The sequence below is a fragment of the Aegilops tauschii genome, chromosome 4, assembly GCF_002575655.3.
Source record: "Aegilops tauschii subsp. strangulata cultivar AL8/78 chromosome 4, Aet v6.0, whole genome shotgun sequence".
NCBI classification, from domain to species: domain Eukaryota; kingdom Viridiplantae; phylum Streptophyta; class Magnoliopsida; order Poales; family Poaceae; genus Aegilops; species Aegilops tauschii.
In genome coordinates, this window is record NC_053038.3 from 465302262 (window position 1) to 465373446 (window position 71185).

At 46.5% G+C, this 71185-nt stretch overlaps 4 protein-coding genes and 1 pseudogene across 5 annotated transcripts; 3 read left to right on the forward strand and 2 right to left on the reverse strand.

Annotated features, from left to right (window-relative positions):
• Window positions 1-12736: 12736 nt before the first annotated feature.
• Window positions 12737-13286, forward strand: LOC109738124 (putative ripening-related protein 5; annotated as a pseudogene).
• Window positions 13287-16690: 3404 nt separating this feature from the next.
• LOC109738125 (patatin-like protein 1) lies at window positions 16691-18376 on the forward strand. The gene is made up of 4 exons (XM_020297222.4): window positions 16691-17049; window positions 17138-17318; window positions 17439-17600; window positions 17692-18376. Exons 1-4 carry the CDS (start codon window positions 16691-16693, stop codon window positions 18256-18258), a joined length of 1269 nt encoding a protein of 422 aa, XP_020152811.1. The 3' UTR covers window positions 18259-18376.
• A 15-nt stretch (window positions 18377-18391) lies between these two features.
• Window positions 18392-21867, reverse strand: LOC109738120 (rhamnogalacturonan I rhamnosyltransferase 1). The gene is made up of 8 exons (XM_020297215.4): window positions 21360-21867; window positions 20961-21028; window positions 20786-20874; window positions 20540-20702; window positions 20167-20456; window positions 19514-19718; window positions 19138-19295; window positions 18392-18967 (listed from the first exon to the last, which is right to left on the reverse strand). Exons 1-8 carry the CDS (start codon window positions 21541-21543, stop codon window positions 18703-18705), a joined length of 1422 nt encoding a protein of 473 aa, XP_020152804.1. The 5' UTR covers window positions 21544-21867; the 3' UTR covers window positions 18392-18702.
• Window positions 21868-29201: 7334 nt separating this feature from the next.
• Window positions 29202-31420, forward strand: LOC109738121 (pentatricopeptide repeat-containing protein At1g74630). Its single transcript, XM_020297216.4, has one exon. It carries the CDS (start codon window positions 29483-29485, stop codon window positions 31016-31018), a length of 1536 nt encoding a protein of 511 aa, XP_020152805.1. The 5' UTR covers window positions 29202-29482; the 3' UTR covers window positions 31019-31420.
• Window positions 31421-35257: 3837 nt separating this feature from the next.
• Window positions 35258-36991, reverse strand: LOC109738122 (uncharacterized). Of its 2 annotated transcripts, none has more exons than XM_020297219.3 (5): window positions 36714-36991; window positions 36221-36452; window positions 36003-36109; window positions 35725-35877; window positions 35258-35611 (listed from the first exon to the last, which is right to left on the reverse strand). In XM_020297219.3, the coding sequence occupies exons 2-5, from the start codon at window positions 36330-36332 to the stop codon at window positions 35456-35458; spliced, it is 528 nt and encodes a 175-aa protein (XP_020152808.1). In that variant the 5' UTR covers window positions 36333-36452; window positions 36714-36991; the 3' UTR covers window positions 35258-35455. The 2 variants fall into 2 exon arrangements, with proteins under 2 accessions (XP_020152808.1, XP_073353051.1); XM_073496950.1 differs by having other exon boundaries at window positions 36221-36438; window positions 36714-36970.
• Window positions 36992-71185: the final 34194 nt, after the last annotated feature.

The following is a 71185-nucleotide window of genomic DNA, read 5'->3' on the forward strand; positions in this document are numbered from 1 at the left end:
TTATGAAAAGCACCATGAACAAAATGTGAATCACCATCAGTCATTAAATATCTAGGGACTCCAACCCTCGAAAAAATAACTTCCTTAAGCATCTTAATAAAGGTGTTGTGATCAGCACTACTAGTTGGAATAGCTTCTACCCACTTAGTAACATAATCAACAGCAACTAAAATATGTGTATACCCATTAGAGGAAGGAAAAGGTCCCATATATTCAAAGCCCCAAACGTCAAATGGTTCAATAACAAGTGAATAATTCATAGGCATTTCTTGACGTCTACTAATGTTACCAATTCTTTGACATTCGTCACAAGATAAGACAAACTTACGAGCATCCTTGAAGAGAGTAGGCCAATAAAAATCGGATTGCAATACCTTATGTGCAGTTCTATCTCCAGCGTGGTGCCCTCCATAAGCCTCGGAGTGACACTTGCGTAAGATCTGTTCATGTTCATGCTCAGGTACACAACTCCTAATAACACCATCTACTCCTTCTTTATAAAGATGTGGGTCATCCCAGAAGTAATGTCTTAAATCATAGAAAAAAAATTCTTTTGCTGGTATGTGAAACTAGGTGGTATAAATTTAGCAACAATGTAATTAGCATAATCAGCATACCATGGAGCAGTACGAGAAGCATTTATGACATTTAGTTGTTCATTAAGAAAGCTATCATCAATAGGTAGTGGGTCATCAAGAACATTTTCTAACCTAGACAAGTTATCTGCAACGGGGTTCTCAGCTCCCTTTCTATCAATAATATGTAAATCAAATTCTTGTAGCAAGAGAACCCATCTAATAAGTCTAGATTTAGCATCTTTCTTTTCCATAAGATATTTAATAGCAGCATGATCAGTGTGAATAGTTACTTTAGAATCAATAATATAAGGTCTGAACTTATCACAAGCAAATACAACTGCTAAGAATTCCTTTTCAGTAGTGGCATAATTTCTCTAGGCATTGTCTAGAGTTTTACTACCATATTGAATAACATTTAATTTCTTATCAACTCTTTGCCCTAGAACAGCACCTACAGCATAATCGCTAGCATCACACATAATTTCAAAGGGTAAATTCCAACCAGGTGGCTGAACAATAGGTGCAGAGATTAATGCTTTCTTAAGTATTTCAAATGCTTCTACACAATCATCATCAAAGACAAATGGTATATCTTTTTATAATAGATTAGTCAGAGGCCAAGAAATTTTTGAGAAGTCCTTAATGAACCTCCTATAAAAACCGGCATGACCAAGGAAACTTCTTATACCTTTGATGTCCTTGGGACATGGCATCTTTTCAATAACATCAACTTTAGCTTTATCCGCTTCAATACCTCTTTCAAAAATTTTATGCCCCAAGACAATGCCTTCATTAACCGTCTTGGGGCATAAAATTTCTGAAAGAGGTATTGAAGTGGATAAAGCTAAAGTTGATGCTATTGAAAAGATGCCATGTCCCAAGGACATCAAAGGTATAAGAAGTTTCCTTGGTCATGCCGGTTTTTATAGGAGGTTCATTAAGGACTTCTCAAAAATTTCTCGGCCTCTAACTAATCTATTACAAAAAGATATACCATTTGTCTTTGATGATGATTGTGTAGAAGCATTTGAAATACTTAAGAAAGCATTAATCTCTGCACCTATTGTTCAGCCACCTGATTGGAATTTACCCTTTGAAATTATGTGTGATGCTAGCGATTATGCTGTAGGTGTTGTTCTAGGGCAAAGAGTTGATAAGAAATTAAATGTTATTCAATATGCTAGTAAAACTCTAGACAATGCCCAGAGAAATTATGCCACTACTGAAAAGGAATTCTTAGCAGTTGTATTTGCTTGTGATAAGTTCAGACCTTATATTGTTGATTCTAAAGTAACTATTCACACTGATCATGCTGCTATTAAATATCTTATGGAAAGAAAGATGCTAAACCTATACTTATTAGATGGGTTCTCTTGCTACAAGAATTTGATTTACATATTATTGATAGAAAGGGAGCTGAGAACCCCGTTGCAGATAACTTGTCTAGGTTAGAAAATGTTCTTGATGACCCACTACCTATTGATGATAGCTTTCCTGACGAACAATTAAATGTCATAAATGCTTCTCGTACTGCTCCATGGTATGCTGATTATGCTAATTACATTGTTGCTAAATTTATACCACCTAGTTTCACATATCAACAAAAGAAAAAGTTTTTCTATGATTTAAGACATTACTTCTGGGATGACCCACATCTTTATAAGAAGGAGTAGATGGTTTTATTAGGCGTTGTGTACCTGAGCATGAACAGGAACAGATCTTATGCAAGTGTCACTCCGAGGCTTATGGAGGGCACCACGCTGGAGATAGAACTGCACATAAGGTATTGCAATCCGGTTTTTATTGGCCTACTCTCTTCAAGGATGCTCGTAAGTTTGTCTTATCTTGTGATGAATGTCAAAGAATTGGTAACATTAGTAGACGTCAAGAAATGCCTATAGATTATTCACATGTTATTGAACCATTTGACGTTTGGGGCTTTGAATATATGGGACCTTTTCCTTCCTCTAATGGGTATACACATATTTTAGTTGATGTTGATTACGTTACTAAGTGGGTAGAAGCTATTCCAACTGTAGTGCTGATCACAACACCTCTATTAAGATGCTTAAGGAAGTTATTTTTCCGAGGTTTGGAGTCCCTAGATATTTAATGACTGATGGTGGTTCACATTTTATTCATGGTGCTTTTCGTAAAATGCTTGCTAAGTATGATGTTAATCATAGAATTTCATCTCCTTATCACCCACAGTCTAGTGGTCAAGTAGAATTGAGTAATAGAGAGCTCAAATTAATTTTGCAAAAGACTGTTAATAGATCTAGAAAGAATTGGTCCAAGAAACTTGATGATGCATTATGGGCCTATAGAACTGCATATAAAAATCATATGGGTATGTCTCCGTATAAAATGGTTTATGGAAAAGCATGTCACTTACCTCTCGAGCTAGAACATAAGGCATATTGGGATATTAAAGAGCTCAGTTATGATTTCAAACTTGCCGGTGAGAAGAGGCTATTTGACATTAGCTCACTTGATGAATGGAGAACCCAAGCCTATGAGAATGCCAAGTTGTTTAAAGAAAAAGTTAAAAGATGGCATGACAAAAGGATACAAAAGCGTGAGTTTATGTAGTTGATTATGTATTGTTATACAACTCTTGTTTAAGATTTTTTGCAGGAAAACTTCTCTCTAAATGGGAAGGTCCTTACGTTATCGAGGAGGTCTATCGTTCCGGTGCCATAAAAATCAACAATTTTGAAGGCACAAATCCGAAGGTGGTGAACGGTCAAAGAATTAAACATTATATCTCAGGTAACCCTATAAATGTTGAAACTAATGTTATTGAAACTGTAACACCGGAGGAATACATAAGAGACACTTTCCAGAATGTTTCAGACTCCGAAAAGGAATAGGTATGTGGTATGGTAAGTAAACCGACTCCAAAACAGTTCTAATGGCAATTTTTTCTCTGTTTTGGAATATTTAGAAAAATAGGAAAATAAGAAGCAATCCGGGAAGGACACGAGGCTTCCACGAGGGTGGGAGGCGCGCCCTACCCCCCAGGCGCGCCCCCTGCCTCGTGGGCACCTCGTGCGCTCTCCGGACTCCGTTTTCTTGCACGATACATATTTTGGTCGGTAAAAATTCATTATATAATCTCCCGAAGGTTTTGACTCCTGTATCACGCAAATATCATTTGTTCTTGTTTCGAGCTGTTTTCTGTCAGGGTTGTCAAGGCCAGGCATCATGTCGTCCCCCTCCTCCAACAATGGTGACAACGATGCTTGGCTAATGAAGATAGAGCTGAAGAGGGAAGAACCCATGGAAATCAACAAGGATGAAGGGATCAAGAAGGCCACGGAGGACCAAGCTCCGGCAGCAGAAGACATCCTTCAACTTGATGACAATCTTCTTACCCCAACTGAGATCGAAGCTTTCAAGATGATTGAGTTAGCTCATATACAAAACAAGTATCTCACACGTGAAAATATTTTGTTGAAGGAGAATATCATCGCACTCAAGGGCATTATCCGTAAGTTGGAGGACCTCTTACGCTTGATGTGCGACTATCCATCATCACCTCCATCTCCTTCACCAGCAAAAGAGATATAATCACATGGGTATGGGCACTCCCCTTGGCAACTGCCAAGCTTGGGGGAGGTGCCCCGGTATCGTATCACCATCACACTCCTATCTTTACCGTTTTTCTTAGTTCGATCCTTTTAGTAATATCTTGATCTAGTAGAATAAAAATTTAGTATGATTTAGTTTTGAGTTTTGCCTTATGATCCCTTTATGTAATCGAGTCCGTGAGCTATATAATAAAGATTAGTGTTGAATCAAGGGCTTGATTATCTTGCTATGATCTTGAGGTAATAAAAGAAAAAGAAAGAATAAAAAGAAATAAAGAGATCATATTGATCTTATGGAGAGTAATGACTTCACATAAAGAGAGTATGATGATTAAAAGTTGTTGAGAGTTGACAAACATAGTTTTGGTCATCGTTGCAATTAATAGGAAGTAATAAAGAAAGAGAGGTTTCACATATAAGTATACTATCTTGGACATCTTTTATGATTGTGAGCACTCATTAAAATATGACATGCTAAAGAGTTGATGTTGGACAAGGAAGACAACGTAATGGGTCATGTTTTCTTATATCTGAGATAAAGTATATTGTCATGGATCATCCAACATGTTGATTTTTCCTTTCCCCCTCATGCTAGCCAATTCTTTGCACCAAGTAGAGATACTACTTGTGCTTCCGAAATACCCTTAAACCCAGTTTTGCCATGAGAGTCCACCATATCTACCTATGGATTGAGTAAGATCCTTCAAGTAAGTTGTCATCGGTGCAAGCAATAAAAATTGCTCTCTAAATATGTATGATTTATTAGTATGGAGAAAATAAGCTTTATACGATCTTGTGATGTGGAAGAAATAAAAGCGACGGACTGCATAATAAAGGTCCATATCACAAGTGGCAATATAAAGTGACGTTCTTTTGCATTAAGATTTTGTGCATCCAACCATGAAAGTGTGTGACAACCTCTGCTTCCCTCTGCGAAGGGCCTATCTTTTACTTTTATTTTCTACCTTATGCAAGAGTCATGGTGATTTTCACCTTTCCTTTTTACATTTTATCCTTTGGCAAGCACAGTGTGTTGGAAAGATCCTGATACATATATCTAATTGGATGTAAGTTAGCATGAGCTATTATTGTTGACATTACCCTTGAGGTAAAAGGTTGAGAGGCGAAACTATAAGCCCCTATATTTCTCTGTGTCTGATTAAAACTCTGTAACCACAAGTATTGCATGAGTGTTAGCAATTGTGAAAGACTAGATCATAGTTGAGTATGTGGACTTGCTGAAAAGCTTTTATATTGACTCTTTCCGATGTTATGATAAATTTCAATTGCTTCAATGACTGAGATTATAGTTTGTTAGTTCTCAATGAAGTTTCTGATTCATACTTGACAATGTGAATAGATTATTACTTGAGCATAAGAAATCATATGACAATATCCATATATGTTGTTGTTTTAAGAATGATCATGATGCCCTCATGTCCGTATTTTATTTTATCGACACCTCTATCTCTAAACATGTGGACATATTTACATTATCGGCTTCCGCTTGAGGACAAGCGAGGTCTAAGCTTGGGGGAGTTGATACGTCCATTTTGCATCATGCTTTTGTATTGATATTTATTGCATTATGGGCTGTTATTACACATTATGTCACAATACTTATGCCTATTCTCTCTTATTTTATAAGGTTTACATAAAGAGGGAGAATGCCGGCAGCTGGAATTCTGGGCTGGAAAAGGAGCAAATATTAGAGACCTATTCTGCACAACTCCAAAAGTCCTGAAACTCCACGGAAGTTATTTTTGGAAATAATAAAAAATACTGAGCGAAGAAAATACCAGAGGGGGCCCACACCCTAGGCAGGAGGGTGGGGGTGCCCTACCCCACTGGGCGCGCCCCCCTGTCTCGTGGGCCCCCTGGTGGCCCTCCGGTGCCCATCTTCTGCTATATGAAGTATTTCGTCCGAGAAAAAATCATAAGCAAGCTTACAGGACGAAACTCCACCGCCACGAGGCGGAACCAATCTAGGGCTCTGGCGGAGCTGTTCTGCCGGGGACACTTCCCTCCGGGAGGGGGAAATCATCGCCATCGTCATCACCAACGATCCTCTCATCGGGAGGGGGTCAATCTTCATCAACATCTTCACCAGCACCATCTCCTCTCAAACCCTAGTTTATCTCTTGTATAGAATCTTTGTCTCATAGCCTGGGATTGGTACCTGTAGGTTGCTAGTAGTGTTGATTACTCCTTGTAGTTGATGCTAGGTTGTTTACTTGGTGGAAGATCATATGTTCAGATCCATTATGCATATTAATACCCCTCTGATTATGAACATGAATATGCTTTGTGAGTAGTTACGTTTGTTCCTGAGGACATGGGAGAAGTCTTGCTATTAGTAGTCATGTGAATTTGGTATTCGTTCGATATTTTGATGAGATGTATGTTGTCTCTCCTCTAGTGGTGTCATGTGAACGTCGACTACATGACACTTCACCATTGTTTGGGGCTAGAGGAAGGAATTGGGAAGTAATAAGTAGATGATGGGTTGCTAGAGTGACAGAAGCTTAAACCCTAGTTTATGCGTTGCTTCGTAAGGGGCTGATTTGGATCCATATTTTTCATGCTATGGTTAGGTTTACCTTAATACTTCTTTTGTAGTTGCGGATGCTTGCAATAGGAGTTAATCATAAGTGGGATGCTTTTCCAAGTAAGGACAACACCCAAGCACCGGTCCACCCACATATCAAATTATCAAAGTACCGAACGTGAATCATATGAACGTGATGAAAACTAGCTTGACGATAATTCCCATGTGTCCTCGGGGGCGCTTTTCTCTATATAAGAGTTTGTCCAGGCTTGTCCTTTGTTACTAAAAGTATTGGCCATCTTGCTGCACTTTATTTACAATTCTTACTTGTTACCCGTTACAAATTACCTTATCACAAAACTATATGTTACCTATAATTTCAGTGCTTGTAGAGAATACCTTGCTGAAAACCGCTTATCATTTCCTTCTGCTCCTCATTGGGTTCGACACTCTTACTTATCGAAAGGACTACGATAGATCCCCTACACTTGTGGGTCATCAGTCTTGTCCATCACATCATTCTCCTAATGATGTGATCCCGTTATCAACGACATCCAATGTCCATGGTCAGGAAACCATAACCATCTATTGATCAACGAGCTAGTCAACTAGAGGCTGACTAGGGACATGTTTTGGTCTATGTATTCACACATGTATTATGGTTTCCAGATAATACAATTATAGCATGAACAATAGACAATTATCATGAATAAGGAAATATAATAATAACTATTTTATTATTGCCTCTAGGGCATATTTCCAACAGTGACTGCTGCATACTGAATCTCATCCAAGCAACCCCATCGCTTACTCCATGCTTACGCCATTCTTATTGTTGTACTACTTTGTAAACTTGTTACTATTGTTGTTACTATTATTATGTTATCATTGTTGTCATATTACTGTGCTACTAATACATTGTTGCAGGAAAGTTATCTCTCCCGATGTGGTTAAATTGACAACTCAACTGCTAAAACTGTTGGGGAACGTAGTAATTTCAAAAAAAATCCTACACACACGCAAGGTCATGGTGATGCATAGCAACGAGAGGGGAGAGTGTTGTCCACGTACCCTCGTAGACCGAAAGCGGAAGCGTTATGACAACGCGGTTGATGTAGTCGTACGTCTTCACGATCCGACCGATCCAAAGACCGAACGTACGGCACCTCCGAGTTCAGCACACGTTCAGCTCGATGTGTCCCGCGAACTCTGATCTAGCAGAGCTTCATGGGAGAGTTCTGTCAGCACGACGGCGTGATGACGATGATGACGTTGCTACCGACGCAGGGCTTCGCCTAAGCACCGCAACGATATGACCGAGGTGGATTATGGTGGAGGGGGGCACCGCACACAGCTTGGAACAATCAACTTGTGTGTCTATGGGGTGCCCCCTGCCCCCGTATATAAAGGAGCAAGGGGAGGCCGGCCGGCCTCTCTATGCGCGCCAAAGGGGGGAGGAATCCTCCTCCTAGTAGGAGTAGGATTCCTTCTTTCCTAGTCCTACTAGGAGGGGGAAGGAAGGAGAGGGGGAGGAGAAGGAAAGAGGGGGCGCAGCCACTCCCCTAGTCCAATTCGGACTAGGCCCATGGGGGCGCGCGGCCAGCCCTCGTGGCTTCTCCTCTTTTTCCCTTAAAGCCCACTAAGGCCCATATGTACTCCCGTATTCCCGTAACTCTCCCGGTACTCCGAAAAATACCCGAATCACTCGGAACCTTTCCGATGTCCGAATATAGTCGTCCAATATATCGATCTTTACGTCTCGACCATTTCGAGACTCCTCGTCATGTCCCCGATCTCATCCGAGACTCCGAACTACCTTCGGTACATCAAAACACATAAACTCATAATACCGATCGTCACCGAATGTTAAGCGTGCGGACCCTACGGGTTCGAGAACTATGTAGACATGACCGAGACACATTTCCGGTCAATAACCAATAGCGGAACCTGGATGCTCATATTGGCTCCCACATATTCTACGAAGATCTTTATCGGTCGAACCGCATAACAACATACGTTGTTCCCTTTGTCATCGGTATGTTACTTGCCCGAGATTCGATCGTCGGTATCTCAATACCTAGTTCAATCTCGTTACCGGCAAGTCTCTTTACTCGTTCCGTAATACATCATCCCGCAACTAACTCATTAGTTACATTGCTTGCAAGGCATATAGTGATGTGCATTACCGAGAGGGCCCAGAGATACCTCTCCGATACTCGGAGTGACAAATCCTAATCTCGATATATGCCAACCCAACAAACACCTTCGGAGACACTTGTAGAGCATCTTTATAATCACCCAGTTACGTTGTGACGTTTGATAGCACACAAGGTGTTCCTCCGGTATTCGGGAGTTGCATAATCTCATAGTCATAGGAACATGTATAAGTCATGAAGAAAGCAATAGCAATATACTAAACGATCAAGTGCTAAGCTAACGGAATGGGTCAAGTCAATCACATCATTCTCTAATGATGTGATCCCGTTAATCAAATGACAACTCATGTCTATGGCTAGGAAACTTAACCATCTTTGATTCAACGAGCTAGTCAAGTAGAGGCATACTAGTGACACTCTGTTTGTCTATGTATTCACACATGTACTAAGTTTTCGGTTAATACAATTCTAGCATGAATAATAAACATTTATCATGATATAAGGAAATATAAATAACAACTTTATTATTGCCTCTAGGGCATATTTCCTTCAAAAACTTCTAAATATTCTTTGGCTCCCTTGTGTCAAATCAATAAATTTGGGTTGAAATACTTTTCTCGAAGACTGTCACACTCCACTATACTTGTAGGTCATCAGCCAATCGGCGGCAATATGAGGAGTCTGCAGCACAGGAGGAGGCGCGGTGACCTGGCCTCGCCCAGGCGTTGGCCGAAAGCGCTACCGGCGTGGCCAACGTGGAGGCCTTCATGCCGCCGTCATCACCGCCCGCACCCGGCATGCAAAACACCTACCAGTGGACATCACTGCACCCATCTACGTCTCGTGCCCGCCTATTTCGCTGGGCGTGATGGAGGAGGAGTAACGCCAGCACGTCCTGGAGTGGGAGGCGCGGGCGCTGGCCAGGGAGCGGGCATTCGCGGAGCAGCTAATGGAGGTGGAGCGCGACGAGGAGGAGGAGCGGCGCGAGCACACAAAGGAGGCAGAGCATGCGCAGTAGCCGGCGCAGCAGTAGGCCCTCGATGTGGCCGCAAGCGGCGGCTCTGGCTGCCTACTAGCAAGCATTTCCCTGGGCGCAGGCACCGGAGTACGTTGACCTCACCAACGAGGACGAGGAGGACAACCACGACGCCTAGATGCGGATCCGATGGCCGTCGCAGTTTTCTTCTTTTAATGTTTTATTTTAAGTTATTATTAATGTAACTGGACTTTGGGCAACGATTGAACTATTAAGTTTATCTATTTTTCGTTTTTATTTGGATTTAGTTTTGTTTTTCATCCACAAATTAGGGATGTGTCGGCCGTGTTGGCGTACGGACCACTCCGGTCAAAACCACACACACTCGTCCGCTCAACCGACCTAAACGGACAAAAAGGACAAGACCCGCTTTCATTTGGGATAGCGCGTTGGAGTTGGCCTTAGGGGGCAGGCCCTGGCTTCGCCACTGATATCGTCTGGTATGTACTAGCATAAGCTTGTGAGCTTTAGAGTTTAATTTGTACGTATGTCTGATAGAGAGAGGAAGTCTTTGATGTATATATGTCAGTTTGATTGTTTATTGCAGAGAATCTTCATAGCAACCTTCCTTGTTGAACCATCTTGGCTGATAATGAAGGCCATTTGGCTCTCGGCCTTCATGGAGGCCTTTTTTGAAAAATTCAAAATTCAAACTTTTTGATTTCAAAAAAGTCTGAAAAAATTTGTGCAAGTAAACAATATGTGTATATATGTAAAATTTCATGATGAAATACGTTGAAATGCGACCTGTACAAAAAAGACAAATTCATGGCCTGGGAAGATGAATAGTATCATGTGTTAAAATGCCCCAGATTTGTCTTTTTTGCACAGCCTTCATTTCAATGTATTTTGCCCTGAAAATTTACACACATGTGTGTTATGCCTCCATGGAGCTCGCATCAGAATTTTTTGAAACGCGGAAAATGTGAAATTTGATGAATTTTGAATTTTTCAAAACCGAGCTCCATGGAGCTCGGCTCCAAAGGCAATATCCGGCCATTTGGAGCCTAATTGTTTCACTGCTATAGTGTAGTACTACTAAAGCCTACAGAAGACGGTGTGAATCACAGACCCGGAGAGCCTAAATTCCGAGAATGCGACCGGAGGGCACTCCCTGGTAAACTAGAAGACTGTGTGCAGGCCAAAGGCCCTAGGTGGGTTGGGAATCATAGACCTAGAGAGATTTGGTCGGGCTCTCCGCTTACGCTGGCCATGGCTAATGTGGACCGACCCTGGCCGTCAGTGGGTGGGCTCTGCCCTACCCTGCGACAACTCGGATATGGCGCTATTCAGAGCTTCGACCTCCATCGTGCTGGGTAACGGCCACAAAGCTCTGTTCTGGCATGATGACTGGACCGGAAAGGGTCCCCTTAGGATGCTTGCTCCCGGATTATACAAAATCGCCACAAGAAAGCAGAGAACAGTGTACAAGGAGTTGCATGAGGATAACTGGATCAGATCAGTCGCCCGCCTTCAGTCCCCCATACACCTGCAGGAATTCATCTCGATAGCATCTCTGACCTCCCAGGTTACTCTGTCTACGGACAGGGAGGACTCCATCTCCTGGCGTTGGACTACAAATGGAATCTACTCCGCGGCTTCGGCATATACAGCCCAATTCTCTGGCTCCTTTCCCAGGTTCTCGCCGACGAAGATTTGGGAGGCACACGCGGAACCCAAATGCAAGCACTTTTCCTGGCTGGTGCTCCATGGAAAGATCCTCACGGCCGACATGCTCGCTATTCGCGGATGGCCGCACGATCCTACATGCCCGCTGTGTCTGGGAGCACCGGAGACGGCAACTCACCTCTGCAAGGACTGCCCATTTGCGATTGCGGTTTGGTCGCATGTTCAGGCATGGACCGGGGAGGCGCCGACGAACATGATGACAATTCCGCCTCCCATGGGAGTCTCCGACTGGTGGGATCGGCTCATCTGTCCCCTGTCCAAGGACGAAAGAGGCCGGCGTAGCGGTCACTTCCTCTACACCATTTGGAATATCTGGAAGGAGCGCAACCGCCGGATATTCATCGGCACCCGCCTCACTCACCTAGAGGTGGCGGCCATTGCGCTCGACGACATAAGAATGCGGGCTTGCGCCTTTGGCAGGGCACGAGTGGCGACCGGCATTGGGTGATTTGGTTCACTTAGCATACCACAACGGTTCTTATAAGGGTTTCGTCAGGTTTGCCCGGAAAAACCTGTCATCTTTGTACATAAACCCTCTTTTTCGTCTGAAATGAAAAGGCAGTGCTCCTGCCGGTTCCTCGAAAAAAAAAAAGCCTACAGATGGTTTTTCTTTTCTTTTTTTTTCTTTTTTGAGAGAGAGAAACTACAGAGGGGGAAATGATCCCATGACTTGGTCTGGGGTGCCATTTGGGGCTGTTGTGAAATGCCATTTAAGGGCCCATTTTGTGTTTCGGGATGGAACCATTTGCAGCTCATTTAGTTCGCTTTAAGGCAGAAGGTATGGACCTATTTGAGTTTCCCTAGGAGAATTTTGCAGCCGTTAATGATGAAATCTATCGCAGGTATCCAGATATGGCATATACTATTTTCAAGGGGCAAACTGGCAAAGAAAACACGGCCGGTGTAAGTATCAATGTGAATTTGGGATCGACTCTGCTTCCGTTGTGATCGAGTTGCTGCTTATGCCCGCGGAGGTTTCCAGGCTCCGCGTGGCTTCGGCCGCTCGTATATGCTCGCCTACGCACCTCTAATTCCATTGCGATCAAGCCGAAAGAAACACGATTAATCAAGCCTTGAATCAAAGTGTTCTTTTAGGTGCCAACAACAAGATGGCGACTACGGGAGCTCGACCCGCCATGGCCGTCTTCCTCCTGGCCGCGCTCTTGGCCTGCCACACCGCGTCATGCCTGGTTCGGCGCGCGGGCTTCGACGCCGCCGGGTGCCAGCCCAGTGGCTACCTCCCGGGCAGGTCCGGCAACTGCGAGATGAGCAACAGCCCGGACTGCTGCGTCGACGGCAGGCAGTACGTGCAGTTCCTCTGCTCGCCGCCGGTCTCCGCGACCACGCCGGCCGTTCTGACACTCAATAGCTTTGAGAAGGGCAAGGACGGAGGTCTTCCGTCCGAGTGCGACAACGCGTACCACGACGATGGTCGTCACCCTCTCCACCGGCTGGTTCAACGGCATGTCCCGCTGCGGCCGCACCATCAAGATTACCGGAAATGGTGGCAGCTCAGTGAGCGCAAAGGTGGTGGACGAGTGCGACTTCGTCAAGGGTTGTGACGCCGAGCACAACTACGAGGAGCCATGCGCCAACAACGTTGTAGACGCCTCGCCGGCGGTGTGGGGCGCCCTGGGTCTGGTCCACAACATCGGTACGCAGGATGTTACCTGGTCTGATGAGTAAACAATTTTGACCATATATATATTCATGTTCCCATAAAAAATGTATTTCTTTTGTTTATTCTAAAATTTATCATTACTAAGAAAACATATACTCCCTCCGTTTGGAAATACTTGTCATCAAAATTGATAAAAGGGGATGTATCTAGATGTAGTTTAGTTTTAGATACATTTTTTATTCATTTTGATGACAAATATTTTCGGACAGGGGGAGTATCTATGTAGTGATGTACAGTAAGGTACAACAATTAGGAGCTGTATCCAAGCATAAATAGAAGTTAATAAGGTATTTACTATACCATTGGCAAAGAATGTTCAGCCAACCTAAATTGCCAGCAATTTCCTTCTATACTCTAAAGTGTAAGATCTCAATTTGGAGGTGGCATCCAAACGCATAAAAAATAACTCACTTTACACATTTGTATGATCTGGCACAAATAAGACATGATTCGTATTAAATATTACAAATTGGGAGGTAACTCACTTTACCCATCTGTCCTCGTCTTTCGATAACGTGAGGAAAAGAGGTCTCGCGACGCTCGCTCGCGAAGGAGCGTTTCCGATTTAAATGTAAAACCAGCTGAATGTAAAAAATGTATCCTTGCTGTATACAAAAAATGTATAATGTGTATGAAAAAGTACACAACAAAACATATAGTTGAAAAAAGTTGATTATGTATTTTAAAAATGCTAACTGTGTATAAAAACAATGTTTCAGATGTTTACAAAAAATGTAGAATATGCATGAAAAATAGTCATGAAAAGCATATAATGTACTTTATGTATACAAAAAATGTACAGTGTATACGTCAAAACATATATTTTACAACATGTTAATCATGTTTGAAAACTGTTCAACGTGTACAGAAAGATGTTTCATATGTGTGTGTGTGTGTATATATATATATATATATATATATATATATATATATATAAGTACAGTGTACATGAATAAAAGCACACAACCAAACATATACTTAAAAAATGTTCAATATGTAAAAAAGTAGATATATATGAAAAATGTATAATTTGTATTGAAAAAATAGACATGTATTAAATAAGGAAAAAGGAAAAAGGGGAAAGGAAACCATACAAAAAAGAAATAAAAAAACTAACAAAAACTGAAGAAAATCGATGAAAACATTTTAAAAGTTGAGGGGCATGAAAACATTAGATAAAACGCATAGAAAAGGAAAGAATAAAACAACATTGAAAACTGCAAAGAGAAACACAGAAAAAGAAAAAATGACGAAAATGGTAAAGAAACATACAAAAAGAAAATAAAAGAAAATCAATGGAAACCAAAAGAAAACCATGGAAATTGTAAAGAAACACATAAAGAAAGAAAAAAACTGATAAGAACAGCATAGAAAAACACATAAAAGAAAAGAAAGATTAAATCCGATGAAAACCGGACCAGTCCAACCAATAGACAGAAACAAGAAAAAAAACAAAACTCTACGGCGAGCTAGCTAGCGAACGAGAAGAGAAAAACAGCCCGGGCAAGATCTCGAGCCGGGCCTTTACTTATGCTTCGTCATGAGCGATGCATAGAACAGTTTGCAGTGAACTCAGCTTGGGCATGGCAGGCCATCCAGTATGGTCTTGAGCTCTTGAAGAAGGGCATCGTGTGGCGTGCCGAAGATGGTCAGAGTATTCGTATTTGGCGGGATCGCTGGCTCCCTAGTGAGCCATCGCACCAACCCATCACTCAGCAAGGAACATGCCGCCTCTGGAGAGTGGCGGAGCTCCTGGACGAGTCCGACGCGTGGCGCATGGACCTGCTTCGACGCCACTTTCTTCCCGCTGACATCGATACCATCACACGCATCTGCACATCGCCGCGTGTCACCGACGACATCATCGCATGGGCGCCGGAGAGGAACGGTATCTTCACTGTTCGCTCCGCCTATCGCTTAGCCATGGACGAGCGCGAGCGTCCATTGGCAACCGCCACGAGCAGGGCATCGGATGGTCGTCACGCCATCTGGAAGATCATATGGGGGTGCCATGCTCTTCCTAAGGTACGTGTGTTCGCATGGAGAATTGTTTCAAACTCCCTCGCCACATGGGCAAACACATTTTCCCTCCACCTCGAACTTACTGATGTTTGTCCCCTGTGTGGTGTGGAACGAGAGGACGGCTTCCACGCGCTGTGCAGGTGCCCACTCGCCAAGGAACGGTGGCACGCCATGGTGCAAGATTGGCAAATACCAAAGGTGGAGTCCATCTGCAACAACGGACCGAAGTGGCTCTTCACACTCCTGGACCCTCTGACGGAGACGGCGCGCATGGTGGTTCTTATGATCATGTGGCGGGTGTGGTATATCCGCAACAAGATCACCCATGACAAGGTGCCACCGCCAACAGAAGCATCCCGCAGATTCCTTCTCGGATACATTAATTCGCTACTGTGTATACAACAATTCCCTCAAGCTGATATGGAGAAAGGGAAGATGGTGCTGCATGAGGGAGAGCGCACCACTCAAAAGGTACATGTGCAGCGGTATGAGAGACCTTGGACGCTCGAGGATGGACGAAGCTCAATTGTGATGGTGGTTACGTACAGGCTACTGGTGCAGCAGGAGGAGGCATGCTTCTGCGGGACGAGAGAGGTGAAATTCTATATACAGCGTGTAGGGAGTTGCATGCATGCGACAATGGTCTTCACGCGGAGCTAGCAGTATGTAGAGAGGGCCTAGCGTTGGCCCTGCACGGGACAAATTTGCCGATCATGGTGGAACTAGACTGTGCAGAATCCGTGTCGATGATTACAGCACCCTCGGAGAACCGGTCGCAGCATCGCGTACTTGTTGAGGAGATCCGACGGATGATGGCAGATGACTCGAGGGAGATTTCTTTTACTCATATTAGTCGTTTGCAGAATAAAGTTAGTCACGAGCTCACCGCGTACGGCCGCGGCACATCTCAGACAGCGGTCTGGCTGTTTTCGGGGCTGGATTCTATTGTGAACTTGTGTAAGGCTGAGAAGCCTCCTTGAGTAATGAAATCTCTCTTCCCCCGGCAAAAAGGAAGAACTCAGCTTGGGCCTTGGGGCGTCTTCAGTTTGGTCAGAGTGAACGCGCTCTCGCACTGTCTGCGCCACGACACAATACCGACCGCTTCCTTCTTCTTCCACTGCATGTCTGCATGTCTTCAGTTAACCACACCCGCAACTGTTTACTGTGCCCTCTCTCACTCCAAAAATAGACCAGCGCGCGCTACGGCACAAGCCATAGCAGCCACTCGCTCGCCGCTAGCAAACCCACCAATTACCGCCATCGATCTGCCTACCCTCTCGTGCGGCGACCGATCTCGTCGTCTTCCTCTTGATTTTCGGCCGAGGTGTCGTACGTTGGTTTGCGTCGGCGGCTGATCGATCGGACGCGTGGCCGCCGGGTTCAATCGATGGCAAGCTACTGGGGCCGGCGACCCTGCGAGTCGTGCAGCACGAGGGCGATGGCGGGCAGCGTGGTGGGCCAGCCGGTGGCGCCGGGGCAGCGGGTGACGGTGCTGACCATCGACGGGGGCGGCATCCGCGGCATCATCCCGGGCACCATCCTCGCCTTCCTCGAGGCCAAGCTGCAGGAGCTGGACGGGCCGGGCGCGCGCCTGGCCGACTACTTCGACTGCATCGCCGGCACCAGCACCGGCGGCCTCATCACCGCCATGATCACCGCGCCCGGCAAGGACGGCCGCCCGCTCTTCGCCGCCAGGGACGTCAACCGCTTCTACCTCGACAATGGCCCCTACATCTTCCCGCAAAGGTGAGAGCGCGAACGATCTCATCTCATGGACATGGATCGTGCGAGCTGAACTGGTGATTGATGTATGTATTGCATTGAGTTGTGCCAGGAGGTGCGCGCTGGCCGCGGTGACCGCGTCGCTGAGGCGGCCGAGGTACAACGGCAAGTACCTGCACGGGAAGATCAAGAGCATGCTCGGCGAGACGAGGCTGTCCGACGCGCTCACCGACGTGGTCATCCCCACCTTCGACGTCAAGCTTCTCCAGCCCATCATCTTCTCCACATACGACGTATGCCAATTTTATATGTATAAGAGAACTAATGTGATGATCAGATAGATCCATCCTTGGATCATGGATCAGACAGACATGGGGCTAAAAATGTGATGGATCACGCGTGCGTGCGTGCAGGCCAAGAGCATGCCCCTGAAGAACGCGCGACTCGCCGACGTGTGCATCGGCACCTCCGCCGCTCCGACCTACCTCCCCGCGCACCACTTCCACACCCACGACGGCAACGGCAAGGAGCGCGAGTACAACCTCATCGACGGCGGCGTCGCCGCCAACAATCCGGTAACGAATCAAGCCTCTGTCCGTCGGTCAGATGTTCAGACACGCTTGCCCGACCCGAGCACACTGATGAACTGAGCCGTGAGAAATGCAGACGATGGTGGCGATGACGCAGATCACCAAGAAGATGATGGGCAAGGACAGGGAGGAGCTGTACCCGGTGGAGCCGTCGGACTGCGGCAAGTTCCTGGTGCTGTCCGTCGGGACCGGCTCGACGTCCGACCAGGGGCTGTACACGGCGAAGCAGTGCTCCCAGTGGGGCATCATCAGCTGGCTGCGCAACAAGGGCATGGCGCCCATCATCGACATCTTCATGGCCGCCAGCTCCGACCTCGTCGACATCCACGCCGCCGTGCTCTTCCAGTCGCTGCACAGCGACGCCAACTACCTCCGCATCCAGGACAACTCGCTCCACGGCCCGGCGGCCACGGTGGACGCCGCCACGCCCGAGAACATGGCGGAGCTCCTCAGGATCGGCGAGCGGATGCTGGCGCAGAGGGTGTCCAGGGTGAACGTCGAGACCGGGAGGTACGAGGAGGTAAAGGGGGCCGGGAACAACGCCGACGCGCTCGCCGGCTTCGCCAGGCAGCTCTCCGACGAGAGGAGGACAAGGCTCGGGAGCCGGCGCGGTGGCGCCGGCCGCCTGAAATCCAGCCGCTGATCTTGTAGCTTAGTGTGGCTTAGTTTCATTTATTTTCTATATACAGTATATTTTTTTGGCTGGGATAGGTAGAGAAAGCTTCACATGGATAATGGATGGAAATGAGGAGTTTAGGAAAAATAACAACACTTAATGAAACCAAAATGTCTCTCGGTTGTTCACCGTGGCAATTGCATATCCCTTCCGATATAATCATGAATTTAATCAACAGTGAACAATAGCGCAAACGACGAACAAAAATTTACACAAAGCCTCCTCCCTATTTTGGCAAGCTTCAAAATAAATGAATGGATTGCAGAATAGAAAGAAGAAGAAAAACCTGGGCTATACAACAGAACACTGCCAACATCGGTTAAACGATCATCGGGGACTCTGCCTGCTTGCCGGCTTCAGTCCGCGGATCATCACAAACAGTAACTTGCACAGGCGAGGCTGCAAATGTGCTCACCTTACAGTGACTGTATCCTTGCTTCCACTGCACAGGCTTGAATTGGCCAGGCACTCGTGGGGGTTAGCGTAGAAGTAATCCTCCTCCTTCGGCTTGTTTTCGAGTTTCCGACGACAGGACGGTTGGACCACACGACCTCTATGAACTTCTTGGACAGAAAATGTAAAATTCTCCCAGGAAATTGTCTTGTTGTTGTACAGGTCTATAAGTTCAACTAGTTTCCGACGGTCTGGCAACACGCTTTTTCGGAAACCCAGGAACCTGAAGATAGAAATTCAACCAGATAATTATGACTAGATGATACTATTTGCTTATTTTTATAAAGAGTAAACTAGTACGAATCTTGTTGCAGATGATGGCTATATGTACACACTATATCTTGAAAAGCTATTTGATTGTTTTTATAAGATGAAATCTTGCTGTATAGATACCTTCTGTGGCCTTCAACAAGTTTCGCCATGTTACCATCAAAAGTAGGAAGGAAAACATCACTAGCAGTGGATACAATGAAATCGAGTGCAGCCATCTGAGAAGAGTGGTTTTGAAACTGGCGCAGAGGTTCTGAATCTAGCAGCATCTCTTTTCTTACCTGAAAGATAATTGGTATTGCTTATATTAGCAGGTTTGGTCCATACAGGGGGAGTATCATACTTTGGACACATGGCATGAAAGGTCAGAAACTGCAAGCAGTGCTGGCAGAAACGAGCAAAATCTCACTTGCAATTGAATAGTCAGGATTGCACCCCATAGTTATTGCCACGAAAATGAACAAGCCAATGTAATTGACAAAGTGTTGGGCACACTTACAAGTTTTGGAAAAGCAGCTCGTAATGGTTTCAATCTCTTTTCTCCCCCGTAAATTTCACCAGCAGCAATGTATATGAGAGTATCCTTTTCAAAGCCCAGTGCTTTCAAAACCAGTGACGTCTCCTCAGGCGTAAGTGGGCATAGTCCTTCTGATCTCTTGGTTTTCGAATCAATTTCTTTATCTCTCCACCATGGATATGCATATCTGATTGATAGAAAAAAAGTAGGATTCTGGTGATTCAAAGTTTGTGCATCAGTTTTCAGCTCAAGAAAAACAGCAAGACCAAGATAAGATGGCACTTATACAATTTGACTATGATAAAAACAGATGAGCAATTGAATTTCTATTCCATTGACATGAATCCATCATGAAATGGGAAACTATGTATGAAAAAGCGCCATTTGTTGAGACTGATGTTACACTGCATCCGGCTCTAAACATAAGCAATAAAAACTTGAGAACGTATGCAGGACCACAGGAACAAACTAGTATATACAACATCTATGTCACCATTGCTAGTATTTGTACATAAGTCAAGAATCAATAAAGTAATCATTATCCTTCTTCTGTGAGGAATTACTTGATTCAATATCCAAAAGGCTGCTCTGTATTTATTGATGTTAGGTGAAAGTCTGTACAGCGAAAATTGTACCTCATTCTTTTGAGTTCCTCAGCTTCTTCAGGATTAAGGCCATGATTGCAACCAGAAAATGCCAGCATGTCCATCTCATATCGTAAATGCAATGCCACAAATGATCCCTTGTCTCGAAGTTTCTGTACCAATTTATTCCCCAGTGCCTCAATTTGAGGGGTAAACTTCAGAGCATGAAAATTAACACGGCATCTAACAAGTTGAAGCTCAGTACTGATGCCATTATTTGCTAACCGAGCATCTGTCTTGTTAAAGTGGATGACTTTATATTTGCTGAAGAGTGGTGAGATCTGCACAAGTGAGAGACTATGAAGAGCACATAGTAATGCATGTACCGTGAAAGCAAGAGTGGATCCCAGATAAGTTGACAAACCTGGTGCAAGTAATATTTCTCATCTGACCAACTCACAGGTGACATGTCAAGTGTAGTGCTCGAATCTGTTGGACTAAACCTCTTTGGCAGCCGTTTGACAATGCGCACTTCATCTCTTAATGAGGTAATGAAATGCCTCACATCAAATATGTCGCCAAAATTGCTGAAAAGCATACAGAACACTAGTCGCTTAAGATATCAACCTGGTTAACACATAGAGCACCTCTTCAAGAAAATGGAATGCACCTCTGATCAGCCCAGAATGATCTCTTGTCAAGTTCTGGAACAACCATCGTGAGGTTTAGCAAACGTGCCACTGCCACCATGTCGCATATCTTGTATAACAGAGATACAAAACAACAGGAAGTGTTAGAATGGGAAAGCTAGGATTGAAGTGCCGAAGTAAGAAAAGACAACGTACCTCTGAACGCATCTGATTAAGACCCCCATTGCAGGATATCTTCAGATAACCATTGCTTTTGTAGATTCCTGGAGAAAAAGTCGCAATTACTGTTGGTGGTGATTGACTGAAATAGTAACATCTTGACAAAAAAAATCATGCCTTCCAGAGCGAACCATTTTGTTTCTCACTAAAGGCAGCTAAGCTTTCAGCAGCGGCCCCTCTAATTTCACAAATTGGTATTCTTTGGCAGGAAAATTGGTACGAATTTGGGAAAGGGTGATCACCAAAATGCACTCGCTCTTACATGTATCATTTCAAAGTTGATGAATAACTTTATCACTTATTTCCTCGTAGACACTAATCGATAAAATTTACTAGCCAGTAGTAACAACAAAAATAAGACGGAAAGGCACGCACTTGGGGGCGGGGGCGGGGGCGGGGGCGGGGGCGAGGAAGGCGGCGGCGAAGGGCCGGGCGCGCCGCCGGCGAGGCCGAAGAGGGCGAGGAGGCGGCCGACGGCGACGAGCTGCGCGACGGAGGCCCAGAGCAGCAGGGCGACGCAGCCCGCCACGAGCCAGAACCTAGGCCTGGACCGCGCCATATCGCAGCCTCACAGCCGGCGCCGGCCCCCGATCGGCGCCGGCATTTTTTTGAGGTCGCGGCGGCGGCGGCGGCGGCTCCGGGGGATCTCGGGGACGGGGAGGGCCCGTTGGGAGCTAAGATCTTGTTGGCCTAGCTGCGGGGAGACTGGGGCACACACACAGAGAGAGTGTGTGTGTTTGTGTCTGTGTGTGTTGCTGCGGCCTGCGGCTACGCGTTTGGCTTTTGTGGCATGTGTTGTTGCTAGCTGGCTGGTAGGAGGAGGACCGGCGGCTTGGCTTCACACGGATTATCCTTGGCTAAGTGTGTGATCACCAGGTGGGCTACGCTTAGCACACTGCACTGCACTGGTGGAGTAAGTACATGAGACGGGCAGTTCCAAGACTCGGGGAGCTCTTGTAGGCTAGGTTTTTCTAGACTTTGTGATTTTCAAAGTTTTTCGGAATCAATAACTCCCGAACGCACAGTATTTTAGAATTTGGGTCCGAATGTCCTTTCCACCGCTGGATTTGATTACAGATCTTAAAGCAGTGGACCCGAGCCATGTCAGCGAGCAACATCGTTCGGGGAAAACAGAAATCGTCGCAAACGACCCACACGCACCACTCACCTTCTTCTCACTCCCGTCGCTATCCCCTCCCTTATCCTCTTCCTTCCCCACACACAACCCGCGTCCGAATCATTCCTCTCTCCATCCCAGGCGGTTCTCCGGCGATGGCTGGCCCTGATGCCAACGGTGGAGGCAGCCGAGCTGGGTCCGACAGGCGGTAGCCTTGGAGGGGTCACCGCGGTTGCGCGTAATGGCCGGCGGCGTTCCCCTTCGTCGCTATGCGAGGAGAGGAGGAGCTCATGCACTGCATCTGCGGCGCCGGCGGTGATCCCCATCGTTGCCGTTGCGAGAGGAGCCCCCTTCGGCTCCGGCGGCGATCCCCTTGGTCGCCGTGCGAGAGGAGTCTCCTTCGGTTCCGGCGGCGATCTAACAAGCGACAGCCATGGCGGGGTTGCAGGTGCGCGCGGCGCTGCTCGCGACGGCCGGCTACATCGCGGATTCCGTCCCGGAGCTCCATCTCCACCGTTTTTGCCTCGCACAAGCATGACGCGCCGGGTCTGTCGTGGTTTCATGCATCGACAGTTGACTGCAGTCAATGGGCCAGTGCCCTCCACCGGAGGAGCTGATAGTGTTCGCGTAGGCGGCGTGCTAGAGGAGGAGCTGCTGCTCGGACATGATCTTGAGAGGTTGGCGGCTTCGTCTTCTGATTCCCACACAGTCGAGCGAACAGAAGTTGCGGCTGCTCCTGTGGTATGCATGCTATCTCCGTATTTTGTGATTGCTTCTGTTTTCCCTCTAGATCATATGCAGTGTTTTGCTTTGGTGATTGGACTAAGTTGCTATGAGTACCGAGTTCACACATCATCACGGCAATTTTTTAGAAATCTTTGTAATAGTTGCACACCATCACGACAATTTTATCTCTGTCCGTGTTCATAAACGATGTCCATAAATGATGGCAAATTCATCTTTATTGCCATGGTAACTTTTTGTGTAAACGTGAATCTGTCACCATGGTTTAAAAGTATGTTTGATTTTTGTATTTTTTGATTGACTAGTTTGGTTGCTGCTGCATTTTGTACTTGTGTCGCAACATAGCAAATTGTCATCAATTTTTTGGCATCAACAATTTTTAGCTACCATCTTTTGTTTTAGTAAATAGTTGCCATGGCAAATTTGCCTCATTTTTTTGCTATGAATTTTTTCCGGCCATGGGAAATTGATATTCACTTTTACTATGAATTTTCTCAGATTATGGTTTTCACTATGAATTGCTCGAAAGTAGGTATACATCACAGGGGGCGGCGGGCGCGGTGCTTGGCTAGGTCCAGTCGATGGCAGGCAGCGAGCTCGGAGGGCCGCGCGCGGAAGGCTGCACGAAACTCGGGTGCGAGCTCAAGGGAGACGAGCTGCACGAGGCTCGGGTGCGTGAGGCGCTGCTCCTCTGGATCGGGACCGTGCAGCGTCAGGAAATAGGTTTTGAAGGTGAAATGCTTCCCTCTAAATGCTTCCGAACCATCCTGTACGTGAATGCCTACAATTACCAACCACCCATGCATGAATGCCTGAAATTATTGGCATACAGTTTTTTTGTCTCTAAGAATCATGTCAATGATTTCACAACATTTTACAGTCTATGTATTTTACAAATTAATTCAAGCGGTGGCATTGGTTACAGATTTTATTTTTTAATTTATTTTTCTGAATGTTAAGAACATCCACAGCCTCTGTCATGCCCTTGTTTGGCAAATTTTACTCCATTTTTGCCATGGCAAAAATACTTTTATTCACACGGCAAATTTTAGTTTATGTTGCCATGGCAAATTTTACTTTAAGTTGCCATGGCAAAAATACTTTTATTCACACGGCAAATTTTACTTTATGTTGCCATGGCAAATTTATTTTAAAGAGCATGGTAATTTTGTTTTAAATATGACGGCAAATTTACATAGCACGGTAGTTTACTTGTATAGCCATGACATTTTTTAATTTATTCCATGGCAAAATTACTCCATTTTTCCCATGGTAAAATTAGTCCATTTTTTGTCATGGCAAATTTTTACTTCACTTTCGCCATGGCAAATTTAACTCCATTTTTTGCCATGGCAAGAATACTTTTATTTCACATGGTAAATTTTAGTTTAAGTTGCCATTGCAAATGTTATTTTAAGTTGCCATGGCAATTTTAATTTAAATATTATGGCAAATTTTACTATGTAGCATCTTAAATATAGTTGTGTAACCATGACATTTTTTAATTTAAACCTTTTTTGCCATGGCAAATTTTACTCCATTTTATGCCATGGCAAACTTCTTTAACTAACATGTTCAAAAACATGCAAACTTGGCATGGCAAAGTTATAGATGTTTAAAAATATGGCAAACTTTGTAGATGTTAAAAAATATGGCAAATTTGCCATGGCATTTTAAAATATCCAGAAACATGACAAACTAATGATGTTCAAAAACATGGCAACCTAAGATGTTCAAAAACATGGCAAACTTGCCATGGCAACTAAAATCAGTATTGTTTATAAATGTATTTTTTTCATGGCAACTAAATGCATTTTTGCCATGGTTCATTTTGTCTTTTTGCCATGTCCATCCAAAGAATGTTTGTCATGACCATTAGTTTGAGAACACGACAAGTTTGTTCTTTCAAAATTGTTTTTTCCATGGCAAAAAGTTTTGATTCTTTGATATTTGTTTTGCCATGGGGATTACATGTACGATATCATTAGTACATTAATAGTACATGGAAAAAACAATTTTTAGTTGCCATGACTTATTAGTTCCAGAACATTTTTTTAGTTCATTAGTTCATTAATAGTACAAGGAATAAGTTTGTTCTTTCAAAACAATTTTTACATGTACGAACATAACTTTTTTCCTTTTTCTGTAAACTTCGTAGTGATGGCATCTTTTTGTACTGTAGAGATGCAGGTTGCCATGAATTATTCTTTTTTTGTACCATTTTTTAAAACATAAACTTGAACGTGGCAATTTCTTTCATAGAATGGCAAAAGTCCATGGCAATTTTGTCATGCAAAAGACCAGTGTTTATTAGTCACAGAAAAACTGGGCTTTTTACTAGTCATACACGGGCTTTATTTTTTGTTTTTGTTTTCACAGGAAAAAGGACTGTAAGGCCCGGTGGGTGGGGGGTTCGGGCTGGGGCGTTCTCCTCCCGAACAAATTGTTCGATCGATTCCCCTTCCATCCCGAACGAAACGTTCGGTCTGGGGTGCTCCCAGACCGAACGGTCGGTTGTTATCGACGTCCTAGTTTTTCCGTACTATATATCTGATGTTTACAAACATACCATAGCATAAAAATAATATTAACTTGTACAAGTAGTAGTTGTCAACATGCCCAGTGATAATTTACGGACAGGAACTTGCCATGGGCACCTTTCGCAAATAATAATAATAATAATAATAATAATAATAATAATAATAATAATAATAACTTGCCATGGGCACCGATGTAAAAATATTGTGACAGGCCCCTTCTTTTTGACCGTCCCATTGAGAATAGATGGGTGGATGAAAGTAAACAGTACCCATGGTACAATGCATAAGCATAACCGTGCCAATAGACTAGATTGCTTTTCTTTCCCCTCAAACAAAGTGACTAGAGAAAGCCTTCCTCCCCTCGATCTTCACCGGCGAGCCCGTGGATTCGCCTCCCCTCCGCCTGCCGCTCCGGTGGCCGGTGGCGGGGAGGGGATTTCTGGTGCCTTGTCTTCGGCTAGTAGATAGGTAGGATTTTAGTTCTCGCAGGGGCAGCGTTTGGACAGATGGTGGCGCCTCTTCTTCGAGTCAGTCTTCCGGGCTCCGATACTCCTCAAATTCGTTCGCTGGGATGGGTTAAACGGAGCTCCGGACGTAGATTCCTGCCAGCTCCTCGAGGCGGCAAGGTTATAGGGTTTCTTGCCGTGTGTATGCAACGGCGATATATGGTGTCAAATTCTTCAGATCGATTCAAGGATTTCAACGGCGATAATTGCGGCTCCGGGACGCTTGTCCTTAGGGGCACGTGCACGAAGACTTTCCAACTGTCACCGACAAGGTCAGGCCGGCTCTTGTCTGGGAGCGACGACAGTGGCTCGTTCTGGATGGCGGCAATGGTCGTTCGTTGGTCCATGGACTTCAATGTAATTTTTATTATGTTTGAGATGTTTTGTACTTCCGGTGAATCTTTATAATAAATCCGATCTTTTCACCCAAAAATCAGTGGTTGTTCTGGCTGTGCATTTTTATCCAATGGCCATGTACGTCATGTCACGGGATCTTTGTCCATAGAAACAAACAATACATATTACATGGGGAAGACCCCACCCCAGCAACCACAAAGCCCGAGACGGATAAACTCGAGCATGCCACAACAAAACACATAATCCATTTTGCCTTCTCACCTTCAAAAATCGCCATCAATCAGACATGCTTTCAGTTTTCTTCTGTCACCTCAGCATCCTCTCCGTTGCCTTCGATTCATTATTTTGTAGGTGCCTCGTCATTTGTTAGCATAAGATGAACCCCAACCTCTCCATTGCCGTCATTATGCGGCCCCGGCGCCTCTCGTTGAAGAGCAGTTGCTCCCAAGCATAGTTCCCCCGTTCATCTTCAGTTCGAGGACCTGCACAATAATTCATAAAAGGAGCAAGCATAATAGATAAATTCGGCAAATGACCTAATCATCTTGAACTCAAAACAAGCTCTGTTCCTGAGCTTCCCTATTGCCCAACATATTGTAGCTAAACATATGTATGGTAGATTCCTACTTCCAGGAATGAAATTAGGAGTCCACCAAACATATTGTGTAAAGCAACCAGGTCTAGATTTTGCCCCCAAACATTTACTGGCAGTACTTCAAGCATATTACGCCGTATAACGCCTAAAGAACAGATGCAAAATAGATTCATTTTCCCTGGCAAAATGAGTCCACTTCCTTTTTACCATGTGATCTTTTGTTGCAATGGCATCGTGCCAAAATAAGCCACAACCATATCTTAATTTTTAGTGGTACTTTAGCTTTTCATGGATGTTTAAAAGACCTGTCAGGACCAGCATAAGATAAAAATGATAATAAATAGTTTTCACTAAAAAAAGGCAGTTTTGTTCCATTTCCATCTAGGGGCATCCTCATCTTGGCTCAGCTTATTGTACTAAGAAAACTTCTCAAATGATTGTGGTCCCGCGACTAGGCGACTAGGGTTCCCCCTCCCCACCTCCCGCCGCCGCCGGCCCCGCGCCCCACCACCACCCCCTTCCCCCCTCCCCTCTCCCTCGTCCAGACCCGCCTCGCGCCGCCTCCCCGGGAGGTGGCCGGGGCGGAGCTCGTGCCCCTCTTCCGCAGGCCCCATCCTCCCCTTTTTCCTCTCGCCGCCGCCGGCGGTCGCTGGCGCTGGCCCGGGTGGTTCCGGCGGCGGCGGGCCTTCCCTTTCCCGCGCGCGCGTGCTCCCTTCCCGGGGCAGGGAGGCGGCGGCGGTGCAGCTCGGCGTGGCTGCGGTCCGGCGACCCTGCGGCGGCGGCAGGCGTGGTGTCGGCGCCGCTCCTTGGCGGCGGGGCGGCGTGGTGGTGCTGGGTGGCCGTTGTCGCGACCCCGGCCCAGATCTGGGCCCGGCGGGCCCCATCTAGGTCCTAGCGGGCCGGCTCCCCGGCGTGGCCTCGTTGTCTGCGGCGCGGTGAGGAGGAGCGGCTCAGATGTGGGGCGTCGGCGTCGACAGCGTGCCGGCAGCAGCGCGAAGGCGGGAGCTTTACGGGCCCACGAGGGCTCGGCCGGGCCTAGTGTGCTCCTGCTATTGCGTCTGGACGGCTACCGTCGCGGACGGTGGAGGTGGGGCCCTCCCGCGTGCCGACGATGCCGATGCCCTAGTCCCGGCTCTGATTCTTCGTCGCGCTGTCCTCACTTCGCGGTGCCGTGGTGAGACGGCGTGGGGGCCTTATGTCCGCGTTGGCGCAGGGTAGTGGTTGGTCTGGTGGCTGGATCCGGAGCTCCCGAGGTGCGGGTTGGGATCGGGGGAAACCCCTGTCAGCGTGTCCGACACCGGCGCGGTGACGCCTGTGGGCGCCACCTGACCTTCCGGGAGGGCGTCGGGGGCTACCCTTCCTTTCGCCTCGTCGTGTACCGGGGGAAACCCTTGGCAGCAGCGTCGCCATCGTCGCGATCCTTCTTGAAGGTGTTGATAGGTGCCGGCGCTCCGGAGTCTTGAAGCCTAGTGGAAGATTCTGGTGGGCGCAGTGGTCGCGAGGCTTCTTCGTTTTTGTTGATCCGCCGTTGTCGGCATTTGTTTCTTTGTTCTTTTTCTGTCATTTCTTTTGGGCGTGACTGTGCTGCTTCCGCCCAGCATCTATCCATGTATAGTTCGGTTGGTTGTTTTGTATATAAAGCGAGGGAAAACCCTTTTTCAGAAAAACTTCTCAAATCATTCAACTGCCTCGTATGCCCATTGTTTAGCCATCTTCTAAAGGTCAGAGCATATCCAGCATCAGCCATTTGACTAACAGTTTTCTCTGTTTCGTTCCATATTGCGTAGAGCTCAGGGAAGATTGTTATAAGGGGCAGATCTCCACACCAGCAATCATTCCAAAATTCAGTTTGCTCAAGCTCAACAATGACAATGTCTCCGATGTTACACGTTCGAGAGAATGAAGAAGGTCGGTCCCAAGGAAGTTTGATGTACTACTCCCTCCGTTCTTTTTTTATAAAACGTTTCAAATAGCTGACATTGAATTGTTTTGAGTGTTGTCTGAAATATCTACAACGTCTTAAAAAAGTGAATAAAGGGAGTAGTAATTTTACTCCCTCCGTTCCTAATTATAAGGTTTTTTAGACATTTTAAATGGATTACAAGATACGGTTGTATGTAGACATATTTTGGAGTGTAGATTCACTCAATTTGCTCCTTAACTAGTCATTTGTTGGAATCTTTAGAAAGACCTATACTCCCTCCGTTCCCAAATATTTGTCTTTCTAGACATTTTAAATGGACATAACATACGGATGTATGTAGACATATTTTAGAGTGTAGATTCACTTATTTTGTTTCGTATGTAATCACTTGTTGAAATCTCTAGAAAGATAAATATTTGGGAACGGCGGGAGTATTTGGGAAGGGGGGAGTATTTATTAAGGGTGTTTGTACTGCTATGTTTGGTTAACAGACATGAGTGTTCTTTTTGGAAAGAAAAACAACAAGTACAGTACCCTTCACTCTTTTCTTTTCTTTTTTTAGCACAGTACACTTCACTCTTAACTCAACTTTGCTACAGAGAGTGGGGGAATTTCAGCTGTAGTACACCCATGCTCTTCTACATGGAGCGAACAGAACAGTTTAACACACCCACGCAGGCTCCCGGCGGACGGACGTCTGACGCGCAGCCAGACGATGAGACGAGGCCCGCCGGCCGCCGCGATGCCACCAACGTCCACCTCGCCGGGGGACCTAGTGGCGCTCTCCGCCCGGTGCTCCACGAAGCGCGACCTCCGCCTCCTCCACGGCGCTCTCCTGCGCCGCCGCCACCTCCTCCCCACCGCGGACGCCGTCGCGGCGCTCGCCAAGCTGCTCCGGTTCGCCGCCGTCTCCCCCGCCGGCGACCTCCGCCAAGCAGCCGCGATGCTCTCCACCCACCTCCCCTTCATCACCTCGGCCTCCTCCCACCCCGCCTTCTTCTACAACACCCTCATGCGCGGCCTCGCCGCCTCCTCCTCGCCCAGCGACGCCATCGGGCTCTTCGCCGCGATGCGCCGCGCGGGCGCCGCGCCCGACGCCTTCACCTTCACCTTCGTCCTCAAGTCCTGCGCTCGCTGCCCCTCGGGCCGGCGATTACCTTCCGACCTCCACGCCCAGGCGATCAGGCACGGCTGCCTCGGCGCGCACACGCACGTGCACAATGCGCTGCTTCACGCCTACGCGTGCCGGGCGGCCGTCGACGACGCGTGCAGGGTGTTTGAGGAAATTCCGGTTCGGGACGTGGTTTCGTTCTCAGGGCTACTCACTGCGCATCTCAAAGCCAGTGATTTGGATGCCGCCCGTGTTGTGTTCGACAAGATGCCTCACCGGGATGTCGTTTCTTGGACTGCGGTGATTTCAGCATATGCCAAGGCTTGCCGGCCACAGGAGGCCCTGGCATTGTTTGATGCCATGCCGATGCAGCCAGACGAGGTGACCATGGTGAGTATCGTGTCTGCGTGCACCACGCTCGGGGATCTTGCAACTGGGGAGCGCGTGCGGAGGCACATTGATTCCCTTGGTTTTGGATGGATGGTGTCACTTCACAACGCACTCATGGACATGTATGCTAAGTGTGGTTCCCTCCCTGAAGCTCGAGCTTTGTTTGATGGGATGACGGTGAGGAGCTTGGCATCTTGGAACACGCTGATCTCGGCATATGCATCACATGGCGATCTGGACAACACGATTGCTGTGTTCTATCAGTTGCTGGCAGAAGGGAACACTGTGAGGCCAGATGGGGTGACGCTTCTTGCAGTGCTCATGGCGTACACGCACAAGGGCTGTGTTGAGGAGGGGCGAGCCATGTTCAATGCGATGCAGCGAGGCGACTTTGGCAAAGTGGAATTCACAGTCGAACACTATGGGTGTCTGGTGGACATGCTTGGTCGGGCAGGGAAACTCGAGGAGGCATACCAAATGATTGAGCAAATGCCAATTCCAAGCAATGCTGTGATCTGGGGCGTGCTACTTGGTGCTTGTCGGACTCATGGGGATATTGACATGGCAGAGCGGGCTGTGCAGGAGTTAAGGAACCTAAACCCAGAGGAAGGTGGGTACTACATTTTGCTCAGTGATATGTACACATCTGCTGGTCGGATAGCAGAGGCCACGGAGATTAGACGTGCCATGAATGAGAAGGGGGTCCAGAAGACTACAGGCCGGAGCACTGCCTTTCTGCCTCAGCTGTAGTTTACTTACCGTCATTGGCTATCCTTCAGATCACAATTCACAAGCATGCCATGCCAGCCAGATGGTACATACCAATCTATCTTCTCTTCACACCAGATAAGCATATGGATTAGTCACATTTGTCTTAGTCTTATTTCCAAGGTGTGATGATTGATATCAATGGTGTAAGGCTGTCGGCAACTAAGGTTCAGGTAATCAAAATACCTGTGCTGATAGACTAGTTGAGTCGAGTCAGGTGATGGTACATAGACAATGGCCACACCAAAGCCAGTTTCAGTATGTATGCATGTTAAGCATAGCCCAGTTTAGCTGTCACTTACATTATTGTGTATTTATGTACGAGTCCATACTTGATGCTTACACACAAAAAAGTGGCATTTGCGGTAGGCCTGAATTTTAAAACCAACCCCTTCAGCATCTTAAGTCTTGACTACCAGGTGCACACAGTCATTATATGATTGCCTCTGGCATGGGCGAGAAACAAGTGCGTATTTCCAAGACTGGTATCATCTCACCTTGTGCGGCTCACTAATAAATGTGGCTGCCAGAACCCAGAAGTTGATGAAATTACCAACTTCAAGTGATTATACCTTGTGGGCTCCAGCCATAGTTACTTTAACAAACTTCAAGTAAGTACTTAAAGTTCCAGAAGTCTTTAAATTTGAACTCTTGCCTTGCTGGTTTTGGAGGGATTGTTAGCATAAACTTAGCAATAATGTATAACTTTTTTTTAGAAAAGCAGTGTGGCACACTACAATCATTTTCCGTTGAGCTATTAGCAAGTGATAGGTTTTCTTGGAATTAATTTGGTGGTTGTTGAACCATAAATTGACTGTTTTTTAGAATCCCATGAGTTGACAGTTAAAGTCCACAAAAATGTCTTGCGATCTTCATTTTAACAAGTTCTGGGGATCCCTCACAGATTCCATGTTGATTAAGGCTGCGTTCGGAATCCCTCCGCTCCATAACTCCTTCGCGGAGCGGAGTGGCATTCAGTAGAAATTTGGGGAGCGGCCAATAGGTAGCTCCGCGCGCTCCGCTCCCTGATGAAGGAGCGTGCGATTGCCGAACACAGCCTAAGTTTACCCATTCGCTACGTATGATTGGCGATTCCCTGTTCGCATCTTTGTTATAAAAGCTCATCATGTCCTGGGAAGGGAATTTCTTTTCACTTTGGGTGCTTAACATTTTGCATGTTTGATGGATGTTTAGGAATTAGAGACCGTATTCAAACTTTAAGAACCTTTTTTTGGAAGCCTACAGGCTTCCTTTTGGCGCGAACCGATTATAGTAGCATAATGTACTAGTTGTAAATAAATAAAAGATATCACATAATATATTATATTCATTAAAAAAACCGTGGTAACTTGGAATTGTACAACATATGGAAGTAATAATTGTTCAACAATGTGTAGCAAAATCTAAGATATATAGAGTGTAGAAAAATAGCAAATGATCAGAAAGCTTACAAATTACAAGATAACTTTGCGATCCTTGATGCTTTGAAAATGAGTGATGATGTCCTCGTCCGTAACTTGCAAGAAGAATTCCCTTTAAACGAATGTGACCAAGCAATCATTCAAGTATTCCCTTGCAAATTATCTTGCCTGAACAATTCGGAATTGACTGCAAACAAGTCTCTAATTTGTTTAGATTTAAATAAATAGAAAGACAAGTGGTCAGACCAACTTGCTTAAACTTGTAGTAGTACGTCTGTACTGCAGCATGCTCCCTGCTGGACACTGGATAGCACGAGAAGAAAACTGTGTCCGTGCCAGCAGTGATGGATGGATTCAGTTCGATTAAGGATCGGCATGAGAGAGGAGAGATCCCAAATTCACAAGTTGAAGGATCAATGCATCGATCTAATTAGTAGTCATACCTTGGATAGATGAATCTGTGGGTTGTGGCTTTGAAATTGGATCGATGCCTGCTGCCCGCTGTGGGCTGCAGGGATCAGAAGTTGAGGACCAAAGGGAGCGAGGGATGGATTCGTTGCGCCGCCGTGCGCACGCGCGATCGCCGATCAGGCGATGGCAACAGACCTGGCGGCTCGCATGGAACAGAGAAAGGGCTAGGGGCTCGCATGCAACAGATCAGGCGATGGCAACAGACCTGGCGAGTCCTGCGGAGTCTGATCGATGGACCTATTTTTTTGCGCGATGATGGATGTGTGAGTGCCGTGCGTACAGCCTGCAGCGATGTGGGCCGATGGGCCAAGTCGTGGCGGTGGCTAGCCTCCGTTTATGGGCTGAATTGCTTAACTAGCACGTTTTGATGTACCAGTTTCGTTTTTCCCTTATACATACACAGTATATATACTACATATACCTAGTTTTCTTTTGCCATAAATAATGGGTATTCAACTGAATACCCTTGAATTGACGTGGGCCCGCCCTCCTGTATAATATGGTTACCTGAATCTCCCGCACTAGACTTCCAGTGATGTACATTTTTCATATTGAGGTTCAGAAAATTAACAGTGGTACCTTATTGAGGGTTGTTTTTGGAGGAAGACTGGTCACCGCATACAGCCTGCTAGGTGGCACAACTGGGACAAACCTGACGATGAACATCACTATTTTTCTGAGTTGCAAGAGCCTTGACTGTAAGCTTATTCATCGTTCGCTGCTTAATACATTGCATATGTGATATGTTGACACTTAATAGTGTCATTCATGACAGGTGCGCTTGTTCAGGATCCAGCATGTTGAACTGAATAAATTGGTGCAAAGAATTGGCCGGTGACTAAGTTGCACTGGGAAAGTATGGCTAATTTACAAGAGTGGGTCATGCATCAGAGTCAATTGCAAGAAACCACCACATTTGCGGCTAGGTTTGTAGGAAACCACCAACTCGTTAATCCGTCGCAAAAAACACCGGAAAATTTGTTAAGTCGTTGCAAAAAGCACTGATCGGGTGATTTAGCCCATTTGATCACTTTCTGACAAGTAGGACAGGATAGTAAGAAGCTGACTTGGCAAACAGTTGACACAAACACCCCTGGAATCCAAAACAAAAAGCAATCAACACCCCCCTATGGACAACTACCAGGGAGCTCCTCCATGCCGCGCACCCTCTCTTCATCCCCTTCTTGTTGCTGCTCGCCGCAGTTCGTCGCCTCCCGCCCGACCTGCAGCGCCTCCGCCCCTGCCTCCCTTGCAGCCCCATCGGACGACCACCTCCGCCACTTGCCTCAAGACGGCCGCCATCCTACACAACCACAGCCCGGTTTGCCAACCACCATGGTCGCCTGCGCCGGTGACCCGGCCTGCAGCCTCCCATGGCGCCCCTCGCTGCAGGTCAACGACAAGCTCACGGGGCGTGCTGCTTCTCGTCCTTGCCCAGGAGCGACGACGTCCGCGCCATGGACTGGCCGCAGAGGTCGGGGCAGTCGAGGCCACTCGGATCCTGGCGGCGCACGCAATCGTAGGGTAGGAGAAGGGCACGGCGGCTCAGGGCGTCCGGTTCATCGCGCATGAGGAGGAACTGCTGCGGTAAAAGCTCGCTGGCAGAGGGACGGCACCTCACCGGAGGTCAGGGGCGCAAGCTCTGCCGGAGGTCCTGGCCGGCATCGTGGACGACGCATGGCGTGGAGGAGGAGAAAAGGCGTGGCTGGCGGTGGGCTTCCGGCCGCGGCGACAGGAGCCGGCGGGGGCGGCGCGGTCGGTTGTAGCCTCCTCCCAATCGGATCCAGAGAAGGGGATCGAGAGCAGGAGGGCTTGATTGCTTTCTATTTTTGGATCCAGGGGTGTGTATGTAATTATTTTGCCAACTCAGCTCCTTACAAATTGGCCCTACCTGTCAAAAAGTGATTAAATGGGCCAAATCATCCGATCAGTGCTTTTTGCAACGAGTTAACAGATTTTCCGGTGTTTTTTGCAACGGATTAGCGAGTTGATGGTTTCCTGCAAACCTAGCCGCAAATGTGGTGGTTTCTTGCAATTGACTCCATGCATCAGGAGTGTATGGCTAATTTACAAGATGGGGACACAAGAAACAGCTTCAGCAAAGTATGCTATCTTAACTGCTATCTGGTCCACCAGATGAACTAATCTGAAGAATGTAGGTCACTGGGAAATTGAGTCTCTGTAATATAAGGAGTCCCAGTGATGAATGTTGAATTGGCTGTCCCCCCTCTAATAATAAAATGGTATGCTGATATAGCTTGCAAAGCCTTTGTGTGTTCTCGATTTTTTGTTTGGAGAGTTGTTTATTTGAAATGACAGTGGAGAAGCATTTTATGATTCTCGGTGATGATTGTCTAGCTTAATAACATGCTGTGAAATACCAAGTAGTCCGAGCTATATGCTCTGAATCATACATCAAGCAATTCACAGAGCAAAGAACTTCCTGCAGGCTACACTCCTACTCTTCACCAAATAGCCTGCTACGTTGAGCAGCTGGTGCAAGCCTCCCAAGGATCTCATAATTTTGCTATCTGGGCAGGAACCCGTGCTGCGCGACCGGATCCTCGAACGCCATCATCTTCTCCCCTCGAGCGAAGCCGTTGCGGTCGTAGCACGAGACCTCGGAGATGTCCAGCTCCTTGCACGCCTTGACCAGCTCCTCCCCGACCCTCCGAGAGGCCTCCTGCTCGCCGACAACAAACAGCTCAGATTCAGGTGATGCACCGTGCAGTTTTTGTTTCAGATGCAAATGCAATGCGAGTTGGACCGACGACGAAGGAGGATGGTCTGGATTACCACGGTGCTGCATGGAGGGTCGCCGCAGATGTCTTCCTGCAGGGTGCTGGCGTAGAAGAGGATCTTCTTGCCGTGGTCGTCGACGAGCATGGCGTAGAGCTGCCTGTTGGAGCAGAAGACTGACAGCCTGGGCTTGGTCGCCGTGCCATTGTACTGTAGCAGGCGAGCAAAGAAGTCAGGGACAGGTAGAGAACACACTTGTTAGCAGCTAACGATAGCAGCATCAAATTGTTGTTGCTGGTGGTTGAAACCCAAACGTGACCAAAACAAAAGCGTACCTTTTTCTGCAGCCGGCGGTTTCTGACCTTGGCGTTCTCCTTCCGCGCGCCGTGCCTCGCCGTGGCCTCGATCCTTGGGTACGCTCTGCGCCGGTGTGCCACCACGCCTGCGCGCAGAAAGACAGAGAGGAAGCAGCACATGACACTGGCAGCTAGGCCTGAGCCAGTGGATAAAGGCACGGAGAGAAGCCGGGAGGCATTCCGCCGGTGTGGCTCACCTGTGTGGCACGGACGAGGGAACTGGAAGCAGTTAGGCCTGAATGGCAGCGAGCTGGGGGTGGAGGGACACGACAATGGTGGCCGGCCGAGGGTGGCGCCTAGCAACGCCATTGCCACAGCACGAGGAGACCAGCTCGGCCAGGGCAATTTGTCGAACAGGTCGCGCGCAAGGTGCCACGGCTCCGTCCCGCTAGCCGGTGGCCACAAGATTCACACCCTGTGAATTTTCCTCTGATGAGCACCGACAGAGTTAGCTAGTGCCTCTCGAAGGAGTAGTAGAAAAACAAGCCAGTGCAAAACATGGCATTTGACCAATGAACAGAACAAAATCGAGGCACACTGACTGGACTATGCATTGAACTCAGAGTTCGGGGTTTCATATGGTCACGATTCTAGACTCGAGAGTTTTTCCGAATACGCATCAGACAGACGAGGAATAACCATCAGACAGAGATATGCCTAGCTGGAGCCAATGATTCACACCGAACTCACTATGTTGGTCGCTGCGTCAGAGCTCCCGTCCTGCTGCAGCGCCGCACCGCGGAGGACGCGGAGCGCCGGGCGACGGATGCCGCAGACCGCCGGCCGCCTCGCCGCGAGCCCCTGTCTGGCGATGCTGTCCACGAATCCGCCGCCGCGAGTGCGAGGGCGTGTCGCTGCTTGCTTGCTTGCGCCTTCTCGCCGTCGGCCACCGCACGCGGCGCGCCTCATCCAATCCTCTCAAGTCACGTTTTTTTTGTTTGAGGTTTTCCTCTCAAGTCACGTGAGAAAACACAGCAAGCAGCCAACGTTCACGAGGCCCAGGTCCGGTAAGACTACGTGGGCCCCAGGAATTGGAATTGGATGGAAAAGCCCATCAGGCCGTGGCTGCATGTCTCTTCGCAGCAAACGAGAGAAGTTTGTCTAAAAAAAAAGCAAACGAGAGAGAGAAGCCGCTAATCACGCCACCAACCAGCGGAAACCGCCGAAACCTTTTGCTTTCGGAGGAGCAAAAAAAATCTAGCCGGTTTCCTCCGGTCTTATCTCGTAAGCCTTGGATTTATCTGCGCTCCCACTTTCATTTAATAATCTTCCATGCATAAAGAAAACAAAACATTTTCATTCAGACCGCTATGATGAGTGATCGACACCTGTTCTTTTCCTCCCGTCCGCAGCATCACTTTCGACCCACCTGCGTCGGATCGGATTGACCTGACCTCTCTCCACAGATGCTTGCATTGCAGCCCGGTGCTCCTTCCTTTCGTCACTTTCTCCGCCCGTCCCTCTCCCCCTTTTCTTTTCTTCTCCCCACGAGAGAGATAAAAGTAAGTAAAAAAGGAGGAAAAAGATGCAGAAAGGGCCGACCAATGGGTCATCTGACGTGACCTCGTGCCACGGTACAGCCATGCATCCCCTCTGGCAGGTGGGCCCGCCCGGAGCTCATGGCTGCACGTACGCGGGCGTTGAAAACTCTCACGGCCTCTCGTTCTTCCACCTGTGATTGCTCGCTCGCGAGAAGAAAACGCCGGTGGAGGATAATATTTTGTTTTACCACTCCTACGACACATCCCTTCGTTTTGTGAAGATAATCTCGGATGTTTCGTCTCTTCTGAAATTTTTGATCCAGTACCGATGGTGTCTCGTCAACGTTTGAAAGTTTATATAATATAGTTTCTTCATCCGAAATTACTTATGGAAGAAATAGATGTATTTTGTACGGGCACTCCTACGACACATCCCTTCATTCTCATTTTCTGAAGATAGTCTCGGATGGTTCATGTCTTGTAAATTTTTGGATCAAGGACTGAAGGTGTCCGTAAACGTTTGAAAATTACTATTTTTTAGGGAATGTTTGAAACATATATAGCATATATGTTTTGTATCATTGCATGTGAATATAATGTAGTCTACACTAGCAGCTAGATGTGGAATATACCCCCCAATTATTCTGCTTTTGCAAAAAGAAAAATAAATAAATCCCAAGGCAGCATGGGAATGGATTGAGCTTTCAAACATGCTGCACAATTGACAATATTATGGCCACCAGATTTTTCAACGAAACAATATGAGATGAACCAGATTGATAATATTAATAAAGAGATGGCTTGCTTTAGACGAGTGCCACTAGGATATGAGCACCCATGCCCCCACACGTGCGTGGGCCCGGCCCTCTCTGGTATTCGGTATTTAGATTTGTTCGATAGATATAGATATGGCAGCAACTTTTCAACCACAAAGAAGATTCACTAGAAAAAGAGGGCGTAAAGTAAACAAGAGAACATCACCTCACCACACAAATATTGTGTAGTAGTGAGACGATAAAGGCAGGGAGGGGTTGGAGAACTTTCTAGAATAGAGAACTCAGTGACATGTACTCGTGTCTCTTGCTGGCTTTGACAGGATTTTGGACGAATATTCAGCACATAGGTTTTCATGTGAATTGTCTCTTATCTTATCTGAGCGTACTTCAGCGTGTCGGACAAAGCTTTGTGCGAGATGAGTAAATAGCATAAAACTACTACTTTACAGGTTAGGGTTCCAAAAAACTACCGGATTTATTTTTTTCGCTGATAACTACCAAGTCAGGGGTTGGTTGTTTCAAAAAACCCCAAATCCTCTTTATTAAAAAATTAAACATGTTTATGACAGATTGGGCCCGCCAGTAAACGCACCGTTTGGTTGACCGTTTATTTGACTGTTAACTGACTTGTGGGGGCCACATGTCAGCGCCCCATCCATAGATTTTTTACGGATTAGCCCTTACAAACATTTTAAAAAAGCAATCGAGTCCCTGGAATCAGCCTCCAAAGGGCTCTGCCCGTGGCCGTCGCTGCACGCCATGGGGCTCCGCACGCGGTCGCCGCGCGCGCCATGGGGGGCTTGTGTGCAATCCGCCGCCCGGAGCAGTGGCTGGAGAGACGGAGGCTGGGGGATGGCCGGCGGCAGAGCTCACCGGGCCTGGCAGCGGAGGGCACATGCGGTGGCGGCCATAGCCGCGAGCAGTAGCTGCGCGAGCTCGGGCGCAGAGACGGCCGGCGGCAGAGCTCGCCTCGCCGGGCCTGGCAGCGGAGGGCGCACGCGGCGGCGTCCATGGCCGCGGAGGCGGGGCGCACGAGGTGGAGGCGAGGAGAGTCAGAGGCGGGCGGTGGTGTGGCAGTAGGTGGCGAGGGCGGCCGGCGCCGGCGCTGGAGGCTCGCGGGATGTCGCTGGGCGCAGAGGTGGACGCCGGCCGCGAGGAGAGGAGCGGCTCCTTGATTGCTTTTTCGGAAAAATAGCAGGGACCCGATTGCTTTTTTCAGAAATGTTTATAGGGGCTATTTTGTAAAAAGTGAGGACATATGAGATAGAGACACTGACATGTGGGCCCCACTTGTAAATTAACGGTCAACCTAATGGTCAAACAGACGGTTTGTTTAGGTGCGGGCCCGACCTGTCCTAAACATGTTTAAATTTTAAGCAACGGTCATTTGGGGTTTTTTGAAACAGCCGACCGCCCATTTGGTAGTTATCTGAGAAAAATTAAAAATCGGTAGTGTTTTGAAATCCTAGCCTGTAAAGTAGTAGTTTGCTATTTACTCGGATTCTCTAGGGAGGGAGCCCGAAATGGGTGCATATATACTAGTCATGTATTCAAAAAAGATTATGCCCGACATGGCATGTGGCAAAACTTGTCCGACATCCATGAAGATAATACTATGAATGATATAGTTACAAAGGTAATACTCAAATAAGCATCCTAACTGTGGTATAATTTGGAACGGAGAAGTAATTGTCTCTTATCTTATCTTAGCATACTTCACCGTATCGAACAAATTGTCTCAGTGCAGGGACGTGGGAAGATAGAATCTCTAAAGATGCCGAGAGTACTATTATCCATGTATGTCATGATGATACCACAGCGGTGCAAAAACAACTTTAGTAGAGTCGTTGTATAAGCCTGATTGGAGTTATTTACCCAAAACCATCACATTATGGGCTAGGGTAACAGATCGGTACCATATTTGAGGCAGGGCACAAAAAACCACCAAAATTGTGCCTAATCTGTAACGCGGAGTACTGGTGCTCAGATTTGGTCGAGAAAACAGCGAAACCGACAGCTCGGACCCACCGGTCAGGCTGACGTGGCAAAGACCAAGGAAAAAAAACAGTAAATAGCTGAGTTGGCAAATGATATGCGGACCCGTATGTCAGTGACTACATGATCATATTCTGCCTATCTGCCTTTCTATGGGGCATTACATCGAGCAGCTTGTGGGCAGCCGGACTCCAGCGACCAGAGGCACCGGCGATTCAAAGGCGAGCACCATGGTGGTGGTGGGGTTGGGGGGGGGGGGGGGGGCGCCGTGAGTCCTCGAAGGCCGATGTTGCTCCCGTCGGCATGGATGCCCGAGTCATCTGCGTCCGTGCGAGCCGAGAGCTCCATGGCAGCCGAGCCCCTGCTCGAGCTAGCCACTGACCGCCTCGCCCTGTAGCCCGTACGCCTAGCCACCGCGAGTCACGCACGCATCCAGACGCGCCGGCGAGATTCGGCAGCCGCCCGTCCCGCTCACGTCCAAGGTCGTCGGCCATGGCACGCACGCGCAGATGCAATCGCAGCAGGGAGTAGCTCGAGCGGAGGCATGGTGTTCTTCTGCGGTTGTGGAGGCGCGCGGCAAACGCGTTGGCGGCGCACGACTGAAGAAACGGCTAGACGAGGGGTGGTCTGTGCGGCGGCCGTGGGCTCGTGCGGCGACTGGCGGAGCAGCTCGGGGTGACGCCATCTGCAGAGCTTCGGGAGGATAAGGTGGGGCGGCGGGCTGCCTTGGCCTACGGTGGCCCAGACGGAGCTCCTTGACGAGCCGGTGCGCGAGGGCCTCGGGTCGTCGGCGATGGCGACCCTGGTGGGATAGGATGGGGGAGAGAGAAAAAGATGATGAGGAAGAAGAAGAAAATAAGGGAAAAAAGATATGAGGCTGACATGTCGGACACCCCTCCAACTCAGCATATTGTCCATACAAGCACGCCACATCAGCCCGACAGGTGGGCCTAACTTGTCAGTTTCGCTGTTTTCTCGACCAAATCTGAGCATCAGTGTTCCGCGTTACAGATTAGGCACAATTTTGGTGGTTTTCTGTGCCCTGCCTCAAATGTGGTACCGATTTGTTACCCTAGCCCATAATGTGGTGGTTTTGGGTAAATAACTCGCCTGATTGCTATAATAATCGTCTGTATGCATTTTTCGGTGCAAAAAAGTTGGTCTAGCAGATTTGATATCCTGCCCTCGATCACCTTATTTTTGGAGGGATTTCAAATCCAAACCACCTGCCTCCGTATTTGGAGTCTAGGGAAGGCAATATAGCGCTTCCTTCATCCACCAAAGTTTTAGAGACAGAGACATTTCAGCTAATGCACCCCCTTTCATCGTCGCCCACATCGACAAGCCTCCCTGGACCGTCGCCATTCGGCATCGCTCGCCTCCGCTGACCCGTTCCCGACCGTATCACATGTCGTCACATCCCGCGCTTGCTTCCTACTGTTCGACCGATCACCGACATGGCCGCAGAAGGGAGGTCGATGTGGGCTTGTCTCTGCCACCATTCCTCCCTTCCCCAGCTCGCTGAAGAGGCCAGCGTTATGCGCTGAATGTCCGCCGTCGTCAACTCCATCTCCGGCATCACCCATGCCACATCGCGTCCACTAGATCTCAACGTGTTTGATGAGTTGCCCCAAGGTATACTTCCCCAAATTGTTTATGTTCGCTATTGTTGCACCTCGTAGATCTGTGTATGGCATATGATTCACAATTTTTATAGGTGTCCTTGGTGGTAGAAGATTTTTTTTGAAGATTCTTCGTCATTTTTCGGATGAGTCCGTGAATGATTTGTATTAGTGCAGGCATGTGGGAAAATAATCCAGATTCTCCAAAGATGCCGAAAGTACTATTATTCATGTATGTCGTGATGATACCACAACGGTGTAAAAATAACTCTAGTAGAGTTGTTGTATAGGCCTGATTGCTCTAATAATCGTCCGTATGCATTTTTGGGGGCAAAAAAGTTGGTCTAGCAGATTTGATATCCTGCCCTCGATCACCTTATTTTTGGAGGGATTTCAAATCCAAACCACCTGCCTCCGTATTTGGAGTCTAGGGAAGGCAATATAGCGCTCCCTTCATCCACCAAAGTTTTAGAGACAGAGACATTTCAGCTAGTGCACCCCCTTTCATCGTCGCCCACATCGACAAGCCTCCCTGGACCGTCGCCATTCAGCATCGCTCGCCTCCGCTGACCCGTTCCCGACCGTATCACATGTCGTCACATCCCGCGCTTGCTTCCTACTGTTCGACCGATCACCGACATGGCCGCAGAAGGGAGGTCGATGTGGGCTTGTCTCTGCCACCATTCCTCCCTTCCCCAGCTCGCTGAAGAGGCCAGCGTTATGCGCTGAATGTCCGCCGTCGTCAACTCCATCTCCGGCATCACCCATGCCACATCGCGTCCACTAGATCTCAACGTGTTTGACGAGTTGCCCCAAGGTATACTTCCCCAAATTGTTTATGTTCGCTATTGTTGCACCTCGTAGATCTGTGTATGGCATATGATTCACAATTTTTATAGGTGTCCTTGGTGGTAGAAGATTTTTTTTGAAGATTCTTCGTCATTTTTCGGATGAGTCCGTGAATGATTTGTATTAGTGCAGGCATGTGGGAAAATAATCCAGATTCTCCAAAGATGCCGAAAGTACTATTATTCATGTATGTCGTGATGATACCACAACGGTGTAAAAATAACTCTAGTAGAGTTGTTGTATAGGCCTGATTGCTCTAATAATCGTCCGTATGCATTTTTGGGGGCAAAAAAGTTGGTCTAGCAGATTTGATATCCTGCCCTCGATCACCTTATTTTTGGAGGGATTTCAAATCCAAACCACCTGCCTCCGTATTTGGAGTCTAGGGAAGGCAATATAGCGCTCCCTTCATCCACCAAAGTTTTAGAGACAGAGACATTTCAGCTAGTGCACCCCCTTTCATCGTCGCCCACATCGACAAGCCTCCCTGGACCGTCGCCATTCAGCATCGCTCGCCTCCGCTGACCCGTTCCCGACCGTATCACATGTCGTCACATCCCGCGCTTGCTTCCTACTGTTCGACCGATCACCGACATGGCCGCAGAAGGGAGGTCGATGTGGGCTTGTCTCTGCCACCATTCCTCCCTTCCCCAGCTCGCTGAAGAGGCCAGCGTTATGCGCTGAATGTCCGCCGTCGTCAACTCCATCTCCGGCATCACCCATGCCACATCGCGTCCACTAGATCTCAACGTGTTTGACGAGTTGCCCCAAGGTATACTTCCCCAAATTGTTTATGTTCGCTATTGTTGCACCTCGTAGATGTGTGTATGGCATATGATTCACAATTTTTATAGGTGTCATTGGTGGTAGAAGATTTTTTTTGAAGATTCTTCGTCATTTTTCGGATGAGTCCGTGAATGATTTGTATTAGTGCAGGCATGTGGGAAAATAATCCAAATTCTCCAAAGATGCCGAAAGTACTATTATTCATGTATGTCGTGATGATACCACAACGGTGTAAAAATAACTCTAGTAGAGTTGTTGTATAGGCCTGATTGCTCTAATAATCGTCCGTATGCATTTTTGGGGGCAAAAAAGTTGGTCTAGCAGATTTGATATCCTGCCCTCGATCACCTTATTTTTGGAGGGATTTCAAATCCAAACCACCTGCCTCCATATTTGGAGTCTAGGGAAGGCAATATAGCGCTCCCTTCATCCACCAAAGTTTTAGAGACAGAGACATTTCAGCTAGTGCACCCCCTTTCATCGTCGCCCACATCGACAAGCCTCCCTAGACCGTCGCCATTCGGCATCGCTCGCCTCCGCTGACCCGTTCGCCTACTGTTCGACTGATGACCGACATGGCCGCAGACGGGAGCTCGATGCGGGCTTGTCCCTGCCACCATTCCTCCCTTCCAGCTCGCCGAAGAGGCCGGCGTTATGCGCTGAATGTCCGCTGTCGTCAACTCCATCTCTGGCATCACCCATGCCACATCTCGCCCACTAGATCTCAACGTGTTTGACGACTTGCCCCAAGGTATAGTTCCCCAAATTGTTTATGTTCGCTATTGTTGCACCTCGTAGATCTGTGTAGATGGCATATGATTCACAATTTTTATAGGTGTCATCGGTGGTAGAAGATTTTTTTTGAAGATTCATCGTCATTTTTTGGATAAGTCCGTGAATGATTTGTTGGATGCTGAAGAGGAGCTAATTTTGTTAATGGTTGTTCAATTGATGATGGGATCAGATTTATCAGACAATGTTTGCAATAACATTGTTGAATTGTTTGATGGTGGTGCCAAACTGGACCGCTAGGGTTTACATGCAAATAGATATAAGAAGAAAAATGGAGGTTGTCATTTTGGCTCCTATGTGTTTGCGCTCCAAAGCGTTTGGGAGATTACGGATATGGCGGCGACTCTGCTGTAGTTGCTCTAATTTTTGAATGTTCTCGCTAATATTGATTTAAAAAAATACTCAAAGTTGCATCTTAAATGAGATATAGTTTGGAACAGATGAGGTAATAATACATATTAATATTCAATAGCAAACATCATTTTCGAGAAAGAATATAGCCAGCATCAATTTTGCATGATAAGGAAGGTATTTGCTGGACTGAAATATTAAATGAAGAATAGACCGTGGAACAATCAACTAAAGCACAAAAGGCTAAAAAGCACTAAAGTCCACACTGATTTATGCAGATCGAGCAGGCTAAACAGTTTGTGGATTAGGACATGAAGGAAAGGGAAACATTGGAAGCTCTGCGACAGAAAATACAGTACTCCCTCCGAAAGTAGTGATCTAAACGTTTTCATATTTCTTTACGGAGGGAGTATGATCTAATAAGCACAAGTAAAATATAGGCTCCGAAATCAAAACGTCTCTATTTTATCTTATTTTCGGCACACAGACGTCTGTATAGGAAAACTTGGAAATCTGATTCAAAGCGGGTCCCACCTTGGACTCCACCGGCCCTTGGCCCCACACTCAGTCTACGAGTTAGCATAAAAAATACTAGTACTTGGGAAGGATCTAGAACACGGCTGGGTCATGGATGGATGGGCACGACGGAGCAAAGCACAGAGTGCCTAGCAACGACGCGGTCGACATGCACGCACGCACAGCCACGCGAAGCTGTGTACTTTGTCCACCGGTGCAGGCAGGCAACCGTGCGGTGAGCATGAAGGACAAAGGTAAACCACGTCCCTCTCTCCCTTTTTTCGCTTGGCACACAAAGCGCGGGCAAAGCGGCCAATACGTACGGTCACGCGGCACCACCAAACAAAGCGCCGGAAACGCCTGTTCCGCAATTCCTGCCGGCGAGTCCGGTCCAAGGTTGCAGAGCGGGAGCGAGCGTCGTAGTCGATCACACACAGGTACAGAAAGTAAATGGACACAGAGATATAGAGGGGAGTCTTTCTTTATTAATCATCATCAACTGTACATACACAGGGTGCTTTCCTCTTTATATATCTAGGGGTGGAGGGATAAGTGCCCACTTTAACGTTAAGTGGAGGGACTTGGTCTATAATGGGCCAATGACTTGTTCCATCTAAGGCCCAAGTTTCCCAACACTCCCTCTTGGGCAGTTATCCGTATATCCATGTCTCAAAACTCCGAAAAACCCAGTGGGAAAAAATATGAAGAAAGAGCACATAGTATACGTTGTTATGTTGCACGAATTGCATCGTCAAAAACCTCGTGCGAGAAACATCAGGAAAACTCACTCAAGGGAAAAAGAGTACAATCCACTCAACTATCAAGTTGAGTACTCGATCATCGGGACCGAGATTTTAACGATGACTTTGTGAAGTTTCTCCCCCCTGAACCTTGCATCTCCCTAAGTCTCATCATACCGATTATATGCACACATCTCTCGAAAGATGGCGTCGGTAATGATCTAGTGAACAAATCAGCAAGATTGGCACCGGACTTAGCATGAAAGATTCTCACCTCGTTCATCTTCTGCATCTCATGTGCATAGAAGAACTTAGGATTAATATTCTTTGTGGGATTACTCTTCACATAACCATATGAATGTGTGCAACACAATCAGTATTATCTCCAAAGATAATGGTAGGGGTTTGTACGGTGCTCAGCGCACATGTCTGCTGAATGTGGCCGATCATCCGCTGAAGCCATACACACTCTCGTGATGCTTCGCATAGTGCTATGATTTTCGAGTGGTTCATGGAAGTCAATACAAGACTCGTGTTGGAAGATTTCCAGGAAAACACGGTTCCACACCACAAAGGAAAACATATTCAGTCTATGACTTAGAAGTATGTGGGTCCAACAGACACCCAACATCAGCATAGCCTATAAGAGAGGTCTTGATTCCTTCTAAAACATGCCAAGATCTTTGGTCCCATACAGGTAACGGAAGATGTCCTTGACGCCTTTTCAATGTCTCTTGGTAGGCTCAGAACTGTACCTAGCAAACAAATTGACGGCCAACACAATGTCCAGCGGTGTACAATTTGCAAGGTACATGAGTGCTCCAACTGCACTCAGGTGAGGAAACTCCGGTCCAGAATTTCCTCCCCCTCTTGCTTAGGCCTGAACGGGTCCTTGTCTTGTTGTAAAGATCTCCTGACCATTGGGGTCTTAGAAGGATATGCCTTATCAAATCCAAATCTTTCCAACACCTTCTGGGTGTAGGCCGACTGGTGCACTAGAATTCCATCAGGGGAATGTTCAAGTTGCAGACCTAGACAGAACTTGGTTTTACCCAAATCCTTCATCTCGAATTCCGACATCAGGTAGGAACTCGCATCCTCAATATCCTCAGGCGTACCGATTATGTTTAAATCGTCCCCGTACACCGAGATTATACAGAATCCATCTTGGGATCGCCGTATGAAAACACATGGGCAATCTTTATTGCTCGTGTAGCCCTTCTGATGAAGGAAACCGCTTAGGTGATTATACCACATTCTACCAGACTGTCTGAGTCCGTACAATGCCTTTTGAAGTTGAACACTGTATAGACTCTTGTTTGCGCTATTATGGTTCGGAACAGGGATACCTTCAGGAACCTTCATGTATATGTTCGAATCCAAGTTACCAAACAGGTAAGCAGTGACAACATCCATTAGTTTCATTTTCAAGTCCATATTTACTGCCATTGAGATCAATTATCTAAAGGTAATTTCATCCATGACTGGGAAATGAGTCTCCTCAAAATCGACACCTTGTCGTTGAGTGAACCCTTGAGCGATGAGCTTTGCTTTGTACCATACTACCTTATTATTTTCATCTCTCTTTTGACCAATAACCCACTCATGGCCAACAGGGCGTGTGTGGGGAGGAGTTAGAAAAACCGGTCCAAACACCTTCTTTTTGTTGAGAGATAATAATTCGGCAGTAATTGCCTCATGCCAATCTTTCCGATCTGACCTTTTCAGCGAGCATGTTAGGCTCGGGGTCAAGATTTATGATTGAGGCAATTTTCTTAGCAAAGTTAATGTCGGCAATCACCGTTGCTCGATTCATGGACTCTCCCGTATTAATATAATTTATGGCCATTTTGTCATGGGGCGCATCTGGCGCAGACCCTTGCTCTACCAAATTTGCCATTCTGGGAGCAAGGTCCTTTAGCTTTCCCGCGCCGATGTGTGCGCACACATCTTCGCTGGGTGTTTCCTCTATGGGAAAGTTTAAGTCCGGAAATTCGTGCACTGAATTTTCCGTACTTGTGCCAGGTCTCAAACTGGCTCTTCACTTTGGGGCACTTTGGTGACAGGCTGTGATAAATCTCTCTTATCCTTTTTCGTCAGGCATCCCTGAGTACTTGGGATTTGAGAAGCCGGATTTCTCGTCCTTTAGGCCTATGGACGGGAGCGGGTATACCATCATTTTCTTTCGGTATTTCAACCCTTTCCGGTGCATTGCACACATGCACATGCGACTTTGTCACAGTCTTTGAGTCACTAAAGTGTTCAGGCAGTTGATTTCCTAAGGACTGCAAATCTATTATCTTTTGGAGTTCTCTCTCAGTCTCAGCAGTGCGCGGGTCATGAGCATGGATTCCCGTGGCTTTCCACGTGATTTCTCGACTTTTAGCATCAAGGGGTTGATTCTCTCCCCCTAAAGTCGAAAAAAAATCCTCATCAAAAATGCAATCAGCAAAACGAGCCGTGTGACAGTCATCTGTCATGGGGTCCAGATACCTGATTATGGACACAATCTCATAACCAACGTATATCCCTGACTTACGGAGCGGGCCCATTGCTGATCACTGGGGTGGTGGTATTGGTACATATACCTGGCAACCGAACCTACGAAGGTGGGAAATTTTCGGTGCCGACCCTTGCGCAAGCTGAACAGGAGAGTGGATGTTGTAGGCCGACGATCTAAAGTTGATGAGATGGGCCGCGTGTAACACTGCGTGGCCCCAACATGTAGTTGGTAAATTACAACCCTGAAGGAGCGGTCGGGCAATGAATTTAATTCTTTTAATCAATGCCTCAGCAAGTCCATTTTGTGTATGAACATGCGGTACTGAGTGCTCAACTTTGATTCCCATTGCCATGCAATAATCATCGAACGCCTTTGAAGTAAATTCTCCGGCGTTGTCCATTCGAATAGACTTTATACGGTAATTTAGGGAAATTATTCCTCATTTGTATGATCTAAGAGATCAACTTTGCAAAGGCATGGTTCCGTGTTGACTGTAGGCAAACATTGGACCATTTAGAGGAAGCATCAATGAGCACCATAAAATACCGAAACGGCCCCTTGAGGGGCTGAATTGGACCGCATATGTCCCCTTGGATACGTTCCAAGAACGCGGGGATTTCATCCCTCACCTTGAGGGGCGATGGCCTAATGACTAACTTCCCCATGGCGCATGCGGAGCATACGAAATCATCGGGATTCAGGAAGTTCTTCACGTTAACATTATGACCATGCGAGTTGTTAATTATATTTCTCATCATCCTAAGTCCGGGGTGGCCTAACCTATTGTGCCAGAGGCAGAAAAGTTCAGAGCTTCTAAATAGTCTTGAGGGTAGTGTACATAGACGGTGCTACTATTTTAGTGTAGGATAGCCCTGTGTCGAATGGAGGAAGCCTTTCGATAGCATGTTTACCATTTGCATCCCGCTCGATGATGAGTATACACACTTGGCCATAGTCATCATCGGTCTCAATGTGGAAACCATTAGCGCGGATGTCTTTAAGCTCAAAAGAGTACGAGTCGACTCCGGGTACAACGATGCATCATTAATGATCACAGTTGTCCCTATAGAAAGTATGAAGGTGGCTCGTCTGGAGCCGAATATATTCAAACCGCAGCAGGCGGTTGTCACAAAAATTCCCGGAGATTTTTTTAATAGACTCAAAGCACTGAGTTACTCGTAAAATGGTATTAGTTGTACCGCTATCAACAAGGCACATTTCCTCTACTCGGGTGCCACACGCGTTCTAAAATATGACATCGAATTAATGTAATGTAGCGAGGAAGAAGCTACATAAATAATAAATGCACAAATTTCAGAACATAACAAGCTATCAAAATTCAATAAAGGAATAAATGGATGAATGCAAACATCATCCAAACGCCAAATGATGAATAAGGTTTTGCTCTAATAGAGTACAACCCACCGGAGATGAATGTATCAATTTAATCTAGGGAATTATAAACAAATGGGAAACCACGAGAATAAATGAGGGGGCCATTTACTCTAGTCTAGATGTCGAGGCGGCTAAGCATCTCCAAATAGGAGAGCTTTTGCCAGGATAACATCACCATCGAGTTCGTGTGTCATGGAAGGGGGGGGCAATGGCTCTACACTGGGCACCTATAAGGCATTGCCGTATGAGCCGATGGTGCTCCCCCTAGATAATATAGACACCCCCAAGCAGTTGCGCAACAATGGTTCTACTCCTCTCCATGGGGACAAACAATGTGCTCCAGCCTATCGAACAACCCTTGTGAGAGTGATCTAAAAGACTAGGGCACTTCGGTTTGTCATGTACACATTTTGCAAGGTACCACGGAGGTGGAGTTGAAGAAAGTGCAGCAACCTGCATTCACCCTAGGAGTGACAGCGACCATCTGGGTCAAGTCTATCGCCCTAAGTCATTCAGAGTCGAGGACAACCTCCACGTTGAATGACAAGGTGGGGTACCCTAGCCCATACACTATCCCCGCATTCACCCTAGGAGTGTTGAAGACCATCTGGGTCCACAAGCCTATCGCCCTCTAGGGTCACTCGGACCCGAGGATGATCTACACATTGAATGCTCGGTGGGGTAGTAGAACCCCTTCTGGGCCAACTCGATGGACTCCCGGTTTATTGATTCCAGCCATCATCGATTATGAAGGGGTTACATCGGGTAATCCATGATGTAAAAGCGATGATGATACATTTTATTCATCAAAGTGACGTTCCGATATTTATAGCATGCTAAAATATGCATTACATAGCGATTAAAAGTAAGCAACAATTAATCTACAACAGTAAAAGCATATAATAGAAGCATGCATGATAAAATATCATGTTAAGCGCGTCCTAGACGTGAAAAATTGGCTCTAACATCGAATTCCCGAAACATTAAGCACAATTATACATTTTCCACGAAAACAGACTGAACTGAGGGCTTATGTGCAAAATGACTCAGCTGGAATATAATGCGCATAAATACGGAAAAATCTGAGTGTAAAAATGTAAAAACGCACGCATATGCCGCAATGTACGTACGACAGTATGCCGAACCCGGGCCGTCGGACAATTTAATGTGCACAACTGCCACTCATGTTTTTTTTATTACAAGGCACCCGCAGTGAGGCCCATCTAGGCCCAACCCAACACCGGCCTGCCCACACTGCCCAGCCCTTGGGGGGCAGTGGCTAGGTTTCCCAGCCACCCGAGTGGAACGTGGCGCCGGCGGTTGACCAGGGCAACAGCCCGCTTGGTCGGGGCGGCCAGCAGGGCCGGTGACGCACGTAGCAGAGCGGCGCGCGTGGTTCGATGCGGGAGCTCGGGCGGCCACGACGACGGCCAACGAGGGTCACGCGCGGCAGTGCGGCGGTGAGCACTAGGCCATGGCCCGGCTCGCGTAGCGCGCGGCGGCGCTCTCAGGCGCTCGGCTGCCCGCGGCAACGTCCGACGGCGTGTGATGTGTCAGCAGGGTCCGCGCGCGATGCGGCTGCCTTTGCAGCAAGGCGTGATTGCCATGACACGGCTCGGCCACTGCAAGCGCGACGACGTGCGCGACCAGCGAGCCTAGGCACGCGGCGGGCGGGCTTGAGCAGAGGGGCGGTAGCCGGCCTATCACGCAACATGCGCGGATCATCGTGCAGCCGAGGCTTGGCGCGGTGGCGGACATCGACGAGGACCGACACAGCTCGGCCATGCGAGCTGGCCATCCAGCACGGGACCGTGGTGGTGGCGTCCAATCGTTGACCGCCGTGAGCGGCGGCGCGCAGGCAAGCCTGGCAGCGACCGGCAGCGCGAGCACTGCAGGAAACACGACGCGGCTGCTGCCCTGCAGCCGAGGCCAACGGCGGCTGACAGACCTCTTGTGATACGGCCAACAGGGCTGTCCACGAAGACGTCGGCGCGATACAACAAGTGCACGGTGATTTGCATACACATAACACATGCAAGTCATCCGGACGGCATGTATGAGTTTGGGAAGACAATTTCGTCTCTGCTGTTCGTCGTCGGACGACACAAACCAGCGAGACGACGCGTGCACATCCAGTGCATCGCGGCGGTGCCGTGCTCATCAGGGCACCGTCTCCCTATAGCATAGTCAACAAATTCCTCTACATGCAAGATCGATCCGCATTGGCGGGCGACATCAGGTCAGCCGCGATCTCACCAGAAAAATCTACACCATAGGTAAAACTAATCCGGAAAATTACGGGATCGCAAAGACGGAATCACAACAACAAGAGGAATCCATTTTTGCGAACAAATTCCGGATCCATACCTCCGCGAGATTGACGAAAGCCTGCTCGATGCATACTTGATGGAGAGTTGGAGGAGCGAAGCCTGCTGATAACGTGTTCCGCAACTCCTGCCGGCGAGTCCGGTCCAAGGTTGCAGAGCGGGAGCGAGCGTCGTAGTCGATCACACACAGGTACAGAAAGTAAATGGACACAGAGATGTAGAGGGGAGTCTTTCTTTATTAATCATCATCAACTGTACATACACAGGGTGCTCTCCTCTTTATATATTTAGGGGTGGAGGAATAAGTGCCCACTTTAACGTTAAGTGGAGGGACTTGGTCTATAATGGGCCAATGACTTGTTTCATCTAAGGCCCAAGTTTCCCAACAATGCCAACGCCCGCACGCAGCCTCACAAACTCGTAGGCCATTCACGCCCCGACACCCGTTTCATGTTTCTGCCCCGGCCCCTCCTCCCTCCGGCCCCGGAGGATGCATCTCAACTCCTGCGAATTCTGCTTTGTTTCTTTTCATTTTCTTTCCTTTCCTTTTTCGAGTGAATTTTTCTCTTCTTTCCTTGCTCGGCTTGCCTGTGCTGGCAGCGGCGACACCCGCGGGTGCTGTCCCCTCCTCGGAGGCGCTACCATGGTCTTTGCCCGTCTTTGAGCATTAGCAGAAACCTTAGGTCCGGACTCTTGGACCGGACGACGACGGCGTCTTTGACGTCGTTTATCCTCATGAAGGCATTGTCTTGATCGCCCGTGGCGTCCCGATGGTGGAGTTGCATTTGTTGGTTGTCTTCATTAGGTTCGAGTTGCTTCTCAGGCTAGGAGAGTTATGGCGGGTTGTTTTCCTTTGTATGGGCCAAACACCTCATGTCCCATCTGGTTCGGACACCATGCCATGCCTTCTTGCGTGCGTGCATTTGTTGTCCATATCTTGTATTATCTCTTCTTCTATTAATAGTATGATACGCAAAATTTGCGTATCCGTGAAGAAAAAAGTCTCACCGAGTGCGTAAATTTCCACTGATGAGGTTACAAGAGGGAGTTCTACTAGTGTATAGTTTAACAAATGTATGTAGTGCCAACGCCACCATACACATAAGGCGGCATGCATGTGTGTGCATGTGTAATAGTGTGGTGACATCTCCTTTCAGGTTCGAAAAAGGTAAAAAAATCTGTTATAGTTACGTGTCAAACGTGTGCATGCATAAAAAAAAAAATCCAAACGCATGCAACAAATTTCCAATCGTTGCAGCAAGCAACCCGTTGAAACCTAAAAAAAATGCGACATTATTTTACCTCTCAGTGTGCCTGCATTCAAGGCACCGATCTTCAGCGGTTTGGGCTTGCAGTGATGAATATGGCTCGCCGGAGCCTCATCTGAACAGATCAAGCAACACATGACACATTCCTTTTGACGCCCAATCTTACCTACATCGGCACCACAATCAACCTTCGCACGTTATATCCTCGTCCCGATTGTGTGTCTAGGATCGTCGGAGGATGTGTGGAGGTTTGTCTCCGTCAGATATTGCGGGGATTCGGTCGGTGCTGGTCTTCGGTGGATCTATTTGGATTCGGTCTTCGTTCGTCTTCATTTAGGTGTTTACATGGTTGATCCTTCTGATCCATGACTTTCCTCATCGGCGATGGTTGCTACTCTGGTGTACTGGTCCTATAGGGCCTTAGCACGACGACTTCCCGACTGTCTACTACAACAAGGCTTGCCCGGCTCTGATGAGGGAGGGGCAATAACGGCGGCGCGCCTTCGGCTCGCACCAGTGCTTGTAATCGTCGCTAAGTGATCCACTGACATGGTTGTAATTTTTATTACATCTGTTGTTCTTTGTACTGTCATGATTGAAGATGAATAGATTAGAAGTTTTTCGCAAAAAAAACGCGGAATAAAAAATTGGAATTATTCTAGGCGTGCACGTTTATGACATTTGCTGAAAACGAAATTCTTGATTTATTTCCTAGAATCTATCTAGATGACACACCACATTAAGCTCTCGGCTATTACTTCGAAGTTGCTCATAGTCAAAACAAACAATCGGTCGGAAAAACACAGGGCCAAAGCGGTCTCGCTACAAAGAAAGTAGAAACCCGTTGCATGACTATAATGCTCTATTTTCTCAACAAAGATACAAACCGCGGAGGTCTTTCCCTGGCATGCCTAAAAAACTACTCCCTCGACCCATATTAATTGTCATTAGTTTAGTATAACTTTGTTGCAGTTGTACTAAACCAGTGACATTTAATATAAGACGGAGGGAGTACCATGCTCTGACTTGCTCGTAACATTATGGACCGAAAACCATGACAATTCTTACCCGTCTTCTTCCTAATATGTTCTTACCAGTGATGGAGCAAATAATCGAAGGCCTTCTCCCAACCAGAACACATGTTGGCCGCCAAATAAGGTGAGAAAGCTGAGGGTTTTTTTTTCAGCAAAAAAGAAGAAGAGAGAAAGCAGAGCTTTTCTTTCAGCAAAAAAGAAGATATAAAGAGCTTTTCCCAAAAAGGACAGTTTCCCAAGTAGGGTGCGATGCAATGCTCAAGAAATAACTTCCAAAATGTGGTTTACAAGTTACTGACGGATGCATCACGTAAAATGCATATCACACGAGTTTGCTCCCTATGAAAATCAGAAAAGTTCAACGTTCTACATACGAGTAGACGACCCAAGGCTAATGTTGGTGCTATTAAATTCGATAATGTCTTTCTTTTTTTTGCGAGAAAATTTTGAGAATGTCTGGTTTGCCTGCTTGTGAAAAACATGCTAAATGAACAGCAACACGAAAATGGCACGAGGGACATACATCTAAGCAAGTACAACTAATATGCCATGATAGACAGAGTATAAGACGTTCGAAACCCTCTGGTTCGGCTCCAAATCGAGAGGCGGTGTAGGGGAGCCCAAACGCCCTCAACTGAATCGGCAAGCAAAAGATGGTGGCTAGGATGAGCAGCGACGACGCCCGCTTCTATGCCAAAGAAGAAGCTAAGATCGCCGCCACTGCAACTATCGCCGCTCCATCAGATACCAAGGATGCCCACTCGGATGTGTCCGACGAGGGGATGTCTTCCAGGGCTCCGGCATCGTGATAAAAGATTAGTTTGAAGAATATTTTTATATTCAAGTGTAATGTTGAACAACTCCTTTGATGGAAAAAAAGTTGATGTTCAAGGGATAGCGTTGGATGACCTCCGTCCAGTTGGATGTCGGTGAGCACGTAATTTGAGGGCGTCCGATGGAGGGATAGCATTGGAGATGCCCTAACACTTCTTCATGCATCCCAGCCCGTTTACCCGCTGCGGCTTCCGGCTGTCCAGCTAACTAGCTGCATGCTTGGACGAATCCCTTTATTTACTAAGTAGTGCGTTTGTACTAACAAATACCGTACTGATCGCACACGTTTTAAGCTAGCCTGGCTAACAGAAATTGACCAGATGAGATAGGAAAGAGAATAGCCTCACACAAAATGGACCAAACGAAAACGAGACAACATAAAGCGCCTAATTTCACTCACCCAAAGAGAGCAACAAACACCTGGTCAAGAGAGGAGAAGCTCGCAGCCACATGATTAAAAGATACCAAAGAGGATGCACTCCTAGCGTTCTTTCCAAACCCATCATGCATGGCTTCCCCACGCCCGTCTTTGTATGCCTCCGTTCCAAAATAGATGACCTAACCTTGTACTAACTTTATATTAAAGTTAGTATAAGATTAGGTCATCTATTAAAGTTAGTATAAGCTTGGGTTATCTATTTTGAAACGGAGGGAGTAATAGAAAGGAGAACTAGTCACGCCAACTCGCCTTTGCCACGAACAAACTGCCCGATCGAGCTAAATAACCCGACGAGTTTGACAAAAACTGCTCTACCTTCGTTGTTAGAGCGTATGCACCCGAGTTTTTCATGGGCAGATTGATTTACCGGAATATTGGCGCTACGTACATAATTTTCCCCCTTTCGCGGCCCTTATTGTACAGCTAGTAGCTGACTAACTCGATCGTGACGCCTACCTGAACAAACTCTAGGGGGTACAAAAGCTCTTCGCTACTGGACGCGGAGTTTCTGCTTCTGGGCTCATCTGCACCCGCTCTTAAAAAAAAATCAAAATAAATACTAGAAAAATTTAAAAAAAATTCAATTTTTGTGTGTCTTAGACAATTTTATGTGTGAGGTCCACTCTAAATTTTAACTCATCTGGACATCTGAGCAGCTCTCGACAAAAAAGACAAAATCGGGGTCTATAAAAAAGTCTACTGTTCATGCACTGTTCTGACCCGATTTATCTTTTTTGCCGAGGGCTTCTCAGATGTCCAACTGAGTTGAAATTTGTAGCGGACCTCATGCATCAAATTATCTACCACATAATTCTTTTTGATTTTTTTTTGAATTTTTCTAGTATTTGTTTTGATTTTTTTTCTGAGTGGAAGCAGATGAGCCTGGGCACTGAGTTGGATTTCCGCTACTCTATTATTCATCTTGACAAGAACAATAATCATTTGTCTAATATTTTAGAACCTGTTTCAAACAAGAAACAGGCTTCTTAAGGCCTCCTTATACCGAATCACCTATGGAAAGGTGATACATCCTCTTTCGAGAAATCACACATTGAAGCTGCCCAAATTGGACGAGCCAAGAAACAAAGCATTTTCCATGCAACAGCAACAAGCACCCACCTAGGCTACGAGAGGAACCGAAAAAGGAAAACAAATGTGCATGCCCACAACCAAGTATTTGATTGCCATGCAGGGGGTGTTTGCGAGTGACGCGGGGGCAAAAGCGAGATGGTGGAGCGAACAAGAAACCATGCCCTTGAGGCCACAAATCCAACTTGTGGCCCTTGACCTCTCATCGTCTTTTGTCGAGTCCTGAAAACCACGTCATCAAATTGGTCGGCGTTGACCGTAGGTCTCGCCACAGTAAACCTCCAAGCACTTATCTCGAGCACGCACAATCTTTTGCAAGCTTCCCATGGCGCATGCCGATTCTTGGGGTTCCAAACTTCAAGGCACGTCACCTGCGAGTAGCTTAGTTTTTCTTGACATTATCCCGCAATGTTGTCCACTAGTGTAAAAACCCTTTTACATGAAAGTTATTAGTGGTACGTCCCAAAATAGGCACGCCATTGGTAACAACCCAAAATACCAGTGAAGTGCCCAAATAAGCCCACGCCACTAAAAGCAGTTTACTAGTGGTGTCACTACAAGAAACCAGTTAATGCATGACAGATTTCAGGTGACGTTTTCGAAAACTGTCATCGATGGCCTGGTACAGACCTGCAAGCCCACCCAAGCCAGCCAAAGCCCGCGTACCCTTTACTCGTATTAAATGCTAACCCCTTGTAACAAGGATGACCTGGTTACCAGCCAATGGGCACACAACTGCTAACGGGACCAGTCAGTTTAAACAAGGATGAACCTGGTTACCAGCGACACGCGCGACGCACACCACTTGTAACTGTTATCAGTGGCGCAATACAAGTGATGTGTGCCCATCACGCCACTAATAAACTTTTTACCACGTCACCAAGAAGCTTTTCTATACTAGTGAGCAATCTATCATTACACGGTCGAACAACATTGCTCCACATGTTAATGTCAACTCCCCTTCATTTGGGCCAGTCAATAAAACTATGTGGTTTCAACCATGTTATGTAAACACATTATGTAACTTAATAAACGCCCTCAATCCAAACAAAATCTTACTTTGTATGGTGAAACAATTTGTAACCTACTATATTAAACGCGAGAACTTATCATAGGAAAATTTGCTAAGGCAGACATAGTTCATTAGCTACAAGCTTCAAAACGAAGCTTCTTGAACTTGTGCGGACTCTTGCTACATAAGTTATCTTCTTCAACTTGAGAAGAACAAAAATTAATGCTCAAATTTCACAAACAAGAAACATGCTTCTCTAGGCTCCTTTATTCTGAATTTCCTATGGCGGTTAGCCTATGCACAAGCATAAACCGTTTGGAAAGGTATTTTGCTTTGGTACGAAATCCCACACAGAAGCTGCCCACAGATGACACACAAATTAACAAACAATTCATTTTCTTGAAATAACAACAAGAGCCCACCTAAGCTAAGAGAGAAACCAAAAAAAGGAAAAAAAGTGCATGTCTACAACTAAGTATTTGATTGCCATGCAAGGGGAAGGGGGGTGTGACTGACACAGGGGCAAAGCCGAGATGGTGGAACTAATACGAAACTACACATTGAGGCCACAAATCCAACATGTGGCCCTTGACCCCTCCTCGTCTCCAAGCAAACACTGAAAACCACACTATCAAATTGCCCCGCATGGACCGTCAATCTAGCCACAATGAACCATGAAGCACCTTTCCAAACAGTTTAGGCTTGTGCAGGCCCAAAACTAAGTATTTGATTGCCATGCAAGGTGGTTTGTGAGTGATGTCGGTGTCAAAACCGGCGGATCTTGGGTAGGGGGTCCCGAACTGTGCGTCTAAGGTTGATGGTAACAGGAGACGGGGGACACAATGTTTACCCAGGTTCGGGCCCTCTCTATGAAGGTAATACCTTACTTCCTGCTTGATTGATCTTGATGAATATGAGTATTCCAAGAGTTGATCTACCACGAGATCGTAATGGCTAAACCCTAGAAGTCTAGCCTGTATGACTATGATAATGAGTATATGTATCCGGACTAACCCCTCCGGCTTATATAGACACCGGAGGGGGCTAGGGTTGTACAAAGTCGGTTACAGAGAAAGGGAATCTTCATATGTGGTCGCCAAGCTTGCCTTCCACACCAAGGAGAGTCCCATCCAGACACGAGTAGAGTCTTCGGTCTTTGTATCTTCATAGCCCATCAGTCCGGACCATGGCTAACAGGCCGGACGCCCGAGGACCCCTTAGTCCATGACTCCCTCAGTAGCCCCTGAACCCGGCTTCAATGATGAGGTGTCCGGCGCGCCGATTGTCTTCGGCATTGCAAGGCGGGTTCCCCTTCCGAACACTCCAAGATAATCTTCGGATGCAACGAACGTGTCCGGATCTGCAACACAAGTACCACACACACAGCCGCAGAGAATATAATATTTCACGAGTCCCATCCGCTGACAACTTTTCGCAAGGTGACATCACATCCGCCCGGTCATTATTTCGAACCGTTTTCGTCTGCCGTTCCGCGTTTCGAGATGCGGTTTCCATTGGCACGTCTTGTTGGAGCAAAGATCGCATCCCCTTATTGCGGGATTCTTATCAATACGGGTGTGGGTAATCCAACCGTGCCGTTTACACAGCCCTTGGGAATAGGCGAGTTTTAAGGCGAGTGGGGAGGTTCAATATTTCCTGCCTTTATAAGGGGATAAGGATTCCTCTTCTTCACCCACACCTTCTTTCTTCCTCTGCCCTTCCATTCTCGAGCTCCAGTGCCCAAGGTCTCGTCTTTTCCACTCCGAGCAAACACGCAACCATGTCCGGATCCGGAGGTCAGGGCAAGTGGATGGCCTCCTCCGTCAAGGAGAAGGACATCGCCGAGCTTCGGGAGGCCGGGTATCTGGCGAAGGAGATCGCCCACCGGCTCCTGGCCAAGGGACAAGTCGTCCCTACACCAAAACCCAACGAGAGGGTGGTGTCCCCCCTCGTTTCGTCCGCGGGCTAGGGTTTCCACTCCACCCTTTCGTCCGCGGGCTGATGTTCTATTACGGGCTAGATTTCCACGATCTAGCCCCGAACTCCTTCCTCAACATCTTGGCATTCATTGTCGTGTGTGAGGCTTTCCTCCGCATCTAGCCCCACTTCGGACTATGGCTCAAAATCTTCAATGTGAAGCCGAAGGTGGTGGATGGCCAACACGCGGAGTGCGGGGGAGCCATGGTGAGCAAGATGCCCAACTTTACATGGCCCCAAGGCACGTTCGTGGAGATTGTCAAGGAGTGGCAGAAGCTGTGGTTTTATATCACAGAGCCACGCGGTGCCACTTGGGCCGCCGCTCCCAAATTTAAGTCCGGGGCTCCAATGCGACTGACCTCCTGGATGGAGAAAGGCCCAAATTGGTCTTCGTCGGACGAGCTGATCGCGCTGCAAACGCGCATCCAAAGCATGGTGGATAAAAACATCAAGCTCGTCGACGTGATCCAGGTGATGTTAGTTCGCCGGATCCTCGCCTGCCAAAGCCGAACTTCCCCTCTATGGGAATTCGATCCGGAGAAGCACCAAACCCTGACGGGGCTCTTCGGAACCACTCACGAAGATGCCTGGAAGTTGCTCTTCAAGGGCGACGAGAAGCCGCCAGCCGTAGACTCGGACCGTGGGCACGATCTTGCCCATCCCGCGAATACGGTAAGTCCTTCACGTCTCAAAGCGTACCCTCTACTTGGAGGGCAACTGAATTTTACTGATTTGTTCTTTCAGGTATGGCCAGAGAGAGCGGAGCAGATTCGAAGTTCGGCTCCGCCGCCCGAAGAACCAGTCATCCCGCTCTTGGCGAAGATGCTAGTCCTGGCGCCCTATCAGCCGCCGGAGAAGAAGGCCAAGAAGAAGGCCAAGGGGGGCCAGGGCGGTCCCCGCCGCAAGGGCGCTTCGGACGTGATGTCCGAAGATAAGACTCACTCCTCCGCCCCCGAAGATGACGAAGAGGAGGAGGAAAGCAATCCTCCCCTGATGGGGGGAGGAGGAAGAGGGCGGCCTCCACAAATCTGGAGGCGGAGGCGCCCAAGAAGGGGAAAGGCTCCCTCGTGGACAAAACTGCGTGGGACGTCGACAGCAGTCCGGAGCGACCCCCGCGGAGCAAGCCCCTGGCCGCGTTGTAAGTACTGACAGACTCGTACTCGCCCGTGTATCCGGCCTTTCCTCTTCATTGTATTAACATGGTCAGTTATGCTATTGCAGTCCGGCCCACGACAGCTCCCTGCGAACCTCGTCGGGAGGTTCGCTGGATTCAAAGGCGATGGCCAGCGAGTCACCGCCGGCCGCTCACTCTCCATCGGCCAAAGGCAACGTCGAGGTGTCGTCCCGAAGGACCCTTCCTGGCCAGGGAGAGGTTCAGGAGGTTGCCAGGGCGGCACCAGAGGGTGAGACCTCGGCCGCCGGACACATGGGGGAACAGATCCCCATGGGGACTGATGATGGGGGCCAGGTTCAATTCGGCCCCCAACCGAATACGGCTCCGGAGGCCCACAAGGCTCCGGAATCCGGCAAGCAGCCTCCCTCGAAAGAAGGAGGCGTGCCCATCCCGCCGATGTCCTCTGTCCAACCAGAGGCACCGAACAATCTGCTGGAAGCGCTACGAGGCGCTTCCATTATGGATGAACACCGTATCCTTATGGGTACGGTGATTGAGAAGGTTCAGTCCATCAAAAGTAGACTGACCGAAGCCTGCAGCGGCCTGCTGACAGGTTTTGAGGTAAGCGACACAAAGGAGGAAAGTCCCAATATAGACAGTAGCCCCTGAGACTCTGTCCGGTGTTCGGAAAGAAAAGTCGGACAGGGGATCAATTAATTTTCGCAGGGAACAAACTAAATGTGTCTTTATACGAATAAGCAGGCGTCGTTGTTGGCCGCGACCTCACACACTGCCGAAGTCTCCGGACTGAAGCAGAAGCTGGAGCGGGCCGAGGGAGAGCTCGGCCAAGCGAGGAAGCAGCTGGAAGAGCAGCAAGGTATGCGATGACTCGCTATATATTCGGAAAGAATAAATGATGTGTATTGACTGTAATGTCATGATTTGTGTAGGAGCGATGACCGAGGTCGAGGCCCTGAAAAAGGCCCTGGCCGAAGCCGAGGAGAAAGCTGCCAAGGAGCAAGCCGCTCGTAAAAAGCTCAAGGCCAGGCTCAACGAGGTCCAGCAAGAGCTCCAAGACGCGGTGAAAAGGTGTGATGCCTTGGAGGGCGATGTTTCAGCTCAATAGACCGAACTCGCCAAGGCTCGCCAAAGTGCGGAAGAGGCCCGGGTTGAAGCCCAGGGCGCCCTCCAGGAGATCCAGGAGGCCAAGAAGATCACGGCGGGTAAAGCGTTTAGTATGCAAAGCAAGTATTTGAAGAAGAAGTATTTCTTACTAACCCGAATTCGGAGTTCCCCAGGGGCGTTTGCGGACCTGCCGCGCAGCGTGTCAGACGATGCGGAGTTCTTCCGAGCCGAAGAAGGGAGCTCAACGGAGAAGCTGTTCTGGTCGCAGTACCTTGCACCAGAACATCCAGTTTCCTTCACCGATCAGCTGAAACAGCTGGTCGAGCTGCATAGGGTGGCCGAACTGGCCATGAAGGATTTGATAATCCGGCTGTGGCCTGCCGAAGCCATACCCAGCAGCTACTTCGGCCTCGTGAAGCGGCTGGTCAATGCCTGTCCTCGGCCGGACATCGTCAAGCGGTCGGTCTGCATCGAGGGCGCGCACCTGGCCTTCTCCCGCGTCAAGGTCTGGTGGGCGAAGATGGACGTCGTCAAGCTTGTGACCGAGGGGTGATGTCTACTACGCAACCTTCTTCTTGTAGACGTTGTTGGGCCTCCAAGTGCAGAGGTTTGTAGGACAGTAGCAAATTTCCCTCAAGTGGATGCCTAAGGTTTATCAATCCGTGGGAGGCGTAGGATGAAGATGGTCTCTCTCAAGCAACCCTGCAACCAAATAACAAAGAGTCTCTTGTGTCCCCAACACACCCAATACAATGGTAAATTGTATAGGTGCACTAGTTCGGCGAAGAGATGGTGATACAAGTGCAATATGGATGGTAGATAAAGGTTTTTGTAATCTGAAAATATAAAAACAGCAAGGTAACTAATGATAAAAGTGAGCACGAAGGGTATTGCAATGCTAGGAAACAAGGCCTAGGGTTCATACTTTCACTAGTGCAAGTTCTCTCAACAATAATAACATAATTGGGTCATATAACTATCCCTCAACATGCAACAAAGAGTCACTCCAAAGTCACTAATAGCGGAGAACAAACGAAGAGATTATTGTAGGGTACGAAACCACCTCAAAGTTATCCTTTATGATCGATCTATTCAAGAGTCCGTAGTAAAATAACATGAAGCTATTCTTTCCGTTTGATCTATCATAGAGTTCATACTAGAATAACACCTTAAGACACAAATCAACCAAAACCCTAATGTCACCTAGATACTCCAATGTCACCTCAAGTATCCGTGAGTATGATTATACGATATGCATCACACAATCTCAGATTCATCTATTCAAACCAACACAAAGTACTTCAAAGAGTGCCCCAAAGTTTCTACCGGAGAGTCAAGACGAAAACGTGTGCCAACCCCTATGCATAAGTTCACGGAACTCGCAAGTTGATCATCAAAACATACAACAAGTGGATCACATGATATCCCATTGTCACCACAGATAAGCACATGCAAGTCATACATCAAGTGTTCTCAAATCCTTGAAGACTCAATCCGATAAGATAACTTCAAAGGGAAAACTCAATCCATTACAAGAGAGTAGAGGGGGAGAAACATCATAAGATCCAACTATAATAGCAAAGCTCGCGATACATCAAGATCGTGTCGAATCAAGAACATGAGAGAGAGAGATCAAACACATAACTACTGGTACATACGCTCAGCCCCGAGGGTGAACTACTCCCTCCTTGTCATGGAGAGCGCCGGGATGATAAAGATGGCCACCGGTGAGGGATCCCCCCTCCGGCAGGGTGCCGGAACAGGGTCCCGATTGGTTTCTGGTGGCTATAGAGGCTTGTGGCAGTGGAACTCCCGATCTATTCTGTTCCCCGATGTTTTTAGGGTATATGGATATATATAGGCGAAAGAAGTCGGTCAGGGGAGCCACGAGGGGCCCACGAGGGTGGGGGCGCGCCTAGGGGGGCAGGCGGGCCTCCCTACCTCGTGGCCACCTCGAAGCTTCCCTGACGTGTACTCCAAGTCTCCTGGATTGCTTCCGTTCCAAAAATAACTCTCCCGAAGGTTTCATTCCGTTTGGACTCCGTTTGATATTCCTTTTCTGCGAAACACTGAAATAGGCAAAAAAAAACAGAAACTGGCACTGTGCTCTATGTTAATAGGTTAGTCCCAAAAATCATATAGAAGTGCTTAGTAAAGCCCATTAAACATCCAAAAGAGATAATATAAAAGCATGGAACAATAAAAAATTATAGATACGTTGGAGACGTATCAGCATCCCCAAGCTTAATTCCTGCTCGTCCTCGAGTAGGTAAATAATAAAAAAAGAATTTTTGATGTGGAATGCTACCTAGCATATTTATCAATGCAATCTTCTTTATTGTGGCAAGAATATTCAGATCCATAAGATTCAAAACAAAATTTTAGTATTGACATGAAAACAATAATACTTCAAGCATACTACTAAAGCAATCAAGTCTTCTCAAAATAACATGGCCAAAGCAAGCTATCCCTACAAAATCATATAGTCTGGCTACGCTCTATCTTCATCACACAAAATATTTAAATCATGCACAACCCCGATGACAAGCCAAGCAATTGCTTCATACTTTTTATGTTCTCAAACTTTTTCAGTCTTCACGCAATACATGAACATGAGCCATGGACATAGCACTATAGGTGGAATAGAATGGTGGTTGTGGAGAAGACAAAAAAGGAGAAGATAGTCTCACATTAACTAGGCGTATCAACGGGCTATGGAGATGCCCATCAATAGATATCAATGTGAGTGAGTAGGGATTGCCATGCAACGGATGCACTAGAGCTATAAGTGTATGAAAGCTCAACAAAAGAAACTAAGTGGGTGTGCATCCAACTTGCTTGCTCACGAAGACCTAGGGCAATTTGAGGAAGCCCATCATTGGAATATACAAGCCAAGTTCTATAATGAAAGATTCCCACTAGTATATGAAACTAACAACATAGGAGACTCTCTGTCATGAAGATCATGGTGCTACTTTGAAGCACAAGTGTGGTAAAAAGATAGTAGCATTGCCCCTTCTCTCTTTTTCTCTCATTTTTTTGTTTTTTGGGCCTTCTCTTTTTTTTGGCCTCTTTTTTCTCCTTTTTTTATTTTTCGTCTGGAGTCTCATCCCGACTTGTGGGGAAATCATAGTCTCCATCATCCTTTCCTCACTGGGAAAATGCTCTAATAATGATGATCATCACACTTTTATTTACTTACAACTCAAGAATTACAACTCAATACTTAGAACAAGATATGACTCTATATGAATGCCTCCGGCGGTGTACCGGGATGTGCAATGACTCATGAGTGACATGTATGAAAGAATTATGAACGGTGGCTTTGCCACAAATACGACGTCAACTACATGATCATGCAAAGTAATATGACAATGATGGAGCATGTCATAATAAACGAAACGGTGGAAAGTTGCATGGCAATATATCTCGGAATGGCTATGGAAATGCCATAATAGGTAGGTATGGTGGCTGTTTTGAGGAAGTTAATGGTGGGTTTATGGTACCGGCGAAAGTTGCGCGGTACTAGAGAGGCTAGCAATGGTGGAAGGGTGAGAGTGCGTATAATCCATGGACTCAACATTAGTCATAAAGAACTCACATACTTATTGCAAAAATCTATTAGTTATCGAAACAAAGTACTACGCACATGCTCCTAGGGGGATAGATTGGTAGGAAAAGACCATCACTCGTCCCCGACCGCCACTCATAAGGAAGACAATCAAAAAATAAATCATGCTCCGACTTCATCACATAACGGTTCACCATACGTGCATGCTACGGGAATCACAAACTTTAACACAAGTATTCCTCAAATTCACAACTAATCAACTAGCATGACTCTAATATCACCATCTTCATATCTCAAAACAATCATAAGGAATCAAACTTCTCATAGTATTCAATGCACTTTATATGATAGTTTTTATTATATCCCTCTTGTATGCCCATCATATTAGGACTAAATTTGTAACCAAAGAAAATTACCATGCTGTTCTAAAGACTCTCAAAATAATATAAGTGAAGCATGAGAGTTCATATATTTCTTCAAAATATCACCGTTGTGCTCTAAAAGATATAAGTGAAGCACTAGAGCAAACAACAAACTACTCCGAAAGATATAAGTGAAGATCAATGAGTAGTCGAATAATTATGCAACTATGTGAAGACTCTCTAACATTTAAGAATTTCAGATCTTGGTATTTTATTCAAACAGCAAGCAAAACAAAAGAAAATAAAATGACGCTCCAAGCAAAACACATATCATGTGGTGAATAAAAATATAGCTCCAAGTAAAGATACCGATGAACGAAGACGAAAGAGGGGATGCCTTCCGGGGCATCCCCAAGCTTAGGCGCTTGGTTATCCTTGAATATTACCTTGGGGTGCCTTGGGCATCCCCAAGCTTAGGTTCTTTCCACTCCTTATTCCATAGTCCATCAAATCTTTACCCAAAACTTGAAAACTTCACAACACAAAACTTAACATAAAACTCGTAAGCTCCGTTAGTATAAGAAAATAAATCACCACTTAGGTACTGTTGTGAACTAATTCTAAATTCATATTGTTGTAATATCTACTGTATTCCAACTTATCTATGGTTCATACCCTCCGATACTACTCATAGATTCATCAAAATAAGCAAACATCACATAGAAAACAGAATCTGTCAAAAACATAACAGTCTGTAGTAATCTGTATCATTCCAATACTTATGTAACTCCAAAAATTCTTAAATAAATTGGTGGACCTGAGTAATTTGTCTATTAATCATCTGCCAAAAGAATCAACATAAAATCACTCTCCAGTAAAAAATGTCAGCTAATCTCGTGAGCGCTAAGGTTTCTGTTTTTTACAGCAAGATCATAAAGACTTCACCCAAGTCTTCCCAAAGGTTCTACTTGGCACAAACACTAATTAAAACATAAAACCACATATAACCAGAGGCTAGATAGATTATTTATTACTAATCAGGAACAAAAAGCAAGGAACAAAAATAAAATTGGGTTGCCTCCCAACAAGCGCTAACGTTTAACGCCCCTAGCTAGGCATGATGATTTCAATGATGCTCACATAAAAGATAAGAATTGAAACATAAAGAGAGCATCATCAAGAATATGACTAGCACATTTAAGTCTAACCCACTTCCTATGCATAGGTATTTTGTGAGCAAACAACTTATGGGAACAATAACCAACTAGCATAGGAAGGCAAAACAAGCATAACTTCAAAATTTTCAACACATAGAGAGGAAACTTGATATTATTGCAATTCATACAAGCATATGTTCCTCCCTCATAAAAAATTTCAGTAGCATCATGAATGAATTCAACAATATAACCATCACATAAAGCATTCCTTTCATGATCCACAAGCATAGAAATTTTATTACTCTCCACATAAGCAAAATTCTTCTCATTTAGAATAGTGGGAGTATCATAAAAAACTAGAATACTATAAATTGTTTCCACATTAAAAGAGTAATGTTCAGAAAAAGGGTAATCATAATCATGACAAGTTTTATAAATATAATCATCACTACTTTTTATAGCATAAGTGTCATCACAATAATTATCATAAGTAGCAACTTTGTTCTCATCATAATCGATTGAAACCTCTTCCAAGATAGTGGAATCATTACTAAATAAAGTCATGACCTCTCCAAATCCACTTTCATAATTGTCACAATAAGATTCAACACCCTCCAAAATAGTAGGATCATTACTTCCTAAAGTTTACACCTTCCAAACCCACTTTCATCAATATAATCATCATAAGTAGGAGGCATGCTATCATCATAATAAGTTTGCATATCAAAACTTGGGAGGCTAGAAATATCATATTCATTAATCATAGCATCCCCAAGCTTGGGAAAAACATTAATTGCAGCAAATATATTCTCAAAAACATCATCTTCGTCAAACATAGCATCCCCAAGCTTGGGCCTTTTCATATCATAAGCATAATCACTCTCATCATTGATAGTATGGATAGCACCAATAGTATAACAATTATCATCATCACAATGAGTAATAGGAGCAACATCATTTGGGAGGAATACCTTTCTACCTTTGCTCCTCCGTCTTTTCTTTTTCTTCTTCACATCATGTGTGTGTTTAACCCTCTTTTTTGAGCTCCTTATTGATGAGATTGGTTGAATAGAAAGCTCCTCCTCGTTACCTGATTCATAATAAGAAATAATAGGAGGATATTGGGAAGTCTCTTACCTTTCATTAGTATTCTCTTCATCCTCTATTTGTTTTCTTTTCTTTATGTAATTGGCAATATAAGGATTTTCAATGCAATTCACCGCACAATACATAAAGATTTCTTCTAGATCAATATCGAGGAATTTCTCAAGGTTATATTCTGGAATATGCTTAGTTTTACGTTTCATTTCTTCATAACCCAAGTTCATTATGATGTGCAAGGGAAATCAAGTCATCACAATTTTTGGACATGATTCGATCATGAAACAATTTGCATTTGATATTTAAATGACCATGTTCATTGCAAAGTTCACAAGTATGGTGAAGAAATTTTAAATTTTCCGCACAAACATCTAGCCTTTCTTGCAACCATTTAGTTTCCAAATATTTATGCCTCTTGCAAAATCTATTTTCCCTAATTGGTGTGTACTTGCAAACTCTATGCACTCCACAAAAGTTGGCATGCTTATAAGAGACATTTTCATCATGACTAGTGCAATCATCATTAGTACTATGGATATTCAAGGAGTTCATACTAACAACATTGCAATCATGCTCATCATACAAAGATTTAGTGCCAAACATTCTATAGATTTCTTCTTCTAGCACTTGAGCACAATTTTCCTTTCCATCATACTCATGAAAGATATTAAAAAGATGAAGCGTATGAGGCAAACTCAATTCCATTTTTATTGTAGTTTTCTTTTATAAACTAAACTAGTGATAAAACACGAAACTAAAAGATTCGATTGCAAGATCTAAAGATATACCTTCAAGAACTCACCTCCCCGGCAACGGCGCCAGAAAAGAGCTTGATGTCTACTACGCAACCTTCTTCTTGTAGACGTTGTTGGGCCTCCAAGTGCAGAGGTTTGTAGGACAGTAGCAAATTTCCCTCCAGTGGATGACCTAAGGTTTATCAATCCGTGGGAGGCGTAGGATGAAGATGGTCTCTCTCAAGCAACCCTGCAACCAAATAACAAAGAGTCTCTTGTGTCCCCAACACACCCAATACAATGGTAAATTGTATAGGTGCACTAGTTAGGCGAAGAGATGGTGATACAAGTGCAATATGGGTGGTAGATAAAGGTTTTTGTAATCTGAAAATATAAAAACAGCAAGGTAACAATGATAAAAGTGAGCACGAATGGTATTGCAATGCTAGGAAACAAGGCCTAGGGTTCATACTTTCACTAGTGCAAGTTCTCTCAACAATAATAACATAATTGGATCATATAACTATCCCTCAACATGCAACAAAGAGTCACTCCAAAGTCACCAATAGCGGAGAACAAACGAATAGATTATTGTAGGGTACGAAACCACCTCAAAGTTATCCTTTCTGATCGATCTATTCAAGAGTCCGTAGTAAAATAACATGAAGCTATTCTTTCCGTTCGATCTATCATAGAGTTCGTACTAGAATAACACCTTAAGACACAAATCAACCAAAACCCTAATATCACCTAGATACTCCAATGTCACCTCAAGTGTCCGTGGGTATGATTATACGATACGCATCACACAATCTCAGATTCATCTATTCAAACCAACACAAAGTACTTCAAAGAGTGCCCCAAAGTTTCTACCGGAGAGTCAAGACGAAAACGTGTGCCAACCCCTATGCATAAGTTCACGGAACTCGCAAGTTGATCACAAAAACATACATCAAGTGGATCACATGATATCCCATTGTCACCACAGATAAGCACATGCAAGACATACATCAAGTGTTCTCAAATCCTTAAATACTCAATCCAATAAGATAACTTCAAAGGGAAAACTCAATCCATTACAAGAGAGTAGAGGGGGAGAAACATCATAAGATCCAACTATAATAGCAAAGCTCGCGATACATCAAGATCGTGTCGAATCAAGAACACGAGAGAGAGAGAGAGAGAGAGAGAGATCAAACACATAGCTACTGGTACATACCCTCAGCCCCGAGGGTGAACTACTCCCTCCTCGTCATGGAGAGCGCCGGGATGATGAAGATGGCCACCGGTGAGGGATCCCCCCTCCGGCAGGGTGCCGGAACAGGGCCCCGATTGGTTTTTGGTGGCTACATAGGCTTGTGGCGGCGGAACTCCCAATCTATTATGTTCCCCGATCTTTTTAGGGTACATGGATATATATATATACATATATATATAGGCGAAAGAAGTCGGTCAGGGGAGCCACGAGGGGCCCACGAGGGTGGGGGCGCGCCCGGGGGGGGGGGGGGCAGGCGGGCCTCCCTACCTCGTGGCCACCTCGAAGCTTCCCTGACGTGTACTCCAAGTCTCCTGGATTGCTTCCGTTCCAAAAATAACTCTCCCGAAGGTTTCATTCCGTTTGGTATTCCTTTTCTGCGAAACACTGAAATAGGCAAAAAAACAGAAACTGGCACTGGGCTCTAGGTTAATAGGTTAGTCCCAAAAATCATATAGAAGTGCTTAGTAAAGCCCATTAAACATCCAAAAGAGATAATATAAAAGCATGGAACAATCAAAAATTATAGATACGTTGGAGACGTATCAAGGGGCCGCCGGAGGGCAAGGAGCACCGCAAGCCCGAGGTGTATTTTGATGGTGTGCTGGAGGGATCCCGCATTGTTTCGGAGCAGTGGGCGAAAGACGTGATCTTTGAATGAATACATTCATATTTTGTCTCGCCCTATATTATGAAACAGACAATTTATGTAATATAATGCTTTGTGTTAGATTTTTACCTCCTGTGTGGCCGTTTTTATTAAATATGAGAGTTTGCTAGTCGTCGGCTTCAGCCCCCTCATAGGTAATACGGGGGTGTTCGGGTTGGAATCTAAACACTCTTGATCCAATTATTTGGTCCTTAAAGGGGGTGTTTATAGCAACGAACAAGGCAATCGGACTATAATGCTTTATTACCCTCACTTAGCCATAGGAGTTCGACAATAATTTTTTTAGG

Excerpts from the sequence above, each read along its gene's own strand:
- LOC109738121 (XM_020297216.4), top strand. The coding sequence starts at position 29,483 with ATGAGACGAGGCCCGCCGGCCGCCGCGATGCCACCAACGTCCACCTCG.
- LOC109738125 (XM_020297222.4), top strand. The coding sequence starts at position 16,691 with ATGGCAAGCTACTGGGGCCGGCGACCCTGCGAGTCGTGCAGCACGAGG. Across the intron at positions 17,050-17,137 it reads CCCTACATCTTCCCGCAAAG|GAGGTGCGCGCTGGCCGCGG; the intron begins GTGAGAGCGCGA and ends GAGTTGTGCCAG. Across the intron at positions 17,319-17,438 it reads TCATCTTCTCCACATACGAC|GCCAAGAGCATGCCCCTGAA; the intron begins GTATGCCAATTT and ends GCGTGCGTGCAG.
- LOC109738120 (XM_020297215.4), bottom strand. The coding sequence starts at position 21,543 with ATGGCGCGGTCCAGGCCTAGGTTCTGGCTCGTGGCGGGCTGCGTCGCC. Across the intron at positions 21,029-21,359 it reads GCCCCCGCCCCCGCCCCCAA|GAATCTACAAAAGCAATGGT; the intron begins GTGCGTGCCTTT and ends CTTTTTCTCCAG. Across the intron at positions 19,296-19,513 it reads GAGCTGCTTTTCCAAAACTT|GTAAGAAAAGAGATGCTGCT; the intron begins GTAAGTGTGCCC and ends ATTATCTTTCAG.
- LOC109738122 (XM_020297219.3), bottom strand. The coding sequence starts at position 36,332 with ATGGCGTTGCTAGGCGCCACCCTCGGCCGGCCACCATTGTCGTGTCCC. Across the intron at positions 36,110-36,220 it reads CCCTCGTCCGTGCCACACAG|GCGTGGTGGCACACCGGCGC; the intron begins GTGAGCCACACC and ends TTCTGCGCGCAG. Across the intron at positions 35,878-36,002 it reads ACCGCCGGCTGCAGAAAAAG|TACAATGGCACGGCGACCAA; the intron begins GTACGCTTTTGT and ends CGCCTGCTACAG.